Consider the following 72,089-nt stretch of genomic DNA (forward strand, 5'->3'; position numbering starts at 1 on the left):
GTACAAGTTGTGGTTTGTCCGGGTGCAGTACTCTGGTTTCTTACGACACGAAGCAGAACCCAAATCATAACTTAATTAGCCAAACATCCTAATGCAGGACCCTCCTGAGCAAGAGTACTGCGACTCGGCACACAAAGGTTGAGATCGTTTAGACTTTATAGACTGTGAGGTTCGGTGCTGTTGGTGAGGACCAATTGAGGCCTACACAGCTCACGAAAATCCATAACCACGCCGAGCCGGTTATGTTTGACAATTACTGCACTCGTTTCAGGCTCAGTCGACCTAGGGGAGGACGTGGCCAGCTGTATCACTTGCCACTGATGTGATAAATCAAGGCCAGGGAAATGATTCAGACTCGTCGGGATTGTCGTGCAGTGCATGAAACACATTTCGCCATCAATCCACGCGCCTACAGACGCACATACACTCACGCGCACTCACTTGCATACAAATGTATACACACACGCGTGTGTGAATTCTTACACTCACACACGCACACAAACACAAAGATCACCCCTGTAGCCTTAACAGCCTGTTGGTGCAAGTGGTTTTAGTGAGCACCTATGAAGGCCGGTACGGCACACCTACGGGTTCGTGGCCAGTACCACGCCCGGCCGCCTTTGTCTTCCTAGCGGCGATGTTTACGCATCGCACCGGGTTACTGTGCTCATTTGAGGCTGAGCCGACCTAGGGCAGGTCCAGAACCGGTCCAGATAATTATCTTCTCTGTTATTGGTCGTGAACGTGAAATGCACTCGAGTTTGCCGGGCTCTGGTGTGCTGCGTGCACTACCGCTCCCCACACAAACACGCACACTGCACTAGCGGGACTGCTGGGGGTGGGGGGCTTGGAGTAGTAGTAGTATGGCGACGACGTCATACGCAGGGGGGGTGGTGGAGTGGCGTCAGGAGGGGAGGGGGTGGCGGCGGCGGCGTGGGGTGTGCGGTGGGAGGCAGTGGCGGTGGAGGAGGAGAGGAGTGAGGAGCGGACGATCAGGGTCTCGCCAAGATGGACGTAACAGGAGCCACGGGAGGAGCGTATGGAGCCGGCATGGCAGGAGGAGTGTTTGACCCCGTCGGTCTCATGAAGCAACCTCAGACCATTATGAGAGTCGTCAACTGGGTGAGTGGCGGCTCGAGGTGTGTGGCCTGTGTGAGAAAACGGCTTAATCGTGGAAACGCATCGGCCCGCCTGTTTCGGACATACGTGTGTGTGTGTGTGTGTACATAATTTTCCCTCCCATGGGTACAGATAGGACATTGCCTCGACGCGAGCGGACACAACCAAGGTCGTGTGTCCACCAATGTAATCCACAGTCATAAACGCCGCAGTGCGAATTTATCAAAAGGTGGGTGCCTGCCTTAACAGAAGGAAGCCTTGCGCGTGTCGAGCGAGGCAGCGCCGGGAATAATCTTCGCGACGCGACCCATTGTTTCATAGCGGTACGGCAGGTGCGGTGGTGTTAACGATCCGTTGATGCGTTATCAATCGTGCCGTTAATGAGTACAATATTGTCATCCCTCTGCCAAGTTCAACAATAGACGACGTGACCGTGTCGGCTCTGTATTTGAATCGGAAAATGAGACGCGTGACAACATACACACAACAGCGTGCTTATTTTCGCGCAGCATGTAACCTTGTGTAAGAGCGATGCAATTAGACCGATGAAAACAGAGGGGCGGGGAGGTGACAACGATAACTACATTGACGTGGTGATGTAAGTGAATGGGTATGCCCGCTCTTGGGGATAGGCATTATGAATGGAGAAGCCGGGGTGGACACCACAGGGCCTATTTCAGCACCAAGGTCAGTTCCCGGGCGCCGTGCGCAAACCGCCTGAGCGCCCCCTTCCTTTAATCGGCAGTATAATTCCCTCTCAGCCTGGTCGAACGCGTGCGTGCGAGCACGCTTATTTCTCAATCAGCGGGTGCAGCCATCGGGTTGGAGCGGTGGCGCAGTGGTTAGCGCATTGCGCTATTAAATGGGCAATCGCTAACGTCAGTGGCGAGTGATATCTGAACCTTGCTTTTCCTTCGGCGCTCTTCCTTCACCAAACCGCATCGCCCAGCATGGTGACGTAGAGTCACACAACCCCCAACGACCGACACGGTGTGGGGAGGGCGGTATTCATCCAGCAGTGGGTTGACAAAAGGGGCTCCACGTTGATACTTGAACGTTTATTTAAAAGCAGGACCTGGGTGACAAAGACTGATGGATAAATGAATAAAGACAACTGAACAGCAATGAAAGTTTTATACAAAACTTACCCATATTATTAAGCATACATTATAACAACCAAAAGCACGAAGACTGTTATGGTCTTGCTCGAGGCCTTATCATTTACTGTGGCGGACGTGGGCGAGCAGTTTTATTCGGAAAAGTCATAACAATAGCAGAAGTCGATAGCGAAATGTTGTCAAAAGAATTGGAGGTCGTGTGAATTGGTGCTCCGCCAAATTACGTATTCATGCAGCTATTCGCAACGTGGGCATGAATCATCTCCCTCGATTTACCACTCATGATTCACGTTCACGATTAGATTCAATAATCGATCAAGTGTGTCTCTTCTTACCGCATCGTTTGTTGCATATTTTTCTCGTTCTGCATTTTTCCGCAAGATTCTGTTCACTCCGTGAGCTCAAGCGTGACAACGTTTAAACAGCACTGGCAACGAATCGATCTCTACACGCACGATTTGACCGATTGCGTACGCATGGCGAGGTTAGGAGTCGGTTTCGATTGAATAAAAGCATCCTTACATAATATTGCAAAGTGGGCTTCGTGCCCACAGGTCTGCCCAATGTTTATTAATTATAATTCGACTCGTCACCCTAAATGCGCCCAAATCGCGCCCAAATCTCATCAGATATTGGAAGCTAAGCAACATGAGCCTGCATAGTGCTTTGATGGTCAGCAGTTTCCAAAGAATCATGTGTTGTGTGGACTGCTGCGGGGATACGTTTTAGCAGAGGGCAGTCCAGCAAATGCAATGGTTGTACTGCACCGTCTATGCTACCACGTGTTTATTCCTCGCCGTAACCAAGCCCCACTTACCAGCGTGGTGGAGTATGACAAAATAATTGCCATTACCAGGACGGCATGGGGAAGCCCTTGTCCAGCAGTGAATTGACAAAGGGGCTGGTACATGTACAGTGAATTGTGATTCCAAAGAGGTGCACGAGTGAAACGGTGATGATGACAATGCTGGGCCGCGAATGTATTTTTATATAAGAAAAAAAAAACAATTTACGTCACTTCACACATCGCGCGGGAGGTGCAGGCGGGTCTACCTCCTCCCCACCATGCACGAGAGAGCATTGCCTGGCCTAGACCAACAATGGACACTAAATTAAGGCTGGTGATAAAAGAGAGACAGGGTCACAGGGAGCACGCAGCAAGCGCCGGAACATCACAACACCCGGACATGGAGTGAGCGCCGACTGGAATGGAGCAATCGTTGAACGGATATAAGCAGCTGGGACGAATCCAAGTCGTGAGCAAGGAGGGTCTGGGGGGGGGGGGCGGTTGAGCTAAAACACCCCCTACGAAAACTTGGTACATGCCTCCTTTAATACAGGCTGCTGCTGAGCGTACAGATGAGACCGCATTGATTGCAGAGCGACAGAGACTGCATCGCCGAACAGAAGGCTACACCAACAGGGCTCGCTTCTTCTGGGATGTCAGAAAGCGCGTGACCGCGTGGAGGTGGATGAGGATAGGAGAGTGAGTGGAGGGATTACTCAAAACAAAAATCTCAGACTCGGTATTGCTAATAGAGCTATGAGCGCCGTCTTTGTAGAGCAGAGAATCACAGCGACTCGAGTGAAAGACTAAAAATAAATACAATTAATATTGCCTACGACGGAAGCACCGTGAATACTTTCGATCGCGGACTGATGTCTGATGCCAAGCAGGCTGGAGGCTGGTTAGCGCTTGGATGAGTGACCACCATGCGTATGAGCTGCTGTTGGCATGCGGCTGCAAGGTGTATCAGGAAGATAAAATGGCACTCAAAGCAATGGACTCGGTCCACGTCGATGAATTTGTTCTGTCGGTGGTGGATTGGGTAAATCTGCATACACAGAGCTTTTAGCGTCCCACCACCCCTCGTGTGCGGGGTTTTTCTCTGGCCACACCAGTTTCCTTCCGCATGAAGTCAAACGCACAGTAAATGGAATTGACCCAACATCCAAATATGAATATTCAGACTCAAGGAGACTATACAGGGTGGATACAGGGAATTATCATTATCATTTACGTAACGTAATGGTAAATCATAAACATAAAGTGTCATGTAAAATAGATTGTTTTTGTACGAAGGTGCCCATACACACTCGCGGCGTGTAAAACGTTCCGCTTTCACAGGGGTCATATGCAGGAATGTCATTGGCACTCAAATTTCCCAAAAATATTCCGAGCCACTCTCAAGCAAATTACACGTTACCTCCTTGGAAATCAGATACGCTGGACCACAAATACTAGTACACACTAGTACACACATAAACATACATATATATTTTAGATATATATTTTAGATATATATATTTTAGATATATATTTTTTATAGATATATTGCATGTCAAATATTTATTCCTGCCCTACTATTCGGTATGTAATATGAATGATTTATTTATGTATATTTCCCAACAATGGACACAAATTTGTAGAAACCAACATACCGTTTCAAGCCTCTTGCCCATCTCACACCAATCTCAAGACACGTATTAAATCAAGACACTTATTAAATCAATACACTTATTAAATCCACCGTTTCTCTCTCAAGACAGAGCCACCGCTCTAAAAATATTCAATCATTTGGTGAGAAAAGTCAGAAAGCCGTGGGGTATCTGCAAATGGATCCACCTCTGTTTTTGCCAGTTACGAGTGAGTGACGGATGAAAGGTTCAATAATGTTCAGGAAGGGCTCGAGCTAGAATGTGGTACAAATAGTGAAGTGTACGGTCATAAGTAGCAAAATCTCCGACCCAAAATGGTTGAACGAGCCTCTGCAACTCAACACCCCGGATGTCAATTTGGTTTCTCCCACAGGCGAGAGGTGTAAATTGTTTCGCGTCTCGTGCCAAACTTACAACTATACATATGATCCTCCACCATCAGTGAACCAATTAATTCATCTGTGGAATGTGACAAAACCAATGGAAAGTGTGCAGGGTCCTCTACCGGTTACGAATATTTAATAACATCGTAGACAGCGGTTAGCACACCGCGCTACAAACCCAACGAGCGGAGCTAGACTACCAGCCACAGCTTGGGGAGCTTCAGAGGCCCTCTCGAAGGTCATTTGGCCTTTTCTTCTCAGCTAGTCACACATCTCTGACGAAGTGGGAGTAGCCCACACGTGACCTGGCGATCGACTGTGGCGTATCCCCGATTTGTCAGATGTGGGCTGGACACTGATGAACTCGTTCGATTGCTTCCACTACCACGTCCCTCTGGATTATACGTCGAGTGTGCTAAGCATCACACGACGGAATCAACCTTGTGACCTTGATGAAAGCCTCATTTCTCTGCACAGTCCCTCTGAAATACAATCCATCATCATCATCGATGTCCCAGAGGCTCTAATGCTAGGGGTGGGGAACCTTTTTTTTCTGCCAAGGGCCATTTGGATATTTATAACATCATTCGCGGGCCATACAAAATTATCAACTTAAAAATTAGCCTCTTATATTTGGTCAAACATTTCATTAACGCACCCCTAATGCGATGGCTGGAACTGCTTCTCTTTGGTGAGGCGTGTGATGATGCTAGCTGGTATTGACGATGTTGCTACTCGCAACTGCTTTTTCCAGGTTTGCTCCTAGATTTATTGAATTTCGAGTCCCGCCTGCGGTTGCCTTGGCAGGGCCAGAGACCAAATGATTCCCGGGCCTCATACGGCCCGCGGGCCGGACGTTCCCCACCCTCTGTGACGAATCCATGTCTGGAGGAGTATCCGTCTCGCTCCTCAAACCACTCATAGTTCACAGCACGCAACCCCGCGAGTGACTCTTGATCTTGTATTAGTTCATAAAGCATGTCTTCGCCAGGCAAAAGTTTTCAATAATCATAAAAATTAACCTGATATGTTTTTGTTTTTTAACAATTTTTATCTACGATCAGAAACTAACAACTACTCTAAACATTTGTATTTTTACACAAATAACTAAAATAGATGACGACTTTTGTTGAACTTCTAATATTTGAAGAGGAACCCATCAGACACCGCTCAATTTAAAGATTCCGTTCTTCATATTTAAAAAAGTGATTGAACTTAATACTCTATGAGGGGAAGCTCCCATCTTTTACCGTTTTCGAATCATTCAGATTTGAACATCATGAAATGCGCATTTTTTCGGTCAAAACCGCTTGAATCCGAAATATCTCAAAAACAATAAAAGATAGAACAATGGTTATCGCTCAAATTTTATTTTATGTTTAACGCTCTATCAAACGATCCTATATTGTGAACGGTTTCTGAATGACGCGCACAAACATGTTCATGGGGCACTTAAAATCGAGATTTCAGGGCCTTCAAAAAAATCCCGGATTTTCTTATTTTTTCTGTTGTATCCTAAAAGCAACCTATGTACCAAATGCCAACTTTCTACCTTGTCGGGAAGTACCCGAGAGGTTTTTGAGACATACCGATGAAGATCTTTATTTCTATTCTTGGTTCTTTTGGGAAAGTCACGTAGAAGAGAAATAATAAAATAATAAAAAATAAACTATTAATTCTCACGACGTTTCGATTGCAACACAAGCAATCATCATTAGGTGTGAAAACCCACAACAAGAAAATTTGAAAAAAGTGTCGTTTTTTTCTTAACGTTAGCACCATGGACAGCAACTGGCAGTTGTTCAGACGGACAAGTCCATCTATGCTCGGAACTGAGGAAGGGGGGAGAGAAGGAGAATGGAATGCGGTCTGAAAGTCACCATAAGCGTGAATACAATCAATTAAGACCCGAAATGGTTTATCACATCTTCCAATGATTGCTAAGCCAGAATCCATCTTCTCGGTTGAAATTGTCTCTGTGTTTGTATATGTGGATAGCCTCATGAACGAATCTCTCATGGTAGCCAGATGGCTTGCAGAGAACCTCTGTCTTGGTGAAGTCAATGTCATGTGAGCCCACTGAATTATAACAGTGATCTGCCACGGCCGAGGTGTTGGTCCTACCGTGTTTTAGGTCTGCTTTGTGTTCACGGATGCGGTCCGAGAGTCTTTATTTCTATAGATATGTGGAAGATAGTCGGGGCGATTTGAGACAACAGTAAAACATGCAGTTCTGAACTCTAATTCTATTAAGTTTGCAAAATAATCCGACTATATACTGTATTTAGAATAAATGTGCTTAGATTGTATATGAGCTTTTTATGCTGATTAAGGTGGTGGCGCGTTTTACGGTGGTGATGGTGAGGATTAGTGGTGGTTACGTGAGTGGTGATTTTGGCAATGATGGTCGTGGGTAATGGTGGTGCCGCTGATGGTGGTAGTGGTGATCTGTCCTGGGACTCCCCTAGGTCGACTCAGCCTCAAATGAGTACCTGGTGTGGTGGTAAACATCGCTACTGGGGATACAAATGCGGCAGGACTGGGTACTGGCCATCCACCCCCTCGTGTGCCGTGCCAGCCTTCATAGGTCCTCACTAACGGCACTTGCCCCAACAGTCTCTGAAGGCTATACGTGACATCTTTGTCTTGGTGGCGACAGTAGTTCCGATTGTAAACGGTGTGGACAGGGTTCCGGGAGGCTCGGTGCGAAATTTGAGGCCCCGCCGAGGGCAAATAGCGCGCCACCTGCCAGCCGCTGTGCGCTCCAACTCCGTGTTGAACATCTGCGATGAAACCAAGTAAAGAAAAACCATGCATATACATGCAACGCTTTCCACAATTTGTTTAAGTAGTAGTATGGAAACAGACGGATAGATCTCAGGGCGAAATGTATTTTCATATTTGCAAATATTTTTTCCCCCCATTAGTTTGTTTTTTCAAGGTTTGGGAAACACTTTTATCAATTTGGCTGGTCTTCAATAGAGCAAAAGCCCACCTGCAACACAACTTTACATTACAGATTCATTCATATTGGATCATATTTAAGGGCGTTATGATTACCTTTAAGGACAGGCTTAGTTGGAGAACGTTAAAAACACCCAACCTCTAAATCGGTCCCCTTGCCCCCTGCGTGCAGGTCTTCTCGGTGATCGTGTTCGGCTGCATCTCCAACGAGGGCTACGTGAGCACCAACTCGTCGCCCGACCTCTACTGCGTCTTCAACCGCAACGGCAATGCGTGCCGCTTCGGCATCGCCATCGGCGCCATTGCCTTCCTCGCCAGCTCCGCCCTGCTGCTGCTCGACCTTTACTTCCCGCAGATCAGCAGCGTCAAGGACCGCCGCAAAGTCGTCATCTTCGACATGGCCTTCTCCGGTCAGTGATGCCTCTTCCTCCAATTGTAGCACCGAGCCATTGCCGAGGTCATGCCGGGGCCGTGCCGAGGTCATTCCGAGGTCGTGCCATTGCCGAGGCCATTGCCGAGGTCATGCCGAGGTCATGCCGGGGCCGTGCCGAGGTCATTCCGAGGTCGTGCCATTGCCGAGGCCATTGCCGAGGTCATGCCGAGGTCATGCCGGGGCCGTGCAAGGGTCATGCCGAGGTCATGCCAGGGCCATGCCGAGGTCATGCCGGGGTCATTCGGAGGTCATACCAGGGCCATGCCAAGCCAGTCCAGCACGGCCCAGGGGAGGCGCCAGGTTGTTTTTTCCCACCTGCAGGAGCCAAGCCATAATGTTGACGCCGCACGCAGTAAACAAGTCGAGACGCACGTTTACGACGCCGTGTCCTTACAGTCTACCGACTGAGTTACACAATTATTGCATTGTTCACCCCATACCTAGACCCATTTGAGCCGGAGCCAGGTTCAGTGAGATGTGTCCAACTCGGCATGACAAACAGCCAATGGAAAACGACCCTTACCGTAATGGTTCCGCATTGGCTCGGCTGTGCCCGTGGGAAAGAGGCATGACTGTGACAATTTCGAGCAAAAATTCCTCTAAAATTTCCCCGAACGCATCGTGGCCGTAGCACCTTGGCCTGAGCGCCTTCTTCTTTCGTATGGCCGCTGTAGATGCTGAGCATCAACTACAATTTCACATTCAGGTGGTAAAAGCCAGGAGTCGTGGAGTGTATCGCCGTGATGTCTCCTACGTATTTGTGGATCGGGCATAGCGTCGTTACACGTCGTATGGTCTGTTCGAGATGGCTACAGTGGCACAATGGAGAGTTTTCAATTTTCCATTTGTGCATCAGGTATCCGCATCTGCCATGGTTTGTGCGGGATGCGGTTTAGGGTGAACCACGAGCTTCATGGAAGATCACACCCAGTGATCCTCCGCGTTGGGTCTGCCTGTGTGCCATGATCTTGGCAGTGACCGTGCCAACTGAGGACGGGGGTAGGTGGATGAGGTGGGGGGGGGGGGGATTTGTATCTGCGTGCCTTTGTCCTCGCAGCCGCGTGGTCGTTCCTGTGGTTCGTCTGCTTCTGCTTCCTGACCAACCAGTGGCAGAAGACCTCGGCGGACGTCGCTCCCTCCTACTCTCACGACAGCGCTCGTGCCGCTATCACCTTCTCCTTCTTCTCCATCATCTCCTGGGTAAGCAACGGCGCCTGGCTCCGGTCGCTAGCGCCGATTATCTCAAATCGCTCTGCCGCCTGGACCTCCGGTGCGTCGCACTGTCGGGTCGGGCCCGCGCGCCGCTGTTCGGCACGGTCGGACGCTTCCCTTTCGCTCCGCGTGCTCGGAGCTTCCCGAATTCGTGAGAGCGCGACTCGCGATGGGAGCACGGGCCGCATGCTTGGCGAGCTTCTTCGGGGAACCGAATCGATTTGGCCGGATTTTCTAAACAACAAGATCCCAGCACGTGAAGATGATTCGTCAGACGTCATGCCGAGCAATATTGGAAAAAACGCATTCGGGACGCTGTTCAGCACACACCAATGCAGTTGTGTGTTTGCCACGACAGAGTTCAATCCATCCTCTGGTCTCGCAAGGGGCAGCCCCGACCATTTGGGCAGCTGTTTGTAGGGCAGCTCATCGTATGTATCTCTTCTGTCTGAAAGCTGACCTCTCTTTTTAATTGAAAGAGGTAGCTTATTTATTTTTACGAATGTCATGTTTACCTTTGCCTATTCAGCGTAATTTATTTTGCAGTGGTCTTTGGGCTAAATATAGCGGACAGAAATCAATAGATGCTTGAAGAATACATGACCCCTCCACCAGTTCTGTAGGTCAGCGTGCACCCACATGGATTGGCCACGGAAACAAATATTATTTCCGTGTCGTGCATAACCATTTATATATTTATTTCAATCACGGTTGCCGAGCACAGCCCTAAAATGCTGAGCGGCCAGCAACAAACATCACTGATGAACTTGTAACAGATGAGGGTTGCTGCGTGATAGTCGCTTTTCATTTAATTAACAATTTCTTAACACCACCACGAACACAACCAGGCTTCACATCCTCCACGTGCACACAATAGTTCTCTGTGGGCCATGTGAGAAGGTCTTGGGGGACAAAGCAGACGATGGCGGGAGGGACTTCCAACGTGGAACAGTCCCGGAGGCAGTCGTGGTAAGCGAGGTGTTGTCACTGCGGCGCGGTGGGTGAACACAGTGTGGAGCCATGGCAAGTGACGGCACGAAACCAGCGCACACCACCGCAGGGCAGCGGCCAAGAGGCAACACCGCTGGCGACTTCCACCACAGTATTGTTGTTCCATTAAATGTATACGAGCCAGGCCTATGACCAACCTCACCCGCAAAGTGCCAGATCGTCAAATCTCGCAAGCGAAGCCGTTTGGAGCCTGGACAGTGCTTCGATGGGGTGACCCCAATGCATAAGCTGCTGTTGAGCTACATGGACAGCAGCAGAAGGCAGTGCAGGTTAATCCATTGTTTTGCTGTATGTCTATGTTCCCACGCTCATGCAACCTGCCTTCAGCAACCCTCATTGACCACCGTGATACAGTACGACTGTGGGTATTGTTGACGAGCTATAATTCAGCACGTGCGTTAGTCAGCGCAGGTTGGTGATGGTGGTAAGGATGTGGCATCTAAACCTGTGAAAACCCCTCCACTCCCCTGACATCTTCCATCACGTACACGCTACCCAACCAACCCAACCACACAATCCCACCTACAACACCACGCTACCCAACCAACCCAACCACACAATCCCGCCTACAACACCACGCTGCCCATCCAACCCACACAATCCCACCTCCACCACACGACCCGCTCACGCTGAAGGCCGCGAGCATCTTCTTCGCCTTCAAGAGGTACAAGCTGGGCGTGGACTCCACGCTCTCCGAGGGCTACGTGGACCCGGCCTTGGCCGAGGGGCAGGGCGGCGGCGGTGGTGGTGCCGCGTTTGGCAGCGAGGCCCCTCAACCCGGCACCGGCGGAGACTTCTATCAGCGCTCACCCTCCTTCCCAGACGGCCACGGCATCGACCAGACCGCCGATGGGTACCAGACCCAGTACTAACCACCCCACTCCCCTTCCTGGTACCACGAGTGAGACCAACCGTGCCGTGATGAAAGCAAGGTGCGAACCCCCTAAGCAAAAGAGCTCTTATCTTGTAGGTGCACGCACGTACGCACGCGCAGGCTGTGTGTTTTGGGACTGTCCCGGCAATGGTTTGAAAACAATCGTTCGTGATTCCAAAGGTATCGCACCTAGGATACGGAGCAAGAGCAGACACACCTAGAAAATATTTCCAATCTGATCGGTTTGTTCATTAATTGACATGTGCTTTATTGCCGAAGTAGGAACTTTAAATGAGGATTTTATCATCACTGGGAGGAAAGACGGATGTGGCCACTTTGGCACAACGGGCCATCTTGAGGAAATACCGTGTATAACTTCACATCACGTAAAGCGCACCAAGTAATTTTCCTGATGTGGAGCATGACACATATAACGCGAGATTAAGTTCAGCGATTTAGATTCTAATGATGTTCTAAGAATGGCAAGGAAGAAAAATTTGGCACACAAAAAAAGTTACAATCCAAAGATTTAAAATGACAGATGTTGATCAGTTTCACTCACAGGGCAGGGCCATCCGAAAGTTTAAGTCACCTCCTCCGGTGGGAGTAAGACACTAAAGCCAATTTAAAAGTTGGCAACGCTTGCTACTAATTACGCGTTGTATTACACCGAATGGAAATAATGGCTCAGTGGGTTTACCAGAGTGTCCAGGAAGACATGATCGTCTCTGCTTTCTCCTTGACAGACCTTTAAACTTGTGAAGGACAGTCCAGAACACACAGCCGATGTACTTACAAGATAAAATGTATTTGCCCGTTGTGGTGCATCTTCCTTGAAACGAGATATCTAACCTGTTGAATTAAAGTGGTTGTTTCACATGGGCACAGATCAGATATTTCACTTGCCCAGTGGTACCGCCAGCGTTGGCACAATTTGGTTTACATGGTCAATGCAAGTGAATTATGTGACAACCAATTTGGTTTACATGGTCAATGCAAGTGAATTTTGTGACAACCTTTTCACGCTGAGTGGGTTATCAAAATTAGATTTTATTTTACGTAAAAAGAAAGTCCAAAACTGTCCTCCAAAGTAGCATTGAAGGAACTAGAAATTGGAGGCAGCCAAGAAAGATTTGGGATTGAGAATGTGGCAGGCTGGAAGGGGTTTAAACCACAAGCAGCTGATCTAGAGGTTGAGCACCTTTCAAGGCGCCAACACGGTGTCCCGATTACAGTAATGCCCCACTTTACGTCGGAGATGCGTTCCTGAAATGTGTGACGACGTATATCGAAACGACCTCAATCAAAGCGATTTACCGAGTAGGTGGAGGCGAAGGCTGAGGCGACGGATACGAGAAAGTATGGATGATGCTGTCAACGACGTAGGTGTGTGGATTGAGGCGACGCAAAATTGGGTAGCGGTGTTTATAAAGTGATGACGTATTTGCGAACCCACGTAAAAGGGGGAGACGTAAATCGGGGTATTATTGTACATCATCGTTAGGCCGGTCATGAGAAACTGATACATTCAAAAAATGCCACTCAAATTGTGCCACCAAAAGTCGTACCATTATACGCTCTGGCCCATAGAGTTGTGGGGCAGTTCACCACTCCAGCCCTGAGTCTCCAAGTAATCATCTTTCCGTGTATTTTATTATATTTCACTCTCAAACTCTGCGAAATAATTCAGTGTTGAGGGACATTCCCTCATTGTGGGACAGGCACTCCAGTTTCCCTCCATATGCTAAGCCACTATTTTTTTTACTTTGTCACAAAAAATTGCCGACTTGGCAACACTTTCCTAGGTTTATATTCTTGGTTCTTTCGTTAAAGTCACATAGAAGGGAAGAACCAAGAATATGAATCCCTGCAGTCACGAAAGCTTTAAATCAAAATTTCCTAGGTTTGTTAACTGTTATTATTCTAGACTCCAAGGAGCAGTAGGGTTGATTGACAAGGCCCCCACGTTTAAGACCTTGCATCTAGTTTTTTTTTTAATCAGTTGCTGAGTTAATACCCCGAGCTGTATAAAACCAAAGCAGCCAGCAACTAAGAGCACTGATGATCAACACAGGAGATGACTGCATACACGTTTCTCAAATCGAGCAAGGTCATAGGAACTTGAAAAATTCATCGATGTTGATGGGAGAGTTTCAAATGTTAAGCAGTGCGTGGAACAACAAGAGTTAGAATGTTAGATACATGTTGAGTACCCTAATAGTGTCGTCAAACACCATATAAAACGAGCAATCACATGATATATTATTTGAAAATGATCGTTTTCATATTTTTTCTTAACAGGTTTATGTTACTTGTTAATTTGTGTATCCCAACATCGCTCATCTCTTTAAGATTTTTTGAAATCTCAGCTTTGCTGTGCACCAGCGTGAGATTCTTTTTTTTACGTAAATGCCGTGTTATTAATTTTAATCGTAATTATTTACACGCTTCTTTGTGTAGATGTGTTTAAATCACGGAATGATGGGCCTGGAGTTTGAGAACTGTTCTGGTGGTATTGCGGGTACCGTACAAGGTGCATCCACGTTGGCCAGATAATGAGTGATGGCCTGTAAATCAGGCTCGGAGCGGGTTTGTGTGATCGTCATTGTTGTTGGTGTTGTTTGTGGCCATTGATTTTATTTTTTTACATTAAGTTAGTATATCAATCATTCACGTGTGGTAGGGTAAAATATGGGTAACGCCCACCTCTTCCAAGATGTCTGAGCAGCATGGAAGTGTCAGCCAAACATAACCCTCTACCAGGCGCTCTGTGGAGCTCCCTCGAGCGAAGGCCCTTCCCGTCAGCAGTGGTGTGAGCGAGTCATTGCAGGGCTGCGCCTTCGCCTGGAACATTAAGACTTGATTTTTCTGAGTGCATTCGCTCGCCCGTCCGTTATTAAATTAGCAAGGGGACTACCTTCACGTGTACAAGCGAAGACGCGCATTACCCTGCTCTGCATATACAGCGCTGTGTGCCACGGGCATCACTTACTTACGGACCTGCCTAAGGTCGCGTATGCCGTTCCCGGGTCCCTGATGTATGGAGGCGGCCGCCTCTGTTATCTATTGCCCAGATAAACACACGGGGCCATCTGTGCTCTATTTCAATGAGCGTGGTTAATGGGATACACACACGCGCGCGCGCACAGAGAGCAGCTGCTGACTGGCTGCACTTAATAAATTGAATGTTCCGCGCGCTGTAACTATACTGCGTCCATGCCTGCATATGATCGTCTCGTCGAGCAACCTATTTCATCGACATATATCGTACATAAACAGTCGTGGGGGTTTTTTCCAAAAATGTAAAAGCTCGCGACGCTTAAAATGGAAATTTTATCGCGAGACAGGCGGCCCTCTCCACTTATTGAACGAATTTGCGCCACACATTTACGGGACACTTGTGCCCATATATGGATCCATGTGTGGCCAGAAAAGTATATCGCCCGTCACAATCCTTTTAGGAATATATCGACTTTTCTTGGCAACACTTGAAATGTTCTGATGAGTGGTCGCTCGCTTCATGATGCAATCCCATTCGCACTTAACAGGGTCTTGTATACTTACGAAGATCCCCCATATACCCTTTAACACTGTTGGAGCGAGTGACATTGGCGAGCAGAACCACGCCCAGCCGCCTTCGATCTTCCCTGCTGCTGATGGAAGCGTCAATTAGAGAACAAGTTGAGGTCCCTTCAGTTATCTCTTATCCACACTCTGGGCACACACTTGCTATGCCTTGCCAACAGTGCTCATGACAACGCAAGTGCGTTTCTGTCATAATTAGAATTTTGCTGAAATAAGTGACAAGTCAAATTTAAACACGATGACTGCTCGTGCCCTGCTCTCGGAGGTGTTTGTCTGATGCGAAATCAAGATTGAATATTCGCTATTAAGTGAACACCACTTTAATGTTCGTTTTTATCGTATAATCATTGGTGACCAGGAGATCGTGTAAACTCACGACAATTGAGAACCCCGTTTCTAAATCACACGTGGCTGGAACTCTTCATTTCGAACCCCAGTTCTAAGCGGTGCTGGCTCCATGTCTGACAGTATTAGCCCTCATTCGGCTACCCGGTGACCTCGTGGCAGATTTTGACACTTGCGCTAATTTATTCTCTATTAAAAGGCCGTATTGTTATGACTTTGAAGCAGCAAAGACTGTACTGTACAGAGAAGTCCCTTTTAACTCGTACGCCTCTGTAGCCTCCTATCAGTGGTTTTATGCTTTTGATTTCAGCAGTATGTACTGTCAAGTTTACAGAGGTTAGTATATGCCTCTGCATTAGATGGCTTATGGACATAAAACTAGCATGGATATAATCAGCTTCATTATCACTACCAGAGATCAATCGTGCTTACATTCATCACCACTATTACAATGGCATCAGTGGAACTGGTTGCAGTCATTATTGGCCATCATGCTTAAATAATCACCATCGCTCTCATCATTAGATTGACTACTATCATTAGCATTTTTCAAATGCAATGCATTTTTCATGCCAAACATTGTGCAGCTCATAATTGCAACTTTGATACAATACCGGGTGGTTCATTAAAAGCCAGAAGTTTTCCTGGAATGACAGAGTGTACATGGAAAAAACTGTATTTAATTGCAGGGTTTTTTTTAAGTATTGTAACTTCACGGTAATGTTCCGGCTTGTCAGTCAGGCTCGTTGTGTCCGTTACGAATCGTCTGCTGTAGCAAAGGGAGGGGATTTCACTACAAAAGGTGACCCCCACCCACGTAAATGGATTTTTTTTTAATACAAAGTATAAATATATGGATGTCTACAACTGTAATAAAGGAATAAATAAAACATCACCAATGCACATGAAGCACAAAGGCAGGCCGCGTGCAAGTGCTGTACAACTCTTATCCGTGTTGATGTGCGGGATAAACATCACGGAGCCTATTATCTGCGATATCTGCGTTCTATTTACTTTCTGCAGAAAGAAAAAAAGCGTATTTCAAATAATACGATGTATTTGACAATTAACTCGCTATTATCCACTGAACATTTACAGATAAGTGGCGCATTTCCTTAGGGTGCAAGCAAGGAATGGGGCCAGTGAAGCCCCGTGGACAACACACAAATGATTAGTGTGGAAATGCCGTGCGACTCAAACCTATCCATGGAAAATGCAGATATGAATGATCCCGTTTGACGACAAACCCCACGGACAATTCAAACAATAGGGGCACAAATAACAAAAGCCTTGGGGACACAATAGCTCCCATTGATAACAGGAGTCATGGGTAATAGGGTGACGGATAAGGGGAGTTCCTCTGTAAACACAGGCTCAATGGAGTCGTGCTCGTGGGCTGCTGTGTAGAGTAGGCTGATATGTGTTTGTCGTTCACTGTGGACCGTGCTGTGTGGAGGTGTTAAAGGAGAAAATATAATTTAGAACAATCCATTAAAAAGGCAAAAGAGATGTATTGGGAACATGGTCCGAAAGTACAGCTTCAAAGGAAGGAAGTTTGGAAAGGAGGATATTGGTAAGGTCAAGGTAAGGTCAAGGAGACAAAATGACGGATGCCGCCCGACGACTTGAAGCAAGTGATGAGGGGGTGTACAGTCGAATGAATAAAGCTTAAGATCAAGCAGGATTGGTCAAGCCAAAGACCTGTCATTGGGCAGATGAGTAAAGGAGGTAATCACAAAACCCCTGACAATCATAGGACATCTGTCTCTCACCCACACTCACAAAGACTCAAATCGCCGTGTAAAAAAAAAAAAATTCGACACCTGTAAAGTTTCCCTTAATGCCCCCCCCCCACCACCTTTCCATCCGACCAATTGCTCCTACTGCACGAGTCACAAGTCACAAGGTGGCAATTCTGCAAGCGGTGGCAGAGAAGAATTCGAGCAATGAATGCCCATGCTTCTGCCACCCCCAAAGTGGCAGCTGGCAAACTTGAGTGAGAAAACGGATCCCATGAAAACTAAACTAAAGAATGTTTTTTTTTTATTTTACCAGGTAAGGCCCACTGAGCTACATAGCTCTTTCCAGAAGCTACCTGGCCTTAAATGATAGCATAACGAAATTACTTATTATGTGGAAATGTATAGCAGCCAAATATTCTCAAAACATTGAGACAACACATTACGGTGCTGTTTGATCATGAAGTAGGTGTTCAATCCACGCATCCATTCCCCCCCCCCACAACCCACCGTGGGTTTGAGAGCAAATGTAATAATCTATGTGAACATTACAAGGTCGTACACACCTCCTGGTGTGGCAGTCGATACACAATGGTGAAGTTTCTTAAAATCCCTCTACCCAGCAGTAAAGCTGGGTGCACCAAATTGATCGCCAGGTCAAATATGATGGGGTCAAGCGTGGCCAGCTCCCACCTCTTCCCAAGGACAATCTAGCCAATGTGGAGAAGTAGGCCAAATACCATCTAGGGAGGGGGCTTCCTAGGAGATCTCTCCAATGGAGGCCCTTTCCCCAACACTGCAATGGGCAGACTTCAGGGCTGCAGATTTACACGCCAGCCAAATAAATAAAACACATTGCAGCCACGATCAATGGCCTCGCAGCCTTCCAATTAAAGTATGAAAAGCCACGCCCCATTTTATTGAATGAGCTTTATATTACACGTCAAGATTCACACAGCGGTCTTCATTAAGCAGCAAACCTCCTCAATGTCTGGAGAATTTACTCGCAATCTAAAAACTCATTACACTTTAGGGAGACCGTGTGTATAATGCGTACAACCGTATTCACTTATAGAATGCCTTTAGAACTTTTTACTGTCTGGTGACTTGCCGTGAGAGACTGAAGTCTTCATTTTCTCTGGCATCCTCCCCACCACCACCACCACCGCTCTGGATATTTCAACAGTGTCATCACCACTGAACCGATCCCACCTTCTCCCGAGTATATTAAACCTCAACACTCCCACATTATTACATCGAGATGGTGCTTTCCTCTGTAGCTACGTGAAATAAAAAAATGCAAAACTCTATGCTCTCCCTCCATGGGTTTTAGTACAGGAGCCTATTGGCTTTCCAACCCTAAATTATACATCACCATTTGTTCAAGTAGGCTGTGGACCAGATTCAACATTTTAATTAACATCCGAAGTGCTGCTTGTTAAATAAATAATGCGGTATGAACATGGAATGTCTCACAACATCTGTTGATTTTCGCTGCCTTTGTTTAACAAGCCCAACTCTGCTGACAAGACATGTTGGTACTGGCAAAGGAGGTCTAATGATGTAGATGCTCACCCCGAGTCCTCATTACTTTGATAGTGCATTGTCTTTGAGCTGTGTGACGCCTTTTGGCGTGTGGACCAATCAGTTTCAAGGACAATGCATATATTATCATAGTGTGTTTTTTGTTTGCATTTTGACTGCAGGTATTGTGGTTAATGCAGACATGAATCCTTGTAAAAAAAGGCTTCAGTTTTGTTGCCAGAAAAAAGGGGAAAAACCCTATTAAGACCCAGATTGCCAAAACCAGTTTAGAATTTGATTGTTCCATTGATGCAAATCCACATTTGATATGGGTCTGGAACACCAATATGCAGAGGACGAAACCATATCTAGTTTGTTTTATGTGTATGGTGTTCCACTTGCAATCGCTTTTACATAACTACACGAATTTATCGGCTAAGAAAATCCTTATTTTTAATTAACCTGTTCCAAGGTTGTACAAATTCACTGGAACAGCAGTAACTTTCTTAGTTTTAAACAGCAGTATACAAGTATAAGTATCGATTGGACCCTTAAATATATGCATGGCTGAATTTCTCAAATATATTCCGGGTCATTGGTAGACTGGAGTAAGTGGCATGCAACTCGTAGCCACGGCGAGTTGGTGTTTACTAATGTAGTATGCCAGACGTGAAAACTGTTTCTCACCAACCCAGACATGGCTAAAATGAAGCCACGTGTACAAGACTTGCAGGAAAAGTGTGTAATTCTGTATACCGAGACATGTCTTTACAAGCGACACGGGAATTATTGTATTTACCCCCCCCCCCCCCACCAAGAAAGGCCCAATCACTTACATTTAGGCAACGACTATTAATTCTGCATGTCTTTAATTACTGGTAAGCCCTATGTGCAATTGAAGAGGAAATGTGGTCCGTGTCCCGATTCTAGAGATCGGGAGGCCCCAGCCTTTCATTTGCAGGCGGTTAATCTTAATTAGGGTCTCGATGTCAAATCGTGGGCTTAACTGGGAGAGAGCTGGTGTCTGGTGGTGGGGCAAAAGGCTTCCGGTATGGTACATGTTTTAATCCAATTGTCAAGTCGTGGCAGATTAATTTACAGACAGCATCAGCTGTCATCTCATCAAGGGTGTCTACGGCAGAAACGCATCAGCCATGTGGTTTGAATTTGTAATATTTTCCATTTTAATCCCGAGTGTGCGGTCTGTGCCATGAGCCAAGGAATTCCATTCGGGTCTCAGGAGTAGTGGAACTCTTGATTTTTAAAGAACCGCCCACAAATGTATGACAGTGCTGCTTATGAAAATACTGCAAGTGACCTCCGGCCATAGTCGAGAGCAGCACTCTATAACCAGTTCTGCATTCCGAGTCGCGTTTGCCTTATTATGGTCAAGCCAAATTTTAACTTGGAACTCGAACCTAACCAAAATCAAGGGAAGATCAAGTTTAAGGTGATGGTTTGTGCCGTCATCTGCTGCCGAGGTTGAGACCATCGGCTCACGCGCAGTTAAAGGATTTTAAAATGCCACCATAGTAATTTACTTTGTATTTTTGTTCTTGATTCATCAGCTCAATTTGGTCATGGGTTCCTGCTTGATGGCAAGTGAAAAAAATCACCGCATAGACCTAATTTGCATGACTGAGTTAGTTAAAGCGGCCTTCATTTCCTTATTTCACAAAGCAGTGGAATTGGCAATCGGCGAGGCCACAATTATTAATATTTGATTCTGGGCGAAGAGAGGCATTCATCTAGGCTGCTATAGCCTATGGGAAGTGCAGCCGAGCATCATCTGGCATTGAGAAGCGTTGGGTACAATGGAATAGTTCTACAGCAGCCATCGCGAACCTGGATGTACAAAATAAATGACATGTGCGTTTCGTTGTTATTGTGCAAATTAATGCAAACATGGTGTATACAATGCAAAATAAAAAGAGAAACAACCATACATAACTGAGTGGACTTTATTACAAAATACCGATTCAAGTTAATCCCTCCTTCCCCCCCCCGCCCCCCCCAGTCACTCCACAGAGGTAATGTAGTTTACTGAATCTCCTCTTCTGATGGTTCTCTGCCCATGCCTGGCAGATTTGGTTTCATAAAAAGGCTCTGGGTAACCTCAGTTCATATTGTTTACATATAAATTTGGCGTCTTATAACCTGGCGTCATCTTCACATGGACCCCACCATCTATATCACTAACGCACGTACACCATTACGAGGGTTAGCACAGCAAGCTGGCAAAGAGGGGAGATTGCAAGCATTAATATGGCAATTTGACAATTAGCCATACAAGTCAGAATATGTATACTGGAAGGAATCCGATGAGCTATAACGCTCTTTTTCTTTATTCTCACACTGGGCACAACACTGGCCAACACTGGTTCTTCCTCTCACTGAATATAACTCTAGGCAATAACACCTCTACTGGCTACACGCACAGCCGATTACTCGGCGTGGTCCCCTCGATCTCACTCGTCCCCGCCGCTGGCTGGCGGCGATGGAACCCACGCAGGAGATGTTCCACGTGGCCGGACGACGGAGAGAGATGTCGGTGAACAGCGACACAGCCAGGACCCAGGACCCCACACATGAGCCCCAAGCTCCGGGTCCGCTCCCCCCTTATATCCCCCCAGGCGTGGCTAGGCCCCGCCTCCGGCCACGCCCTCTCGTGGAACCTTCGAGCAGGTTCCCGGAGCGTCTCGGCTAACCCCACCTGTTACCTTTGCCCCAGATGCGCCTCTTTCTCTGATTGGCTGTTACCTCTGTGCCTGTACCCGTGAATCCCTTCCCAGGCCAGCAGGTGTCACTTTGTCATGTCAGCAGGTGTAACCCTGTCATTACACAGACAATGGACAGGAAGTAAAAGATCAATGGGCTCGCATAATGTGCATGCATAATGTACGTTGACTCATTAACCCCCCCCCCCCCACTTTGCGCAAGAAGATTGCACAAGTGTTGGCAAAACGTCACACTCAGATTGTAAATGTTGTGGCTTGGCTCTCCAACACACCGGTGTGCTTTATTAGTAACGAATTGGCCACGTTCTATTTATGTGACAAGCCTCGCTAATTGGCTGTGTCGGGTGGTGGCAGGTTTAACGACAAATTTACATATTTACGCGATCTAACCCAAAAAAAACCTGTCTTATACCCCACCCACGTTTCGAATCTAGGTGACCCCTTACCAACAAAGTCTGAAAAATTGAGCGATTTTGGGACACCTGAGACTTTGCAAAGCATTACATGGTTACAAAAAAACAACCTACCTGGTCCAACAGCCAGTTGAGACAATTGCAAATGTTTTTATAAAAAAAATCGGCGTTGCAAGCGATGGTTAGTTTTGGGTGCACGCATCCAAGATAAAAAAAAAACTATTTTGAAAAAGTGACAGGTTTTTGGAACAACCATCGCATACTTGCTCATCTCGTGGTCGGTCACCTGCAAGTTTAATCTGACCAAGAATCGCTGACGTACAGCCCTTGGATTGAAAAACAGGTAACGTCTGCAGACGAGAGCAGGTAGTAGAAGTGAAGTGTGCCTGACATTACAGAATCTAAGGCAGACCTAGACCTACCTCACGCCTACGTATCCCCACCCCCTACAGTCTGCACCTGCCACAAGTTTACCATGGCAAGCAGACCAAACAATTAATGACCTATATTACTTCAAGGACCCCTTGCAAGCAGCGAGGCACAAACCACAGTGGACATTTTGTCCCAAAGAAACAAACAGTGTCAACTACCACTCTTTCAAAACCAACTTTTCCAGCGCCAATTTACCAACTACCAGGCACCAGGAACAGTTGGCAGACCTTTGGTGCCACAAAACATCCCTGCACACGTGATTTAAATTGTGGCCAGTTAGAAGCTAAACGTGTTCAGGGACAGTTTGTCCCGTGGAAAAATGGTGTTTAGGCCAATTCCTTTTAAAATAAGGACATATGTTGCAACAAATTAAGCTCAATCCAGATGACCCAAGCTTGTAACAGCAAGTGCCGTTTCAGCAGAGCAGTCGGTACAGTCCAAGTATTCATGCGACTTAAATTGTGCCCAAGACTTAGCGCATTCCTCCCCTGCTGGCTTGGGGTGCCCTGGGCTTTGCTTGTAACGCGATAGGGGGGGGGGGAGGGGGGTACCACAGTCGACGTCTTAGAATAGCAGGGTGCAGCTGGGGGCTCAAGATTAGGGCCACCCGAGCCAGAGGATCCAGGGTTGTCAGCCAAACACCTACCAGAAAAAGATAGGACATGCAACCACTAGGAAGATCTACGAAGGAGGGGATGCTTTAGGTGTGCATATTGTACGCAACACCCGTTTTAAATTGCGAATACCAAATACTTTACTGTATAGCGCTTTGGTAACTCACTGCTGGATGAAGGCTTTGAGGACACTGGTTCAGAACAGCAACATAAACACAGATACATGTGTAGTAAGCGACTTTAGAGACACATCGAGTAGAAGGATTCTTATTTATTAAGAGCACACTGGGCGATACATTATGTTACGCAGCTACACATAGGTAATCCTAACACTCACAGCCCCATCGCCGGCATACAACTATGCAGCTGTCTGACTCGCGTAGCGACAGTGGTGGAGAGGGTCTTGCAGAAGATCAGCCATGTGGTCAGAGAAAGAAGCGATTACGACGGACAGCAACGCAGCCAGGACCCAGGACTCCAAACAGCACCGAACCTCTGGCTCGGTCCTCCTTATATCTGCCCCAGCGCGGCCAAGCTCCACCTCTAGCCACGCCCCCTTCCAGAACCTTCGAGCCGGTTCCCGGAGCTTCTCGACTGACTTCGCCTTTCACCTTTACCCCAGACACGCCCCCCTTATAATAAGACATTACGTAATGAACCCATAACCGCAATTACCACTCCAGGCCGACAGGTGTTATCCTGTCATTACACATGGAAGTTCAGTCAAATGTATATATTGCTATTACACAGGCCACAGCCTATAGACAATCTACTGCGGAGTGGTAATTTGTCTTAAGACTATCCAGACCAAAATTTGCACCCATTCCCGACTCATTCCAGGGGATTTGGTCATTGATTGAAACAATTTAAAAGTAAAGATCTAGGCAAACGTATCTATCTCTATTCCTACTCCTGGTCAAGGGGTCTTGTCTGGCAAGTGATGAACAAGAAAAGGGAGGGGGGTGGGGGGGGCAGATGTCGTTTAACTTTGGTTCGATACAATGAATGCTGGAAGTCCAAGGAATGCGTCGGCTTAAATTGTGTACAATTTAATGGAAGTAAACAAACAAAAACAATGGATAAAGAGTTATGGGAAGCAAACATTTGAAGTTAGGCATGGCAGGGGTAGTGAATTGTGAGTATGCGATTTGGCATTTTGATCAACAATGCTGACAGATGCTCAAACCTCGGTCACTCAGTGTTAACCACTGCAGCCACAGCAACCACAATGTTAGCGGAACCTCGCCAAGTCAATTAAAGTCTTCAATGTTACGATGTGGAAGCCAAACCACTTTCCGGTCTTAGCACTCCCTCTGTTGGTTGCAAAGGGCAGGGAAAAGTTAGGATGCAGAGTTACCACCTCCAATTAGCACTGTTGGCTATGTACGGTGCGAAAGAGATTCAACATACACCAATCTCATGTTGCCGTCAACACTGACACAGGACAGTCTCGAAGGTAGAAAATCACCCATCCGTTATCTCTCAGGCACCACACTTATTACGACTAAATTCAAGGCACACGGGGTAAACGTTATTCCCCATTAAGGATGTAGGTCACAGCGCAAGGGAGGAGAATCCAACGGGTCATCATCAGGACGGCATGTTGGTCAGAAGGAAATGCAAAATGGGATCGTGGTGGACATAGGCACGACATTGTAGGCCACGCATGTGCCCCAAAACACTGGAACAGCTTTCCTGCAATGCAGAGTGCACACCACGTTAGTCTGTCAAGTGATGGTCTTTGTCAATCCATTCCGGTCACATGAGAAGCTGTCAGATGGAAAGGCACATTCATTGTAGTTACGAGGTGGGAGATGTCAAAACGGCTGTGGGGAATGCTTCTGGGTGGTCTTCAAAAGTCCTTCGAAGTGAAAAATTACCAAAGCGGAGTTTCCACATCAAGGAAAAGTTATCGGAAGTGGAGGTAGCGCTTGTGTAAAAGACAGTGCCCCTTGCGCCCAAGTCAAAGCCCCAGACCCGAGGACGGGGAACAACAGGAGAAAAATGTAGGGCCAAAAAATAAATATGGGGGAGGTGGCAGGGGAAAGATAGCTTGTAAATAAGGGAGGGGGCAAAAATTGGGAAGTCCAGATGAGACTTCAGATTAAAAACTAGCGAATAACCCACGACTCGCAAACAGCGATTTGTACAAAAACCCAGGTCCACGAGGAGGCGTGCACTAACCCAAGCCAACCAGTATTTGACGCTTGGAAAATGGGGGGGGGGAGCTTAACATAAATAGAATACCGCACGCATTTTGTATTCGACCTTACACCACGCGAGACACTTCAAATCCACGACTGTTTCACACTAAGAAGCCACCTCATCTTTGGTTCTGGCAGAGTTCATTTTTATTTTGAATCTGTGAATCTCTGGCAACCCGGGGAAAATGTAGAATGTGTAGAGTTGTTTGTTTTGCACACTTGTGTCAATTGCGAAGTCACACATTTTTGTTGTACCTCGAAAGTGCCCGCCGGTTGGAATTCGTTCAAAAAAGCGTTCACTTTGTTCATTTTACTTGCCCCATGCATCCCTCCATCGTGTTGAGAACTGATTTGTTTCCTGGAAATTTCCCGATTTCACTTTTGGTTTCATAGCCAAAGCCATCAAATCCCTGCCGAAACCACCATCAACCCACCTCAAACCACTCCCAAACCCTTACTTCACAACATAAGGAACCACACCCCTGCAACCCATGAAATACAATTAGGAAAATTGCACAAACTCTCAGGTCAACGCATTACAAGAAATAATTTTAAACCATTCCACAAGTATTGCCTAACAAACGATCCATAATAGAGGACGATTTTTTTAGTGCAGCATTCCGGTGTGTTGTGCTGTACTAGTGACGAAATGGCATGTTCTTTTCACGTGACAACCCTTACTAGTTGGCTGTGTCGGGTGGTGGTATATATATTAAAACCTCTATCATGGATATGGGTCGCGAAAGGCTACGTGTTAAAGTGACAAACGATCCAACCTACAATTCATAACAGCCGATCACACAGCGCGTCACTCACCATTTGAACAATTAAGGCAGGTAAACTCGTACGAAAGGACGAGTGATTTCTCTTGTAAAATAATACCGGCTCGGTAGTCATTTCCCCTCTGCCTTCAAATAAAAGCAGCAAATTGAAACTATTCAAATGCAATTTCGGAAAATTGAGAGTCGGATCTCATGACTCCCATCTCGGTTCCCCTCTTTGGATTTCCCACTTGCTTCGGAACAATCTCCAGCCCCCCCTCCCCCCTCTCGGCTCTCTATATATAAAAACGCGTATTAACACACACTTTTGTAATACAGGCCACTAGATACTAATTATATATAGGTGTATCAGCTATTTCGAGCTACATTAACATTACGGTGGTATCGAGTTGGTCAAATTTGCTCAATCTGCTCAACGTGTACAAATCTGCTCAATCTGCTCAACGTGTACATTGGGTAACAGCATTACCGTACATTTGTCAATTAAATGTCTTGGGTTTCAACCATGTGTAGTGACGTAGAATGAGCCACTGGAGTGCGTGCCGCTGTGAGATTGGTAGACAATATTATTCGGGGTAGCAGCCCGTTCTACCAGTTGGACCTGTGGCCAAGGCACGGAGCAATCCGGGGGATCCAGAGGGGTACGGGGGCCGAGGGCGGTGCCCGGCCACGCTCTGCGGAACATAAAGCGAGCTCCGACTCACGCACGAGGCTACCGCGGTGGGGGAATGGGACTGGTTGTGCTGGTGTCGTCGGCGTGATCGTCGCCACTCTGCAAGCCGTGGGTCTGGCAGCATGCTGGCTGTCCCGTCCCCATGTATGGAGTTACCCCCGAAGGCTGTGAAGGCCGGAAATAACGAGAGAGAGAGAGAGAGTACCTTCAACAAGTGTCTCGAGTTGAGAGCACTACAAATGTGAAAGCATAAGAGTTATGCTAGACATCCCAACATTGGAAAGGCTTTCCACCTGTACATAAACAGGTCCCTGCAGGGTGGGCTGGTAGGAACATTGGAATTTTGCGCAATTTTATTTTTACACCCCAACAGCACGAGATTTCACTTCGTTAAAGTATTGAAAGGGGACGGACGGACGGACACATTAATCTATTTCAGGCTGGTACACTCAGTTTACAACTTCGTTCCTACCAGTATAATCATACATTTCACGTATAAAGCGCGTTTCACCCCGAGGTCTCAAGGCGCTGCGTAGAGTTAGAAGCAAGTGAGTATAAACTAACGCAATTCTAAAACCTATGGTAAGTACGCAGGCTCGTGATTTAACCACGGATACAAATACCCCCCCCCCCCACACTCCCAAAAACACCTAACAACATTAATCAGAAAAAAACGGCCTTTAAGAAAAAAAAAGTCTTAAGGCGGGATTTAAATAAACCGAGGGACTCGGCAGATGGAATATCGGACGGACGTGAACACCGCAAGCTTTGTGGCCGCACGGGAAAGGCCCCGGGTCACCCACTGAGTGAAGGCGCGACCTCGGCCCACGACAGTAGCCCACACTGAGACGAACGAGGAACTCGCGGTTGGGGCATACGGGTGGAGGAGGTCACGGATGTAAGTGGGGGGGGGGGGGGGGCATAGTTGAGGACCTTGTAAGAAGTAGGATCTTGAGCTACACTCGGAACCTGACCGGTAGCCAATGTGGAGACTCAAGTACAGGGGTAATGCGCTCGGCAACTGGCAGCTGCATTTTGCACGTGCTGCAGGTGGTTTAATAGCTTTAAAGGGATGCCAGCTAATGTATTGCAAAAATCGATGCGTGAAAAGACTAACGCGTGAATCAGCTTCTTAAGGTCCGTTAACGAGAGAATGCGGCACAATCTGGCTATATTTGTGAGATGAAAGAAGTGGCCTTAATGACCTTGTTAATGTGCCCTTAACAAGATCATTAAGGGCAATAAGTGCCGCACCATGCAATATCGCTGGTCTACAATTTTTTAGACGTCTGCTTCATAGATGAAATTTGCTGTTTATTATGGATTTTGATATGCTGAATTCAAATATGACAAGTAAAATATCTGATTGGCTACTGTTCCCAAGATATTTCAGTTTTTTACATTTTATGTCTACGTATATTGTGCACATAGTATAGTTTTACACATAAATTGTAAACCTAAGTCTTTTCATGTGTTTATGGTTGCTTTACATGATAACATGTCACGTGTCCTGTTCATGTAACACTTAAAAAAATAAGCAAAAGGGTTGTAGAAATAAAATACATTATGAAACAAAAGTAAAAAAATAATTACGTATATATATAAGTACATAGTGTGTCTACTCAGCGCTTCTTGGCTTGTCTCTTGTATTCATTAAGTGAAGCATGTCTTGTCACTGTCCAGCAATAGTCTGCAAGCATTGATGGGCTCCATTTGCTCTGATAACGTTTCTCCAATGTTGCGATGTCCTGGTGAAATCCGCGTGCCATGCTCGTCGCTCACCGTTCTGTAGTTCGGTGAGAAAAAAATCTAGATGAAATTGCAAAAAAAATATCTTTAGTGACATGTTATAACCAAGGCTTTTGTATGCCTGTCGGAGGTTTCCGAGAAAAAAATGTTCCCAATAACTGGAAGGCTTTCCATGCCGTCTTTTCCTTGCCACGCAGTTCAATGTCAATTGCATCATCGCGAAGAGGTTAATGAATCTGAGGACCAACAAAGACACCTTCCGTTATCTTAGCTTCACTTAACCTTGGAAATGTTCCACGGAGGTACTTGAAAGCTGCTTGTATTTTGTTTCACAAAGTTCTTCATCAGACCCAGCTTGATGTGTAAGGGTGGTAACACAATCTTCCTTGATTCAACAAGTGGTGGATGCTGAACACTTTTCCTCCCAGCCTCCAATGACTGTCGGAGTGGCCAATCTATCTTGATGTAGTGGAAATCTCTCGCGCGAATGTCCCATTCGCAAATAAAACAGCAGTACTTTGTGTATCCAGTCTGCAGACCAGGCAAGAGAGCAACAACCTTCAAATCGCCATAGTTTATGCACTTCAAAAGTTGTTTCATGTTGTCATATGTTTCTTTCATATGGACTGCCTGACTAGCTGGAATTGATGGCAAAAATTGCCATCATGCAGCAAAACAGCTTTAAGACTCATCTGCGATGAATCAATGAACAGTCTCCACTCATCTGGATCATGCACGATGTTGAGGTCTGCCATTACACCATCGATGTTGTTGCAGGCTACAAGATCCTTTTGACGGTCACGGAACATGGAAACCCTAACATCACCTGCCAGAAGATTCCACTGCTGTAGTCTGGAGCCCAACAGCTCTGCCTTACTCATGGGTAGTTACAAATCCCTGACAAAAGTCTTTCAGTCCACGTTGTGTAATGAGTTGTGGTTCAGAGGAGGAGGATGGGAGAAAATCTGGGTCATGTGACCATGATGGTTCAGGATCAGAAGTGTCATCCTCTTCCTCGTCCGACTCAAGTGAGAATGATTTTGGTGCATCAGGAACCGTGATGGAATGTTTGGATAATGCACAGTCCAATTTTTATTTTTTGACACACCTTTCCCAAATGGAGGCGCCATGGAGAATTAATCATTGCTGATATGATCTGTTGGCTCTCTTATTATCCGCCATTCCCAAGTCAAGGGTCATATATACTGACCCAGTAGCATATCTTCAAAACTAGAGCCAATTTTTAGCATCATTTTCATTCTCAGTGACCCAGAGTTAGTAAAGTTGGACTTCATTTATTTCTGAAGCATTTTGGCTGTAGACCAGTGTATTTAGAAACGGACATTCGGAAAAGAGACTGCTTCAAAGAATTAGCATATAAAAGCGACGTGTTTGGGGAAGGTCACTTTTCACCAACCATAAATCTTTGTGCCAGGAAGGGCCATTCCTAGAACGTCACCCAGTGTATTTGTTTTTAAGGGAGTGATATTGACGAACGTTTCGAGTGGTGCACCACTGCAAACGCAACAGAAAATAATCCGCGATGCTCGCCATCAACACAAAGCGAAGAAGCTCACACCCAATTCATTCAAAAACACGGTCCAAGTTTCTAGACCACGCAGCACCACAGCAGGCACATCTGGCGTGTGAACACTGCCCTAACAAGCGATAGTGTTTAACAGCAACACGGCTGCACGAAGCCGAAGCGACGTGTTGGTGTGTCTGCGCGAAGACCAATTGCACACTTCGTCCTACCCAGCCCACCATCATCTCATGTATAATAGAGGTTTTTTTGGGTTAGATCGCGTAAATATGTCACCACGTAAACGTGACAACCCTTACTAGTTGGCTGTGTCGGGTGGTGGCGGGTTTAACAACACATTTACGCGATCTAACCCAAAAAAACTCTATTATGGATGATATTGGTCTCGAAAGCCTACGTGTTAAACTGTCATCTCATTCTTGATTTGAAGCGTTCGTGGCCTGCAAGAATGCATATTCTTTGGTTCTTTCGGTAAAGTCGCATAGTTAAAAAAATAAATCACGACGTTTCGATTTCAACACAAGCAATCACCATCATCAGGTGGAACAATCTCACCGATATCACTCTCTTGCCACGGCAGCTCTCTTTCTCCCACTTCAGTAATTTTTTTTCTTGCTGTGGTTTTCCCACCTGATGATGCTTGCTTGTGTTGCAATCCAAACGTCGTGATTTGTTTTATTTTATGTTATTTCTAACTACGTGACTTCACCGAAAGAACCAAAGAGTACTCTCGTCTCATGTTTCGGGAATCGTTCACCATTGGACCGCGACACTGCACCCCCGTGGAATCAGATTCGCGTGCACACGTTGAGACACAGTTGCCAGAAATCGCACGCTTCACCTCATCACCTGCATGCAGTACGTTATCCAGCCTCCTCATTCACAGCAGCGGACACACACAATGCGACTCTCAATAAAAATAGGTGTTAAGAAGATTTTATCGCCAGAAAGGGTAAAACCAATTATTATATTTTGATGCTGGCAGGGGGAGGTCCCATGATGTAGCTGCTCAGCCCGAGCTATGAATGTCCTGATAGTGGCGTTGTCTTTGTGCTGTTCGCCTTTTGGTGTTCTCTGGTCTAATACTGTTAGAGACTAGGCTCTAAAGAAAGCTGTCTCTGGTGTGGACAAATCGGTTTCAAAGACAATGCAACATATACTGTCAGAGCATGTTTTTTGTTTGCATGTTCACCACAAGTATGTGTGGTTAATGCAGACATGATTCCTTGCAAAAGATTTTTGTTTGGTGTTTTTCCATCTTAACACCTGTTTTATTGACAGATAGGGTGAAACCTATATTCTTATACAATGTGGCTGTTGATTATGAAGCTGAATCTGCGAAGTGAGACCGACGCGGTTTTACCTATCAATCTGCAGTGCTTGTGATCTGTTTATCTAGTTGCACAACATTGCACAAATACAATCCCACTCCCACATAGATGTCACTGATTTAAAGTGCAAACTTAAGATGCTTTATCATTAATAAAGGTTTTTGGGTTAGATCGCGTTATTTATAAATGTGTCGTAACCCTCCACCACCCGACACGGCCAATCAGCAAAAAAGTGTCACGTTGACAAAAGACAAATAATTCACTACTTTAGCCCACCGGTGTGTTGAAGAGTGAATCCACAACATTTACAGTTTGAGTACGACGTTTCGCTGGTAATTACATCCAGCATCATCGGGCAATTCGCCAGAATATTGGTCGCGAAAGCCTACGTGTTAAGATGCTTTATGTTTCACGAGCCGAATTAAACACGATGCTCTGCTAATTTCCCCAAAATAAATGTACTGCCTGCTGGATGTTTATTCTCTTGGGATCTGTTTACAAGATGAATGACATCATAACAGATACGCAAAACGGAGTGTCATTCTAGCGGTTCAGGTGCACACTGAGTTGTCAGCTGAAGACTGCTGCAGGCGAAGGCTTACAGCAGTGTGGCGCATGCGTCTCTCTGCAACAACGTCTTGGGAAAAGTTTCAACTTTCGTTGCATTTGGACGTCTCCACTTCGCCGGCAGATGGCAGTGCAGCAACATTCATTGTCGTGCTGCACCTTCACTCCATCGACTCACAGTTCCACCCCGATGACCCACACGGTGTGGGGCGGCCCTCATCCAGCAGTGGATTGTCCAGACATGACAGGGCGCGCGCACGTGGCTGGGTTGACGGCAGGTCACATGTACTGGAGCCACGTGTGCGGGAGCCGCATCCATCGGCGCCGCTGGTGTAGTGGTATCATGGAAGATTCCCATTCTTTCGACCCGGGTTCGATTCCCGGGCGGCGCAGGATTTTGATTTTTATTTTTGAAAATGAACCAGTCAACCACACTCTCCTACCTCTCCCCCTCTCGTCTCACTATACTCCCCTCCACGCACTCTCCTAACCCCTCATCTCACTCTTTCAGTTTCATTTATTTGGTATAGCCCTGTGAGCCATTCGGCTCTTGAATCGGGTGCAAGCGCAACAAACAAAAAAACATGAACAAGAAAACGTCTTAAAGTGACTTTGTGTGACCGTGCAAACAGAAAGTACAGGGGAAAAAACATCCACGCGCTCTCCTTCCTCTCGTCTCACTCCACTCCCCTCCACGCACTGCTGTGGCTAGTCTTTAATTTTCTATTTTATAAAGGAGATGTCTACGTCGGCCTCTTGATGATGTTCCGATGCTGTTCCACCAGTAAAGTGTCTTGGAGCAGCAATGCCAAAGCCAGCAGGTGCCACGATGTTCGCATCTCGAATGCGGACATCAATTCTGGACGTCAGCCTCGTTCCACTCTGTTGGCGTCCTTCGAGATCTGGGCGAGATTGAAGAGTCGACGAGAATGACCGCACGTAATTTGTACTTATAACTAAAGCATTTGGAAATGAAAGTTCTCGTGAGCGCCGCTGGTGTAGTGGTATCATGGAAGATTCCCATTCTTTCGACCCGGGTTCGATTCCCGGGCGGCGCAACACATTTTTAACTGTTTTTTTTTATTCCCCCCCCCAATTAATCAAATGGATACCAACAGCTGATGATGATCATGCATTGATTTCATTGCACCGCAACAAGTTAAGTAAGCAAAGACCCAATGAAACATTAATGTGTTATTTAGTGAGCGTGCTTGAAGGCAGGCCATGGTGTTTGAGTGCTGCAAGTACTGACTTTAGCTGATAGGGGACGCTAATGTACAGACTTAGTATTAAGAAAAATATATTGCATATTCTGCGACTTTTAACAACGAACTGATTTACAAAAACAACTTACGTGAATGTGATTAATCATCCTCGGCCATGATCAATCCACTGCTGGATGAAGATCGCCTTTACTCGCAATCCCACAATGCGAAGCGCCCTCCATCTGGTTACCCCCACACACGAGCTGATTTCGCTCCAACTCTCAGTGGTCATCCCCTCCTGTGGCTGTTATTCAGTCAACAATTTCCCGTCCATCAACTAATCAGCCTCAAAATATGCTTCGGCGCAAAGATCTGATGAGATGGAGTCCATGCAGGCTAATTTGGCCGTACAATATTCCAGTTACGAATTGTGAATTATTTCTTGTGAAATTTTTATTCAATTAAGCAATACTGTAAAAAAAAAAGTGATTACTCGCAAGGGTTGTCCATTATTTTGACAAGTCACTAACTGGTGTCGATGAAGAGTTTACAGCTTTGTGTGCCGACATTTGTTCAATCGCGCACAAACTTCTATTTGGCAACTGCAACTGACATCTGACTACATGTAAATATTACCGTAGACATGTCTTGCCACCAGAGCCCTCGGGGGGGGGGACAAACCCGATCCGAACATTCTGACCTGCTACAAAAATCCTCCAACAGCCCAACTACCCCCTCTGCATATCCTTACTCACACTCAGCTGAACACTTCCAAACCACGCATCCTATTAGGGGCCGTCCATAAATGACGTCACGCGATTTTGGACGATTTTTTAAACCGCCCCCCCTCGTCACTCGGCGTCACAAAAAGTCAGACCCCCCCCCCTCAAATATGACGTCACAAAGCTCTGCCCCCCCCCCTCCCCCAAAACCATATTTTCATTTTGAAAATAAAACATGCTTCAAATCGCCTTAAACTATTGTCATTGTAGTGCGTATTTAATATGGCGCTGTACTCTGATGTTGTAGGAGTGTTGTCATAACAATTAGTGTTGTTATAACAATTCTAGATTTATATTCTTAGTTTTTTCGGTAAAGTCACGTTGAAGAGAAACAACAAAATAACAAAATATATATAAAACAATAAAAAATTCTCACGACGTTTCGACCATAACTCAAACGGTCATCATCAGGTGTGTCGGTTTGCATAAATTTATTTTGAAAACGGCATATTTATTTATATATATAAAAATAACGTTTGCGTCACGCGCAACGATGGCAGTTTGCCAGGACTAGTCCATCTATTTTTTGAAAAGAGGAGGGGGGAGACGAAATTTGTTTTTATGTATGCTGTCTGAAAGGCACTGTAAGCGTGAACAATCAATCAAGAACTGAAATGATTTATCAAATCTTTCCAATGATTGCTAAGATAGAATCCATCTTCTCGGTTGAAATTGTCTCTGTGTTTGTATATGTGGATAGCCTCATGAACGAATCTCTCATGGAAGCCAGATGGCTTACAAAGAACCTCCGTCTTGGAAAAGTCAATGGCATGTGAGCCTACTGAATTAGAACAATGATCTGCTACGGCCGAGGTGTTGGTCCTACCGTGTTTAAGGTCTGCTTTATGTTCACGAATGCGGTCCGAGATATGGCGTTTGGTTTCTCCAATGTAACTACTACCACAGAGGCAACTTAGTTTGTAGACACCAGGGTATTGTATGTCCGGAATCACATCTTTTACAGACGGAACCAGATCACGGATTTTATGTAATGTGTTGAAACGGACCTGGATCTTGTGTTTATTCAAGATTTTGGAGATCTTTTTTGTGATCCCAGCAATGTAGGGTAAAGTGATGGTTTTGAAAGGCTCCTCAAGAGGGTTCTTCTTCATGGTTTGAGTGATAGCTTTGCGGATTGTATAGTCGGAGTAACCATTAGCCCTAAGAGCTTGGTGTACGTGCTTGAGTTCACTGCTTATGTGTTCCTGGTCGGATATGCATTGGGCTCTATGATACAGAGTCTTGATGAGAGAATTCTTCTGTGATGGATGGTGGTGGGAATCCGGTTTCAGATAAGCATCCGTATGGGTAGCTTTCCTGTAGACAGAGTGGCTCATTGAACCATCAGGTCTCTTTTTAATTAGGACATCCAAAAAAGGTATCTTGCCATCTATTTCGACTTCCATGGTAAATCTGATGGCTGGGTGTATGGAATTGATGTGGTCGAAGAATTTGTCTAGAGCAGGCCGGCCATGTGGCCAGATGACAAAAGTGTCATCCACGTACCTCTTCCATAAGGTTGGGCGCAGAGTGGCAGTCTGGATGGCGTCAGTCTCAAATTTCTCCATGAAAATGTTAGCTATAACTGGAGAAAGGGGGGAGCCCATTGGGGTGCCCTCAGTTTGTTTGTAGAAAGTTCCATTCCAAGTGAAGTATGTATTGGTTAAACAGTGTCTCACCAGGGGGGGTACCTCAGTGTTTAGTCCTTGATGAACCAAGTCTTCAATGATTGCAATGGTGTCAGGTACAGGAACCTTGGTGAATAAGGAAACTACATCAAAACTGACAAGCAGGTCGTCTGGGGACAGGGAAATACCCTTGATTGTTGATACCAGGTGAGTAGAATTTTGTACCGCAGAGGTGGTCTTTCCAGTGAAAGGACGCAGGATTTCAGACAAAAAACGAGCTAGTTTGTAGGTGGGGGAGCTGATAGTAGAGACTATGGGACGAAGAGGTGTATCAACTTTATGTATTTTTGGTAAGCCGTATAATCTTGGTGGCCTGGCAGCAGAAGGTTTCAACGAAAACTGTTTAGATTGATCAATTAAAATAATTTCTGATTCAACCGCATTAATTGATCAATCTAAACAGTTTTCGTTGAAACCTTCTGCTGCCAGGCCACCAAGATTATACGGCTTACCAAAAATACATAAAGTTGATACACCTCTTCGTCCCATAGTCTCTACTATCAGCTCCCCCACCTACAAACTAGCTCGTTTTTTGTCTGAAATCCTGCGTCCTTTCACTGGAAAGACCACCTCTGCGGTACAAAATTCTACTCACCTGGTATCAACAATCAAGGGTATTTCCCTGTCCCCAGACGACCTGCTTGTCAGTTTTGATGTAGTTTCCTTATTCACCAAGGTTCCTGTACCTGACACCATTGCAATCATTGAAGACTTGGTTCATCAAGGACTAAACACTGAGGTACCCCCCCTGGTGAGACACTGTTTAACCAATACATACTTCACTTGGAATGGAACTTTCTACAAACAAACTGAGGGCACCCCAATGGGCTCCCCCCTTTCTCCAGTTATAGCTAACATTTTCATGGAGAAATTTGAGACTGACGCCATCCAGACTGCCACTCTGCGCCCAACCTTATGGAAGAGGTACGTGGATGACACTTTTGTCATCTGGCCACATGGCCGGCCTGCTCTAGACAAATTCTTCGACCACATCAATTCCATACACCCAGCCATCAGATTTACCATGGAAGTCGAAATAGATGGCAAGATACCTTTTTTGGATGTCCTAATTAAAAAGAGACCTGATGGTTCAATGAGCCACTCTGTCTACAGGAAAGCTACCCATACGGATGCTTATCTGAAACCGGATTCCCACCACCATCCATCACAGAAGAATTCTCTCATCAAGACTCTGTATCATAGAGCCCAATGCATATCCGACCAGGAACACATAAGCAGTGAACTCAAGCACGTACACCAAGCTCTTAGGGCTAATGGTTACTCCGACTATACAATCCGCAAAGCTATCACTCAAACCATGAAGAAGAACCCTCTTGAGGAGCCTTTCAAAACCATCACTTTACCCTACATTGCTGGGATCACAAAAAAGATCTCCAAAATCTTGAATAAACACAAGATCCAGGTCCGTTTCAACACATTACATAAAATCCGTGATCTGGTTCCGTCTGTAAAAGATGTGATTCCGGACATACAATACCCTGGTGTCTACAAACTAAGTTGCCTCTGTGGTAGTAGTTACATTGGAGAAACCAAACGCCATATCTCGGACCGCATTCGTGAACATAAAGCAGACCTTAAACACGGTAGGACCAACACCTCGGCCGTAGCAGATCATTGTTCTAATTCAGTAGGCTCACATGCCATTGACTTTTCCAAGACGGAGGTTCTTTGTAAGCCATCTGGCTTCCATGAGAGATTCGTTCATGAGGCTATCCACATATACAAACACAGAGACAATTTCAACCGAGAAGATGGATTCTATCTTAGCAATCATTGGAAAGATTTGATAAATCATTTCAGTTGTTGATTGATTGTTCACGCTTACAGTGCCTTTCAGACAGCATACATAAAAACAAATTTCGTCTCCCCCCTCCTCTTTTCAAAAAATAGATGGACTAGTCCTGGAAAACTGCCATCGTTGCGCGTGACGCAAACGTTATTTTTATATATATAAATAAATATGCCGTTTTCAAAATAAATTTATGCAAACCGACACACCTGATGATGACCGTTTGAGTTATGGTCGAAACGTCGTGAGAATTTTTTATTGTTTTATATATATTTTGTTATTTTGTTGTTTCTCTTCAACGTGACTTTACCGAAAAAACTAAGAATATGAATTACTGCAGTCACGAAAGCTTTAAATCAAAATTTAATCGCCTCTACGGGGAGGGTTTTCACATAACTTTAAGATCTTTCAACAAACTCCGGGATAAGAAAGCTCAGCTGATCGAGTCTCTCACCTTCCTGAAGAGATGCCGCGACTCTGGGGTAATACCAATCGCATTTACACTCACCTCTGCTACTGTAACTTCTTCTAATGCGAAACGAATTCTTTTCAAAACTAGCTTAGCTCTTATCTCAGAAAAAATCAGACTTATACGCACAGAACTAGATCAGTTAGACAAGACACTCTACAAATCACACTTATCATTGACGGCAATAATGTCCACATCGGATTGGGAACATGTAGACAATATGACTGCCTCTTCAGCTGCTACTATGTCGACCAAATGTAAGGAAAACCTGATTTCCAAATTTAACCTCCTCTTAAACAAAAGACCGGACCCACACACCAAAAAGTTAGACGTTAATAAAGTCGTAATTAATCGCAGTAACAGTTCTATTTCCGATGGTCTGAAATCCGTTTTAGCTAAAGGTCTAAACTTTGCAGTCACACCTAAACACATACCAGTTAATGATATAATTGCCCAAGTAGACGTTGCTCTCAGGGGCCTGGGTCACATCGCTGCAGACGTAGCAAGATCTGAAATCGCTGCAACCCTCAAAAACGCTAAGATGCCAGCTAGCAACCTCAGCAAAGATGAGCGTTTTGAATTATATAAATTAAAAAAGAGGAATGATATTGTAGTTCTCTCAGCTGACAAAGGCAATGCTACTGTTATCATGGATAAAATAGAATACAACAACAAAATTAAAGAATTACTCGACGATGGTAGTTATACAAAAATAAAAAGAGATCCCACCAACAGCCTCGTCACACAAACCAACAAAATAATTTCTGATTCAACCGCATTAATTGATCAATCTAAACAGTTTTCGTTGAAACCTTCTGCTGCCAGGCCACCAAGATTATACGGCTTACCAAAAATACATAAAGTTGATACACCTCTTCGTCCCATAGTCTCTACTATCAGCTCCCCCACCTACAAACTAGCTCGTTTTTTGTCTGAAATCCTGCGTCCTTTCACTGGAAAGACCACCTCTGCGGTACAAAATTCTACTCACCTGGTATCAACAATCAAGGGTATTTCCCTGTCCCCAGACGACCTGCTTGTCAGTTTTGATGTAGTTTCCTTATTCACCAAGGTTCCTGTACCTGACACCATTGCAATCATTGAAGACTTGGTTCATCAAGGACTAAACACTGAGGTACCCCCCCTGGTGAGACACTGTTTAACCAATACATACTTCACTTGGAATGGAACTTTCTACAAACAAACTGAGGGCACCCCAATGGGCTCCCCCCTTTCTCCAGTTATAGCTAACATTTTCATGGAGAAATTTGAGACTGACGCCATCCAGACTGCCACTCTGCGCCCAACCTTATGGAAGAGGTACGTGGATGACACTTTTGTCATCTGGCCACATGGCCGGCCTGCTCTAGACAAATTCTTCGACCACATCAATTCCATACACCCAGCCATCAGATTTACCATGGAAGTCGAAATAGATGGCAAGATACCTTTTTTGGATGTCCTAATTAAAAAGAGACCTGATGGTTCAATGAGCCACTCTGTCTACAGGAAAGCTACCCATACGGATGCTTATCTGAAACCGGATTCCCACCACCATCCATCACAGAAGAATTCTCTCATCAAGACTCTGTATCATAGAGCCCAATGCATATCCGACCAGGAACACATAAGCAGTGAACTCAAGCACGTACACCAAGCTCTTAGGGCTAATGGTTACTCCGACTATACAATCCGCAAAGCTATCACTCAAACCATGAAGAAGAACCCTCTTGAGGAGCCTTTCAAAACCATCACTTTACCCTACATTGCTGGGATCACAAAAAAGATCTCCAAAATCTTGAATAAACACAAGATCCAGGTCCGTTTCAACACATTACATAAAATCCGTGATCTGGTTCCGTCTGTAAAAGATGTGATTCCGGACATACAATACCCTGGTGTCTACAAACTAAGTTGCCTCTGTGGTAGTAGTTACATTGGAGAAACCAAACGCCATATCTCGGACCGCATTCGTGAACATAAAGCAGACCTTAAACACGGTAGGACCAACACCTCGGCCGTAGCAGATCATTGTTCTAATTCAGTAGGCTCACATGCCATTGACTTTTCCAAGACGGAGGTTCTTTGTAAGCCATCTGGCTTCCATGAGAGATTCGTTCATGAGGCTATCCACATATACAAACACAGAGACAATTTCAACCGAGAAGATGGATTCTATCTTAGCAATCATTGGAAAGATTTGATAAATCATTTCAGTTCTTGATTGATTGTTCACGCTTACAGTGCCTTTCAGACAGCATACATAAAAACAAATTTCGTCTCCCCCCTCCTCTTTTCAAAAAATAGATGGACTAGTCCTGGCAAACTGCCATCGTTGCGCGTGACGCAAACGTTATTTTTATATATATAAATAAATATGCCGTTTTCAAAATAAATTTATGCAAACCGACACACCTGATGATGACCGTTTGAGTTATGGTCGAAACGTCGTGAGAATTTTTTATTGTTTTATATATATTTTGTTATTTTGTTGTTTCTCTTCAACGTGACTTTACCGAAAAAACTAAGAATATGAATTACTGCAGTCACGAAAGCTTTAAATCAAAATTTAATTCTAGATTTGTTTAAAGTTGCGCATTTTGATGTGACGTCAAATTTCTCAAACTCCCCCCCTCCCCTCGTCACACAACGTCACAAATGTCTGACCCCCCCCCCACCCCCTAGGTGCGTGACGTCATTTATGGACGGTCCCTTACCAGTTATATTCCCACTAGGTCTATCGCACATTAATTTGCATTCTTTTCTTTCATACATCTCTCTACGCAGTGTCGACCAAACACCCACCGCTTAAGACATCTCCACATCAACAGCTTGTGAATTATAACTTTAATACACTCATCGCAATAATAAGTCATCCTTTCCCCAAACCTGCCACCCCAACATGTATACTCGTATTCTTAGCTCTTTCGGTAAAGTCGCGTTGAAGGGAAACAATAAAATAATAAAATATATATAAAACAATAAAAATTCTCACGACGTTTCGACCATAACACAAACGGTCATCATCAGGTGTGAAAACCAACGGCAAGCAACTTTTGAAAGAAGTGGCGTATGTATTTATTTATTTTAAAACGGTGTTTGCATTTATTTAAAAAAAACGTTAGCACCACGGGCAGCGATTTGGCAGTTTGTTTAGAAACGTCGTGAGAATTTTATTGTTTTATATATATATTTTAGTATTTTATTGTTTCCCTTCAACGTGACTTTACCGAAAAAGCTAAGAATATGAATTACTGCAGTCACGAAAGCTTTAAATCAAAATGTATACTCGTGTTCAAATTATTCTAACGGCATGAAGTCATGATGTGAAAGCATGGAATTCATAACCATCGCGGCGAGCAGTTTTGTTAAAGAATGCCATTGAGAGATAACGTTAAACGACTACTGCTGGAACCACTTCGATAAGCCTCATTATTCACAGTAGGGGGCGCATTAGGCACCCGATAGCGTTCGTCACGTAGCAATCAAATATAAATGTGACATTCTCTGGATTGGAAAAAGCCACCAAATTAAACTAAAACATCAAGCTTAATTTGTTAAGAAAAATTGTCCAATACACAGTAGGTGGCAGCATCAATCACGCTGCTACTGAGAGTAATGCTCATTACATAAGAGCAAAAATAATATTATTAATTCTCAAGAGATGGAATAACCAAATAAAGTGCAAAATCGAATGTTTTGTGATGACTTTTATGCGCAGTCATTGGTGAGCAGGCTGAGACCACAGGCTCGCTACGTTTGATAACTGAGTTTAATCAAATATTGATCATTCCAATTTCAAGCCGACGGTCTCAGTGGTATCTGCTCAGCTCTCTGGAAATTCAAGGTAAACATTTTGGACGAGTTTGTCCCGGGCTGTGACCCGGGAAATATATCCCGACGTGGCAGACCACATCCAGTGTACCTATCGCTATTTCTGTGGCTACTGGTCAGGTGCCACCTACTCCAGTCTTCCAGTCACGTGGAGAATGTTTGGGGAGATACGTCCTGATGACATGGCATTCGATATGACCACTGAATCAATGGGGCCACCGTTTCCATATGCTCAGTGCAATGCCACTCACAATCCGAGAGGGCATTCCAGGTGCGGAAACAAACAGATGCATGTCTCTTCCAGTTGCATGCTCGAACGAGCCTTCCACTCGCCCAGAGCAACGACTGCTGGCGAATTGGTCCGTGCAAAATTACATTACGGTACCATATGATCGGCTCTCACCAAATCACCCAGAATGCACCTGATCTCGTCAGATCTCTGCAGTAAAACGGGGTTTTGCTTGGATGATGCTTGAACGCGTGAGCGTTTTGTACATCGGGTTGGGCAACATAAGGCAGTATAATACATCCATTGTTGTACTGTACCTCTATGATGCTGCATCACTGCACCCTGTCTTCAGCAGCCGGCGCTAAGCAGCCTGCTGAATTATGGTCAAATAACCCCAACGACCCACGCGACGTCGGAAGGCCCTAATCCAGCAGTGGATTGATTAAAATGAATGTACAGTACATTTACACCTGGCTTGTTTAACACCAGCTCACATGATCTTGGATGAGCGACCATCACCGTGCATAAACCAGGTGTTATAGGCTGCTACTGTGATCCGTTGTCAGCAGAGGGCAGTGCAGAATATTCCAGTGTTGCATTTCACCACTCTACACAACGCCTTCACTAACCTACACTGACCAACCTGGTGAAGAATGGTCACATAATCGGTATAGCTTAGGGAGGCTATCATCCAGCAGTGGATTGACCATGAAGGATGCTCATGTGTGCAGACATCGATTAACAACAGCTCACATGTACCAGACGATCATCCATCGGCGCCGCTGGTGTAGTGGTATCATGGAAGATTCCCATTCTTTCGACCCGGGTTCGATTCCCGGGCGGCGCAGTTTCTTTTAATTTAAATTAACAAGTCCAAACACACGATGCCTCCACCTCTCCTCTCACTCTATTCCCCATCCACACACACTCTTCCGCAGCAACCAATATCTGTAAATGATCAAATTAGTGTACAGTCGACACCAAAATATATGAATGGTCAAGGGGCCGTCCATAAATGACGTCACGCACCTGGGGGGGGGGGGGGGGCGTCAAACATTTGTGACGAGGGGGGTGGGAGTTTGAGAAATGTGACGTCACCTTCAAAATGCGCAACTTTAAATAAATATAGACAACACGTTCTACTTAATTAAATAGACTTTTTAATAAATGTTTTCTCCTACAACATCAGAGTGCAGCGCCACATTAAATACGCACTACAATGACAATAGTTTAAAGAGATTTGAAGCATGCTTTATATATTTGGGGGGGGGCAGAGCTTTGTGACGTCATATTTGAGGGGGGTCGGACTTTTTGTGACGATGGAGGGGGGGGGGGTCAAAAATCGTCCAAAATCGCGTGACGTCATTTATGGACGGCCCCCAAACCAATATTAATGATAATAGACTTTAAGAAATGTCTGCCAGACAACACTACATAAGGTAATCCCAAGCTCTGTTGATCAAGTGAGTTGCTTGGCCATACTTCACCATCGCTGCTCAGTGCGCATTGGAGAAGTGGGGGTGGCCTGATGCAGGGTCGGTTCAGATACCACTCACCACTGATGTTAACCGCGCTTAGGAACTCAGATCACCTAACCCATGTAGGATGTATACGGGTATATTCTTTACGTATATACGCTACAGCACTAGCAACCCGAATGTCCTTTGGACGTGACTTTTCGTCCGTCCCGCCCAGCCAGCCAGCAACACTTTTAAACTTACACAGAACCCTCTCCACATTTTTCTTGCTTTCACTCCACAGAATATCGCAATTCATCTCAATTTCTCGCGTTGTCTCTGTTTATATCTGCGTATTCATCGATCTGTGTATTAATCTGTCCCCGATTTTATCTCTCCCTCTATATATTTCACTCCCCCCTCCACTGTATCGCGCCAAGATCTCTCTCACCTCTCACCCTCGCTCGCCTTATTCCCACCTCTCCAATTCCCGCCTCAATCTCTCGTTCCTCTCAATAATCCTCTCTCCTACTGGATGTCGCTTCCCTTGCTCTCCTCTCCCGGTTTTTCCCTTTCCCCTCCGCGTCATGCCCTTTCACTCTCTCCCCGCCCCTCTCTCTCTCTCTTCTTCTTCTTTGCTCTATCTCCACTCCTCCCTTCCTCACCTCCCTCCCTTCATCTACCTCCCTCACCGTCCTCTCCATACCCCTCCTCTATCTCCCTCCATCACCTCCCTCCCGTTGTTTCTCTCTTCACATTTTTGCGCGTGCTCCACAACCGAGGCGGAGGCTGGGTGGGGGGGCGTGACGTCAGCACGCACGAAACCAGGCTCAACTATTGTGACGCCACCACGCAGATGCATGCGCGTCAACGTCACCACCGCACATGCGCACGTGCCCACGCAGCAGGCAGGCGGACAGGAATCCAACCTAGGAAATCCAGCGCGAAAAATCTGTATTTACTCCGCTAAGAAACTCCAAATGTGCTTTGTTTTTGTTTTTCATTAAATAGTTATTTTATTTAATACGATCACTTATGCAGCAACAATCGAAATGATACTCGTACAACAGAATCAGGTCTCCTCGGAGAACACAAAACAAAAAGTGCTGGACACAACACACAAATCGTGGTGTTGTTGTTGTTGTTGTGGAAATTCATATACTCAAGTAAACATTTGTAACACTCGGGAAAGTGGAATGTAGATATGACCGAAAAAAAACTTCCCACCCTGGTACACGATGGTGCGAGCGTTGTCACTCCCAGTGGTGTGGCAAGGGTCTCACTGCTCAGGGCTGAGCTCCGGAAAATATTCACGCTGGCTGTTGGAGATTGGGGAGGGGAGGGAGGGGAGAGAGGGGCCCATGAGAAATGAAGCCCTGGGCGTAGCTATAAAAGTTGCAGACAGTGCAACATCGCTGGGTTAAGAAGTGGGTGATGAGGCGAGGGGGGGGGGGGGGCTAAATTGGGCAGGCGGTTGATCCCATTTAATTGCTTGCAGCAGGGCCCACAACCCGCTACGCTCCACCATTATTCACTATGAACTGGGAAGTTGCTATAGCTGCTGTGAATATTGACAGCACACGAATAATTTTAACCAGGGCAAGCTGCAAAACTTGATCTATGAATGTATAATTTCACAGGAATACATTCCATTAAAAAAACGAGTAGCCTGCACGTCCTTTTGGACATGACCATCTGTCCATCCGTCCCTCCATCAACACTTTTTTTGTTTTAATACCGTACATACAAAGTGGCCATCGTTGAACGATGATTCTCCTCCGCCCCCCAATGTCACCACCTCCTTCCCACCCTTGATCGCTCCCCTCTCACGCGTGCCAAAGACAAAGAACTTGAACAAACTGTTGGGGCAAGTGCTATTAGCGAGCACCTATGAAGGCCGGCACGGCACACGCCCGGCCGCCTTTGTCTCCCTAGTTGCAAAATCTACACACCGCACTAGGTACTCATTTGAGACCGAGTCGACCTAGGGGAGGCCCATGACCGGTTCAGGTAAATGGCCACCCCCAACGTCGCCCCCGGCACTCCCCAACCCACGCTCCCCTCCTCGCGGACCCCTCCCCATGCCCCCCCTCCCCTCTTTACCCTGGCCAGCCAACCAGGAAGACAGCCAGCTAGCAAAACTTGTTTTTCTCATGATACACATGGGGAACAGACGCATGTTAGAACACAACAAATATATATTCAGTAGGTGCCTGTTTTGAGTTATTAATGCTCAAAATGAAGTTTACTTATAAACGTTATCGTAAGGTCATATTCATCACAACTGCATGGTGTTTTGACTGAAGGCAGACGACAGGAACCGCAACATTACACGACTTACTGGACCGTATGACAGGAATGGGGAACGGACAGCCCCATTGGCCGGGATTCAACTCACAACTTCCTCGAATACGACCTCGGGCCACATGAGCCGTACCAAATCAAAACGGCAACAACAACAACAACAAAAAAAACCGATATCTCTCCATCACTGCAGGAGTCTTTGCCGCACCAATCATATTTTCACAGCCATTGTAATGTTCTCCATGGGTCCGACGGCAAAGGTTAAGAACTTGGAGAGCAGATGGTGGGATACCATTGCGGCAGAATTTGGTTGTTGCTGCGTGTCTGCTGTGTCTACTGTGCAGCAGTTTGCGGGGATCTGGCAGAGGGTAGAGATAATTGGCGAGCTGTGGTGAGAGCGTCAATAGCTTTTCCAGCCACGATGACCTTTTGAATTTTTTAATCAGATACTGGAGGGGAATATTTTCGAGCAGGAGAAACCGCCTTTTAATTTGTGGACAGGCTAAGACAATTGTGTGACTCCACGCGCCTCTTCATGCTTGGTCGACTCGCACGGTTTTTTTTTGTTTTGTTTATGCCCCTATTGAGCAACGCTAAAGTACACGCTAATGTATGGTCCGCACACGGTACTTGACAGTCTATTCACGCAAGGAAAGGAACGCGTCCGAGCGGAATAGCCACAGAGGAGACCGAGCGATAACATCAGCTCGTGTGCAGCTGCTAGGTGGATTATTACATCGCAGGACGGTGAGATATGGTGGCAGCTTTGGGGAGGACTTCATCCAACAGTGGATTGAACGTGACTGATGATGATTATTATAATTTCGCCTTCAGTAAATAAAACATAGCTTTCCTCCCCTGCTGTAGGATAAATACTGGGAGAGTGTTCCCCATTATTATGGATATGACCCAAGGCCAGGTCTATTAATCAAACTCTTCCTCCCCAGAGTGTGCGAGTTTGCCAAAATCCAGGGATAGGGAGAGTCAGGCCAGACACGGCTGGGTTGCCCAGGGGGGTAATCTTGTGTCAGAGCACTGAGCCAGCACGGCTGGCTAAGATCCTGGATGTTGTTATATATGGTCAGTTATCCGTGATTAAACTGGAGTAATTAAGTGTAACGAGTTGATGGTCGCAGAACAGCTGTCCATGACTGCACGAAACAAAATCCGGAAGTACATTTTGTGTCACTTAATGAAGCTTGTTCCAGCTCAGAATGAAATACTTTGGTTTTATCGCGATGCAATGATAACTGCTTGCAGGACCGATACAAGGTGCACTGTTGGTATGGATTAGGTGGCCCTCTCGATGGGGCTTAAGTGGCTTTGTAATTTTACCGAAAGAACCAAAGAGTATGCCTTTGTAATGTAATATTTCAGGGTCCTTCTCTGACACAAGGTGGTTCGCTGCTTCGCGAGATTTCAAAATGCACTTTTTTATCACACGACTTAACGCCAATATCACAAATGTATAAAATACTATTTGGATAAACAAGCAAAAACACATTTCAAATGAGTCCTTCCCCAGGGCTTTCTCGCACACCTGAAATGAGTTATCACAAATAGAGCATGCAGACAACACATCGATACCTCTGAATCTGCCTTGTAACAGGTGAACACAATGATATGTATACCTTATATAAACACAACGTATCAATTATAAACACAATATATTAATTACTGTTCTGGCATGGAGTTTCGTGGCCAAATGGGACGATCTCCCTGTAATTTAAACATATGGGATTTGTTTAACCATATAATTGTACATAAAGGTTTTTTTATATATACGGCATATAATATATACTTAATATTACTATTTACTACAGTGGAAGTTGGATATAGCACACCTCATATAAGCACAGCCGTGATATAAGCAACAAGTGCATATATTACACTGGTGGGGGAAAGCTAAGGGCAACTTCTGTTATAAGCAAACTTCGGATATAAGCAAGTTCAAGTTTATTTTGTTTAACCAGGTGGTGAGAACTCAAGAAACCAGGATGAGTCTCATTTGCAAGAGTCACTGGGGTCACCAAAGTGATTAAAAGGAAAACAATAAAATTAAGTCAAGCGATGAGGCAAACATCAATTTAATGTCAATGTACTTGCTTCCAAAGGGTGTGCTTTATATCCAGCTTCTACTGAATTTCATTCAAGTTATTAAACATACATCAACTCTTGTACAGCTTCCGAGCTGGCTCAACAGGTGGCTCCTTTCACCTGTGCTTTAGCACAAGCGGTCGTCATTTGTCTGGTGTCCACCTTCGCCTGTTCAATTGGCAGCTGATAACTGCGGTCCCAGACGACAGCGACTATCGCAATTCGAGAAATTACCCAGGCGGAGATTTGCGTCGCTCTGATTTCATACGGGAGTTCAGAAAACCATCGTGTTAGTCAGAAGAAAACTTGAGAGGTCGTCAAGAACCACTCGTAAGTCAATTGTCAAAGTAACGAAAATTGTCAACCGTTATATTCTTTGGTTCTTTCGGTAAAGTCACGTAGATGGAAAAAAATCAAGTAAATTAAATTAAAAACCACGACGTTGTGATCACAACACAAGCGATCGTCATCAGGAGGACGTCATCAGGAGGACGATCGCTTGTGTTGTGATCGAAACATCGTAGTTTTTAATTTCATTTTTTTACTTTAATTGTTTTCGATCTACGTGACTTTACCGAAAGAACCAAAGATTATGAATTCCTGCAGTCACGAAAGGTTTAAGTCAAAAAATGTCCACCGATAGTTCGTAACGTATAAAACATTTACAACGATAATACTATATTATTGGTTCTTTCGGTAAAGTCACGTAGAAGGGAAACAATATTATTGTATTGCTTCCCTTCTACGTGACTTTACCGAAAGAACCGAGAATATGAATCCCTGCAGTCACGAAAGCTTTAAATCAAAGTGATAATACTAATGACGTACGTTTCAACATTAGTGATTAATTAAATCAACATTAAAACTAAATGAAAAACATTCATTAGAGCTACAGACAGGCTGAAGCACAGAACACTGATGCTGTGGCCGCTACGTGACAGCTATCAGGATTGTATTCCTTGATAGCTGATTGGCTGGTGAAGCGGACGTGTTGAAATCATTCCGAGCAACCGTTGCCACACCCACAGCATTGCGATCTCGCTTGGACCATTGTATTGTAATTATTTATGTGTTGAATTATTTATGCGTTGACGAAATTTCTGATCGTACTACAATCACTGCCTGCCGGATATTATGAACATTTTCTGTCCTCAGGCCACTGAACACAGCTCCGTAGCTTGACCGTGTTTAAAGCAGAGGCATGCTCAGGAGGATGGAGCATGACACAGCCAATGTTAATCGCACTTGGGGGGGGGGGGGTGCAAAAAACATTTCAGGGGCTGTGCAGACTCCGCCATGGATAGTGTGCAGGAGGAACAAAACGCAAATGCACAAAATTAAACAAGTGTGGGGGCTGAGGGCATGCGGACCAGGTTGAGAATGACTGCTTTTAACGATACTTCTGCGTAGGTTTACACATTTGTCCTGTATCTAGCTATCTAATGTGTTTTTGGCTTGACACGATGTCCGACGTTTTGGACCACGTGTTGGGAGCTTCTTCTTCAGTAATTGATCTTAATAGCGCTATTAGGAACGAAGACTTTTGGCGTGTCAGAATTCTACCATCTCGTGTTTTTTTTCCCCGTCTATTTTCAACTGTTTTGTTCATTCTCTTCACCTCACTGTAACATTACACGTCGTTTGTGCGTAATTTACTGAAAAAGGTTAATACATCGATGCATACACATACTACCCGATCCGTGTGTGTATCGTGAGCGTAGTGCATCGATTGTGATTCATGAAATAACAATGCGTCGTCACACGCCTTGTGGACACCAGGTGCTATGCCCTGCTTGCTCCCTGCATGGCAGGCAGGCTTACACTCGACGTTTCCATATGCGTATGCGCCATGTACATAGTAGCATAGCTAGCGAGTATGCAGGCTGTTTAACTGCACCGGTACCCGTGGCCACGGGCCTGGAGAGGACAGGCGCCAGGCTACGGGAGTAAATTGGACGAGGCCCAAGTTTAATTCGATTTACCAGAGCCCATGCCAACCACACTACGCCCCTGTAGGACCGTAGGGCCGACCAGAGATTCGTGGAGACCCAGGGCTAAAGGCCCAGAGTAGAATGTTACGTGGGCCCCCCTTATTAGTGACAACATGGTTGTGAGGCCCTCTTTTATGCGAGGCCAGGGGCAAATTTTTCCGTTTTGTCCGCCACTCTTGTCGGTCCTGTGTGTACGACATATCAATGCAGTTCAAGGGTCATGCTCACACCTCCGTATGGCCCCTTTTGCAGACTTAAAAAAAGGAAACTCCTTCCATTAAGGAATGTGACCATGCTGCGTCTTGATTGATGATAACCCAACGCAATACACGTGCGTTCTCGCAGGATTATTAATCTGGCTTTTACTGCCAACTTGTGCAACGGCTTCCAGTCGAAACCACCATCTCCACCCCCACCCCATCCTCAACCCATCATCTTGCACTGTCACTACATGAATGTGCGCTGCAAACACGGGTCCAAAAAAGGGGGAAACTTCATTTTGTTGGATACCACTGCACCAGCGGCGCTGAACACGTGAAGCTCCTGAACACGTGAACTGTTGTAAAAGCAGCCACGTGTGCACGCATGTATATCCTTTATTGGTCAATCGACTGCTGGACCAGGGCCTCCCCATGACATGCGGGTCATTTGACCATACTTCGTCATACTGGTCAGTGCAAGTTAGCCAAGGCGTTGTGGAGCATGGTAAAGTGCAACACTGGCATATGCCGCAATGCCCTCTGCCGACAACAGATCGCAGTTGCAGCCTACAACAGCTGGTTAATGTACGGTGTTGGTCGCCCATCGAAGCACTTGTCCAAGGCTCAACCCTGCTTACATACTGAGATCCAACAGAGATCGGACACATTCCAGGCAAGTCTGTCACAGGCTCACCACTGTCACTCCCCAAAAACGGATCGTTCGGGGTGGGCTTGCCGGGGTGACAGGAGGACTCCTTATTTAGCCGCAGGCTTCACCGGTGGAGACGGTCGCTGAGTGCAAGGTCCGGCTCTCCGCAGTCGGCTGTCAAAGTGTCCCATTGTCCTCCTCGGTGGCGATTGGCATGTTTTGAAGAGGTCTGCGACAGTGCGCAATCCCGTCTCACACATCAAGCAGGGGATGAGACGCCAGCCACAAAGGATGCTTGGGACACGTGCTCGCTGCTACGACCCAACTCGACATCGCCACCCCCCATGGACACAGCTCCTCAAAGCTTCTCCAGCACCACCCCCCAGCAAACGCGAGTGGCGAGAACTCGAGAAGACCCCGAGTAGACGCCATCAAACCGTCCACACACTGCTGCCGGCGTCGCCGACAAAAGTCACGACAGGCGTGCAGCTGGTGCCGCACGAGTGATCGTCCTGCTGCTGCTGCTGCTGCTCTAAGGGGGCTTCTCCCTGCAGAGATTTAAGAGAAGCGGTGTCTGGCGTTGGGAGCGGCGCATCGCACAGGCTGTTGGGCCGGAGGGCCTCCGTGTGGCTCGGCAGGTCCTGGGTCTCCTGCAGCCCCGTGGAGGCCGTGCTGTGGCCGTTGCGCTGCTCGGCCTCGTCCCGCGACGCCTTCAGGTTTGACACCTGGATGTAGTTGAGTCTGCTCTCGAGCTCCTTGCCCAGCCGCCAGCGCTTCCACTGCTTGCGGACCTCAGCTTGGACCTGCACGCGAACACGACGCCGGCGCGAGCTCAGCTGCTGCTTTATCAGCGTATGATGGAGGGGAGGATACGTGAGGCTTAAATATGAAATTATAAGTGCACTGCTGAAAGAAATAGAGTTGGCATAAACAATAACAATCATAATGATAGAGCCAGGGCTTAGTTTCAGCTGGAGCTGAACAGAACCGAGCTCTAGAAACTATTTTAAACGTCTCCCACGTCCTCCCCCTGCTCAGGTTAGAGGGTTTTAGGGAATTGCAGGACCCTGGAAAATATTCCATGAAAAAGTTAAGCCCTGAATATGGCTATTATCATCAATTAATAAATAACAGAGCGATGTTATTTATATACCCACGAAAGCCTCACTGAGTCTCAATTTTATGTTTCAGGAGGGTCACGCTTTTGTTTCTTATGGCCAGTTCCTTTAACACGTTTTTGTCTTGCCAACTACTGGTCACCTGATATCCCAAGCCTATAACAGCGGCTTTTTCATAGGCATTTTGTCATCCAGGTATTAACCAGGCTCAGCCCTGCGTAGCTTCTTAGTTCTGGCAAAAATCTGACATATTCAGGGTGATTTGGCTGTAGGCCGGCATTATTTCTTTATTTAGACTGATTTTACTTTAAATAAGCTGATATGTTTATATAACTCACAAGTGGTGGTGTCAAAATGCCAACGGCTTATTCTCAAATGTTGAACAGATGCATTATTATGACACCGGGGGGTTATACACAAACAGATGTCTATGCAAAATAAAAATAACAACATTAATAATACATTTTCTTGCCTAAGATAGTCTCAACTGAAAGTCTACATAGTTTTTTGTACGTCTGGCTTGCAGTAACCGCACACTATTAGGCTAATAGGCTTTTCCGTAGACTTTCGCCATGGGTTATTACGTGCTGGGATGGAGCTTACTTCTCTGGTGACAAAGCAGTAGAGGATTGCCACAAAAAGACCCTGCAAGATAGAGGAAACAGCCACACAGATCGGTCATTAGCAGACGCCCGTACGGCCATGTCTGTCAATCCACCACCAAATGAGGGCCTCCCCATGCCAAGTGAGTTGTGTGGGTTATTTCGCCATACTTCACCGCACCTGTTCAATGCACCTGTTCAGCGCACCTCCGATTATCATGGTTCAACATACATACTGAACATACATTCAGTGCAGACCAATTAAATCCAAGGAGCATTAACATGTGAACATCAAAGTAGAGAGGAATGGATTTGGCTGCATTGCCCACCATCTGCTGTCCAACATGGAGGCCCTCAGTCTATGCACCAACATTTGTTTGACATTATAGTCACCCATCCGAGCACTATCCAGGCTACGACCTGCTTAGCTTCCGCGATCTGACAATATTGCGTGGATTCCAAGTGATTTGGTCATGCAGGGCTTAATTTGCATGCAGGGCTTAATTTGCATGCAGGGCTTAATTTTATCTCAAGCTGTTTGGGACTGAGCTCCGGAAATCTGTTCCCACCTCACATTCCCCCCTCACCCCCAGGATGGGGAATAGTGGGCTCTGGGTAGCTGAGGGACTGGAAAGAGCGTTGTTTTCATGACACCAATGTTTAAAAGCAATGCACTGATGATGCATATTAAGAAAACTAGCTTGTTAGCCCACCCATGGACGGAAGCAGCAGAGGGGCCAAATCTAGCGAGTATAGAGGCAAAAGAAACATTAAAAGAAGCATTATTATTTTTTTATCAGGGACTCTTCGATATCTTACACAATAGGCAAAGGCGAACAATCTTTGTGGCTGTATAATTTGAAAAAACCCCGTAAATTCACTTCAGCACTGTTTTCAAATCACCTGAAGCTGTTAACTGACAAATGTATCTTCACCGATGGACGCTTGATAGCGGAGAGGTAAGAAAGTAGAGTGCTGATACTGTCTGAAGTAATTTAGCAAATAGCGAAGAACAAAGAGAAGAATTAGAGTTATGAATACATTGATCAGAGTCTTGTCTAAATGTAATGGCAGTGGAATATTGACAAAAATGTCATCAAACACTTCACTGCGTTTCACTGTAGCACTGTATTATTAATGGCAGTGAATGTTGCACAAAAGGAAGTCATAAAACACCTCACAGCATTTGACCGCAGCACTGCATTAATGGTAGTGGTTGTCGCATGCAACAAAGTCATCAAATAATCAACAGATATTTGTAGTGTGCTGCTATAGACCGCCTAGTGGGAAGGATGTTGAAGCTGCATCTGCACTGAGAGAGATTTTTGGGGGCCTCCCTAAAGGTGAAATAGTTTTAGTGGGTGATCTAAATTGGAATTGGCTAAACCCGCCGGCCGTGGCCACAAATTTTACAGATGAATTTAACCTGTTTCAATTAATAAATGTCCCCACAAGACCCAACCTAAAAAATCGGGGACAGTCAACTCTGCTTGACGTCCTATTGACAAATGCCCCTCAATTTCGTGCTGACTGGTGTTCTGGGTAATAACCTTAAAGATTACTCCTTCATTTTTGGGGTGAGATCATCAGCCAGACCCAAAGCCCCCCCTAAAATTGTTGAGAAGCACTTTTTGAGGCACTTCAGCACTCAGGCATTTACTAATGATGTGCTTCACTCGGATATTGACAAGGTCTGTGATATCCCCAACCTGACTACGGCTTGGGAGACTTTCAGGTACACGTTTCTCCAAATTCTTAACAAACATGCTCCGTTGGTTAGATTTAAAACTAAAGGCAACCGCCCACCATGGGTATGATCCTTTGATTACAAAGCTCATGAAAACTAGGGACAAGGCTTGGGCATGTGCTCAGAAAAGTAATTTGGTAAATGGCTGGTTAGAATACAGGATTTTAAGGAATAGATGCGTCAAAACAATACGGCATGCAAAACATGCCTACTTTTCCTCCACTCTCCTGGAATCACATGGAAATGCCAGGATTTTTTGGAAAACAATCAAATCTATCGAAAAGGCATCCAAAACAGACAATCTGCTCGTTGAGCTTAACCGAAATGGGGAATATTTTTCGGATCCCAAAAAAATAGTTGACAATTTTAACCTTCATTTTTCTGAAGCTGGTAATCTTATTGATATTGTATTGGGAGTCACCCCTGCTCATGCAAATTCCTACACCCCTATCCAAACATTAAACAAATTTAGTTTCCAGCCAATCCACGAAAGTGATGTTCTGAAACTGTCCTACGTCAAAGGGTCCTCCTCTACCGGAGCAGATAGTTTTCCCGTCTTTGCTCTACTAACTGTTGGTCACCTAATATACAAACCTATAGCCCATATTTTCAACCTGTCTATCAAAGAAGCATCAGTTCCTCTAGAATGGAAACATTCCTATGTCCGTCCACTTCATAAAGGGTGCCCTAAAGATGATCCCAATAACTACCAACCTATCTCAATTTTGTCCCCATTGATGAAAATGTTTGAAAAATTATTGAACTACCAAATTAGCAGTTTCCTGTCCACCAACAATCTACTACATCTAAAACAATATGGGTTCCGAAAAAAATACAGCACCACATCTGCTGCATTAGACTCTCTGAATCAAATTTACAGTAGCCTTGATAATAAACAGAACTGTGCCTGTCTTTTTCTTGACCTGTCCAAAGCTTTTGATACAGTAGACCACAACACCCTGCTTAGTAAATTAAGTTGCCTCGGTTTTTCCGAAAACACAGTAAAATGGTTAAAAAATTACCTATTTTCTCGCATCCAAACTGTATTCACAGATGGTTGTAGGTCAAACAGTGTTAAGATAACAAAAGGGGTTCCACAGGGTTCCATCCTCGGCCCCCTCTTGTTCTCTCTTTATGTCAATGACTTGGGCACTGAACTGGATCATTCCAGGATAAATCTTTTTGCAGATGACACGATACTGATTACTACTGGCCGCTCTCCGGATGACGTGATTGCTAAGCTCCAGGGTGATTTCAACAAACTACAACATCAGCTAGTTGCTCTTAAACTAGTCCTGAATACCTCCAAAACCAAGGTGCTATGCTTCCCACCGGGACTAAAGCAGGAAGTTATTTTTCCCTAATTACATTCCTTAAATAATTATCAAATAGATCTATAAGCATCTTGGGGTCATCCTGGATTCAAAACTGAATTTTGAAGATCACATTGATTATATTGGTAAAAAGACAAAAATAAAAATTGGTTTTCTGTATCGACACAAGCACTGCTTCCCCCCTATGTTCCGTTTGGAATTGATAAAAGCTACCATACTGCCTCTACTTGATTACTGTGATATCGTGTATAAATCAGCCCCAAGTACTGTACTGAAGAAGCTTGATTCCATCTATCACTCGGCCTTAAGATTTGCATTGAACTGCCCATATAAGACTCACCACTGTGATCTCTACATTGGGTCAAACTTAACATCTTTGAATGTTCGACGGCTTGTGCACCAGATCTTATTTATTCACGATGTACTTACAAAAAAATCCGCAGACTACCTGCTGGATCTCCTCTCTGTTTCAAAGAACAAATTTGACCTCAGGTCTTCACTCATTTACCAGCTTCACATCCCCTATTGCCGTACAAAAACCGGAGGAAGGGCCTTTGCTATTGATGCCCCCAGTGTCTGGAATGCTATTGCCAATAAACTGCAACTTGAATCACTACCTATGAGATCTTCACTCAAAACTGCTCTAGAGGAGTTGTACACCCCTAGCTGCCACTGCTATTCAGTGGTCTAAAATAAAATAAAATGTTTCGCTCCGGATGACCGCTGCAAAGTATTATCTGTATTTTGATTTAGTGTTCTGATCTTAAAGGTGCATTGAAAAATGTAATATTCCGACTGATGCTCCTGTTGTTGTGGAGTGACTCATGCAGCCAGCTATGGCTCTAGGGTTTGTGTTATATGTTATTTATGTAGTTTATTGTTAAAAATTCGGTCACAGTCCGTATGATCACTGTTATATTGCATTTATGGCTTTTTTGGTGATTTCGAAAACCGTTTTTTTGGTTTGGCTATGTTTTTGTTTATTGTAGTACGGAGTTCGACTGATGTCCTTAATCTTAGTTGTCTTGTGGTTGTTGTTGTTGTTTGACTTGCATCCCACTGGGATTTTTGCACACACCGTTGGTGTACGGTGCTATTTCAGGAATATTTTGATGTTTTTTTTTTTTCCTGGATTTTCTGTTTGCACAGTCACACATAGTCACTTTAAGATGTTTTCTTGTTCATGTTTTTGTTTTTTGTTTGTTGCGGTTGCACCCGATTCAAGAGCCGAATGGCTCACAGGGCTATACCAAAATAAATGGAACTAAAAAAATTGAACTATCAAACACCTGACATAATGTCACAGTAGCACTGCCTTTAACGGACGTTCAATGACTTGCAATCCACTGCTCTGATGCTTACTTATCTTCCGTTTTCGCACGCTGGGCTTGAAAACAATTTGAATTCTATACGTCTGCAAAGTAGCAGAGAAATGTTTCTTGTAGCATAATTTGGAAGCGTAAACTAAACATAACCTTTTGTTGGACGTAACGAATAAATAAATAAATAAAAGGCGCTAAATGCACCGCGATGCGGCGTAGAATTATTTATTGCCTTCACTTGCTATAAAGATGCGTAAAATCGAAAGCGAATTTACGTAAAAAAAAAATGTTTTATCAAAGACGCTCGACCTTCTGCGTTAGTCAAACAATCCAGGCACACGTGAATAATAATGAGGGGGGTGGGGCCGCATGTGGAGTGACGTCACGCGCGGGACACACACAAACACAGCCTTTTTTGGCTCGTTATATTCGTTGGTGCTTTGATTTATTTATTAGCTTTACTTTCCATAAACAAAAAGGTCAAAGTTTAAGCTAATTTGCGTAAACAAATGTTCGTTTCTGCTCCACCTTCTTCATGCGGAGTGACGTCACCCGTTCATGATTATTAATGAGGGGGGCTGGTCGACGTGGAGTGACGTCACCCGCCTTACACACAAACAGACATTCTTGGCTCATTATTGTAGTCATATCGGGGAAATCGGGGGAGCAGAGAAGCAGTGGTTAGCGCCCTGCCCCATGAACCTCGCGAACGTCCTTTGACTGACAGCCACAGCTACAGCCAGTGACAAGTGACATCTAAATAAAACAAGTCGTCGGTCCCGTACTGACCGACCGTGATGGTCAAACAAACCCCAACAACCAACACGGCATGGGGAGACAGCACTCCATCCAGCAGTCCACTGTTAGATGTCTGTAGAGTACAATTTTAAAAATTATTATTTACGTCGAGAGAAAAACAGGTACACTGCATATTCCCAATTATGGACTAGTGAAACCAGATTGTTAAGCGTGTCGATAAAAGTTACGGTTGCCGAAAGCAGCGCTTGTTTATTTTTTGCCACTTGCCGCACACGTGACCCCACGCAACTGAAACAACAGCCCTGTCCACAATTACTACACACACAAGGTTGCATTAGCGATTCATAATGTCGTTACGACTCTGGCAGAGGGGGGCACTTATAAACAACCAAGACAAACACGTTGAGCCTCCGCAAGACGCTCTGACAAAAACCTAATCTAATTCTCATTGGACGGGGCTATTTGTGTGCAGGCAAGACAGAGCAGGATTTGGCAGAGAAAGGCAAAAGTGGAGGAGGTGGAAATGGTTTGGATGGGAGCTTCATGTGAGAGGCGGGAGCTCTCTAGCCATATATTGCTTACTTGTTTACCGTTTGCTAAACCTTTCATATTAATTTTTTCCTGTTTTGTTTTCCAGAGCCAGGGCATGCCATTGTTTTGGCCGCTTATTCAGCGGCGGTGTGGTGGTTGGCCGCCCAAGTTCGAATTGTGGACGCGGCTAACAACAGCGGTGAGCAATGTCTGAACCGGTGCTGAGCCGCCGACTGTCGCCAACCTGGACTGACCAGCAAGATGTGAAGTATCACTAATGAGTCTCCATGAGCGACATGGAGTGGAGACAATACTTCGTCCAGTAGTGGATTGACAAGAACCTGCATTTTTGTGTATTATATATTTATGTACGGCTTTCGTGATCCGCGTCTCCCTTTGAAAAAAGGAATTTGGTCTCAGCACCTCTCACCTGCTTTTCATAATGATTAATTAACTTTATTTATTAAGATTTGTTTCATGATACATTGGTATTACTGAAATATATTGTATTAAATCGTATATCACCCACCACCATACATGTGTAATGACAGGGTGACACCTGATGGCTGGGAAAGGGAATCATGGGTACGGGCACAGTTAAAGTAACAGCCAATCAGAGAAGGAGAGGTGTATCTGGGGCAAAGGTAACAGGTGGGGCTAGCCGAGATACTCTGGGAACCTGCTCGAAGGTTCCACGAGAGGGCGTGGCCGGAGGCGGGGCTTAGCCACGCCTGGGGGGATATAAGGGGGGAGCTCGGGGCTCGTGTGTGGCTTCTTGGGTCCTGGCTGTGTCGCTGTTCGCTGACATCTCTCTCCGTCGTCTGGCCACGTGGAAGATCTCCTGCGGGGTTTCCATCGCCGTCATCGTCACGCCGCCAGCCAGCGGCGTAGCCGAGTGAGGGCGGTGGAACCATGCCAAGTGATCGGCCGTGTGTAGCCAGTAGAGAGGTGTTAATATCTAAGCGTTGTACTCAGTGTGAGGAAGAATAAGTGTTGGCCTGTGTTGTGCCCAGTGTGAGAAACAGAAGGAGAAGATGAAGAAGAACCCTCTACACGACGTGTCGTGGAAGTCGCTCATTGCAATTGCAAGGATAGAGGAGTAAGATCAGGATTCATTAAGTGCATTACATTCTTCAGCAACTCAAAAGCAGCTTACATCACATTTCATCTCACACATTCCTCTGTCCTGCTGTAGTCTAGGCTAGGTGACCGCCAGTGGCAGCTGTCCATAAATGGCTCAAGGTGAACTCAGCACTGGCCTGCAAGTGGGCATTAGTCTGCCAGTGGGACGTGAGTAATGGCAGCAGGACAAGCACGACTATAATGTTTCGATTGCACAGAGTGGTTCATGCAAACTGCATCACAAAAGCAGGAAGCAAGCAGTCAGGTGGTGAGCCGACGCTACAAAAATTGTCCAAGCTCTGCAGTCCTCTATATATATTATGAGCGTTGATTCGTGTGGGAAGAAAAATGCTACCGTGCAAGGTGGGTAACTCTCGATCCCTGTACAAAAGGGCAATGCCAGCGGCCGCACCTGGAAGGAATTGAAGAAGAGAGCGAAGAAGAGCTTGACGTGGCGCAGCGCATCATGAGCGTGCTCGTCCGTGATGAAGGTGAACACAATCTCGTGGATTCCCAGCAGCGGGATCAACGTCAGCGTCGACTTGGCCAACCTGGACACAGCGCAGCAGCCGACGAGCCTCCCTCTGCATCGCGTGGGGCATGTGACGTGCAAGTGTGGTCAACTTCCCGAGTTTTAAGTTTTGTTTTTTTGAAGCAGGTGAGAATTCAAGAGACCAGGATAGAGTCTCATTTGTAAGAGCGACCTGCGGCATTGTTCTGCCAGTAGGGGGCGATGATTGCCGCTCTGTGTATACTCCCAGGGACATTTTTACATTTGGAAAATTGGGACACTTATGCCCGCACGCAATGGCCTGCTCTTGCGAAGGACGCCAATGTGATATTTATCGTTCACGCTCAAGTAGAGGACGCGCATCGTACTATTCTGGTTATTACACCCGCAGAAAATTATCGGGGCCATCGCTCGATTGGAACCGTGATCCTCTGCAATAAACGATGAACGCACTACCGCTGGGCCATTATGGGTATTTGTGCACGTACGTGCTTGCACTGGTCACGCGTGCATCCATGCGTGTGTGTGTGTACACGCATCGTGGGGAGCGGTAGCGCAGTGGTCGGCCCACTGCATGACCAAGGTGGCCCGAGTTCAATTCCCGCTCGCGGTGAATATCAGTGACGAATATCTGAACTGGTCCTGGGCATCCCCTAGGACGACTCAGCCTTAACTTAGTACCTGGTATGGTGTGGAAACATCATCAATGGGGAGACAAAAGTCGCCGGGTGTGGTGCTGGACGCCCGCCACCTCATGCGCCGTGCCGGCCTTAATTAGTGCTTGAAAACAGCACTCACCACAACTGCCTGTTCAAGGCTACATGGGGGATCTTCGTCTTTGCCGTTTAGCAGCACTTGCAAGGATTAGTTCCATAACAATGCCTTTCCTGCAGCGAGCTGCTTCCACTGCACAATTTACGAGTTGGTCGCACACAAATGTTAGTCTTTTCCTTAGCCCCGCATGCCAATGCTGGTTCTTTCAAAAGTGAACGTTGGGTATTTTATGCTTTTTATTACTCTGCCAAAACCCAAAGTTGGCCAAGGTTTGCGCAGTGCAGTGTCCCTTATAGGACACGGCTCTGTGAGGAAATGCAACGCACCTGAATTTGAAGTCTGTGTAGCCCATCTGGTGAGCTCTGAGCTTGGAGGTGATAATTTTGAGTATTCTTATGAACATGATGAAGTTTATCTGCAAACACACGGCCAATGGGTCACATTCGCAAACGAAACAAAGTCTTGCGTGGCAATATACAGAGCGCCCATTAAGGTCATCATGAGCATCATTATCCATAATAAAGGCTTTTGGGTATGATCGCGTAAGTATGGATGTGTCGCAACCCTCCACCACCTGGCACGGCCAATCAGTAAAAAATGTGTCACGTTAACAAAACGCCAATTAGTTACTTCTTCAGCCCACCGGTGTGTTTGAAGAGTGAATCCACAACATTTAGAATTTGAGTACGACGTTTCGCTGGTAATTACATCCAGCATCTTCAGGCGATTTGCCAGAATATTGAAGCCCTCCACCTGCTTCCGGTCTTAAATAGTGCAGGACGTGGTCATCATTGAACACAATCAGGTTTCGAGATCAGAGGCGGAGGTAGGGGGGGGGTATTGTAATTATATAATAGATTAGTAATCAGTTAATTAGTATGTGATTCCTCTATAAGGAAATGTAATATGTATTGTGTAATCCTTAATAATACGCTTCCAGGCTGCGCTGTCTGTAGCTATCAGAGCGGTTAAAATTATTGGTATTTCTCTCAATTTCGATGGATTCTCTAATTAGTCTTGGCCAGTTATAATTAAATTTTGATTTAAAGCTTTCGTGACTGCAGGAATTAATATTCTTGGTTCTTTCGGTAAAGTCACGTAGAAGGGAAGCAATAAAATAATAAAAATATAAAACAATAAAATTCTCATGACGTTTCGACTGCAACACAAGCAATCATCATCAGGTGTTAAAACCACAGCAATAAATTTTGAAAAAAGTGGCGCTTTTTAACGTTAGCACCATGGATAGCGAATAACTGCCAAATCGCTCTCCGTGGTGCTAACGTTAAAAAAACCGCCACTTTTTTCAAAATTTCTTGCTGTGGTTTTAACGCTTGATGATGATTGCTTGTGTTGCAGTCGAAACGTCGTGAGCATTTTATTGCTTTATATTTTTATTATTTTATTGTTTCCCTTCTACGTGACTTTACCGAAAGAACCAAGAATACAGTTGTAATTAGTTTTGCATAACACTTCAACGTTAGCAAAATCAATTGAGTGTCCTTGTTGGCAAGCATGTTCTGCCACTGCCGACAGTTGTGTTTGAGATAATGTAATGTTCCTTTGGTGTTCTTTTAGTCTTACGCTAATGTTACATCCCGTCTGTCCAAAATAGCATTTACCGCATAAGCAATTGATCCGATAAACACCTCCTTTTGATAACTTAGGTAAATCATTTTTAGTACAAGACACTCGTTTTTGAAGATGCACTTAATGAATGTTTTAATCATCTCAAGGCACAAAACCCAGCCATCCAGTTCACCGTGGAAACGTTCAAGGCAAGCAACCACAGCGTTGGAGATGCAGATTATTTTGGGTCTCTCAACAGTCTCGACGCGATTCACGTCGCCACTGCCACGGCTTGGGGACTTGCGGATGTTTAAGAAGGATGAGGCTCGTGCGACGAGACTGCGCGCATAGTTTGACTGACCTTGCTCAACTTGCTGTCTGATTTGCTGTTTTTTCTTTTAAACAAACGGATGCTACCTCTCACGGACGTCCTGTAAACGCGATGAGCACTTGTCCGTCTGACACGGCACACACGTGAGTTCTGGGGTGCTGTGAGCGCAGCCACGCGCTTTGCCTTCACCTCCTCCAGCGGCGATATTTTCGACCACAGAACCCGCTGTTGTTATGTTAAATCTTGATTTGAAGCTTTCGTGACTGCAGGAATCCGTACTCTTTGGTTCTTTCGGTAAAGTCACGTCGGTATATAAATAAAATAAATCACGACGTTTCGGGCGCAACACAAGCGTTCGTCATCAGGTGGAAAAGCCCCCCCCTTTCCCGAAACATCGTAATTTATTTCATACCTAAGTGACTTGTTACGTTAAATTAATGAACCAATTAATGCGCTTTGCCGATCCACTGCTGGATGAATACCTCCCCACGCCGTGCAGTAAAGGAGGTTGTTATATCGTTTTTCCCTCGGCTGGTCGACGAGGAAGAATAAGTGACTAGAATAAAATTTTCCCCGCGTTTATTCGAGTCCAGTGTGTAACGTACCGTTTTCCCAACCAGAATCGCTGCACTAACGGCCTCAGATGGAGCCGCGCGGCGTGATTGATGAATTGTTTTCACCACAGCATCCTGATTATAGCTGTCTGTAATTCGAAGGAATCCATCACGAGAAGATTATTTTGACGTAAAATGTATCACCGCGTGCAAAACGCTTATATTTATTTGGTCGACAAACTGTAACGATGTTTACATTTTTACCCCGTTCGCAAGTAAGATTTGTTTAGGGAGGGTGTGGGGGGGGGCAAGCACGCGGGGACCCTTTTTATCTGTCCTTCCGACAAACTTTCATTTGAATAAAGGACGTGTAGTTAAAATTTAAAAGAAACAAAGTGAATTGGAGACCTGGTAATATTTGATTCATGAAATTTAAAAAGACACACGGGGGAGTGGGAGCCGAAAGGGGTTTAGCGTTGCACGTTTCACGGATGCGGTTAGGAGTAGAGAAACCACCAAGCTACACGCAGCAACACTTTGGATCAAATCATTCTCCCATCCATCCTCGCCACCCCATTGCCCTTAGCTCCCTCCCCCCCCACCCACAACCCCCCATACCGCCCATTTGCCGCATGTTTTGTAAACTTAAAGCTGGCCCGCGGAATGCGTTGCAAATTAATGGCCCATTTGGCAATACCGACGTTGGTTTTGTACATATAATATACAGCCCTAGTCTGGGGACACTGTCACATTCGTCATATTTGTTTTCGTGAGCAATGGCCAGCTTTTCTCTGCCCATTTTCAGGCGACCGACACATCCCGTTGTCTTCCAAAGAGCGCAGGGAGGTGTGGTCATCGCTGGGTGAGGTAGGGTTGAGAATTTGAGTGCTGTACATTTCAACACGAACCTATTACTAAATCCGTGCCCCAAAAGTTTCACTTTTACACAATGTTTATACAATAACTCGTCCTACAAACATCTTAGGAATTGATTTTTACTTTGCAAAAATATGCTGGAAGGGTGCATTAACTGAACTGGAGGCGATGACCTCAATCTTTGCTGGGGGGGGAAAAAGTTACGGAGCATTAATATTTGTTTGCCTCTTTGCAATATTTCAGCGGGCAGTAGAAATGCCCAGAGAAAGATGATGTCGTGGAATGACTTCTCAGTCACATCACTTAGGATGAGTAGGCCAAGTCACCCTTGAAAAAGACCACCAAGGAAAAGCTCATGGGCTTTACTCAGGTGCTGAACATCTGACATCGGACTTCTTCCGACTTTTTTTTCAATACAGCGTCGAGGAAGTACTCAATGTGACCACAGGAAAACGGGGACTTATGGTATTGGTCATGGGCTATGTAGAACCTATTAACTTTGAATAAGGTTAAGAAAACCACCTTCATACCACCATCAGAGGGTATTCAACCAGATGGCTCAGTGGCAGACTGCAAGTTCAAATCTTAGCTGGGGGTTGCCTCAGTCCATCATCCTTCTGGAGTCAATAAAATACGAACCACTTTGTGGGTAAGTCAACAGTGTTTGCATGATGGACAGACTCGCCCCTACCATGGGAACGTGGCATATACACCACTGATTCAGGGCTGTAAAGAGGAGATGATCACTCCCTCAATGCTCACTTGAGTGGGAACTCACTTTGACTTTGTTGACTTTGACTGGATGGTAGTAGTGCGCGAAATCCCAAGCAGGCCTTAGTTCACTCGTGCAATGCGGTTCCATTCATGATTGTAGTTTGGAGAAAAACAACTGTATCAATCCCATCTGTGGGACGGGCTGGCACCGGCTTATACTCTATAAGAATGTGCAATGCAATGTTAAAGGGGAGGCACGTGCTCTCACCAGAATGGCAAGGTGTATGGGCGTGCGGATGATCCACCAGTAGCCCATGTTCTCATTGTGCCCCCAGCACCTGTGATCACAATGCCATGTCACCAACATCATCATCATGCAATCTCACGAGCATCATCATCCATACCATGTCACTATAATCAATATGGCCTAGCACGTTCGCCGCTTCTTACCGACGTCCCCGGGTCCAATTCGGATGTCTCCCTGATCTTTACTTCCAGTGTAGTAACCAAGCCAATACAACATGCCACCTGCTTCATAGTGGACATTAAAGATCCATAGTAGACATTGTTTACGTGACAAGCCGTACTTGTCATCTGTGCTGGGTGGTGGCGGGTAACAACACCTTCACATTTACGCAATCAAACCCTCCCAAAAAATATTTATTATCGATTAAAGATCCCCTGACGTCATTCACAAGAGTAGGCCGTTGCGTGCCGGCGTCAAGATTCTAATTTTCCTTTTCAAGTGCACACCTGCTTGACATATTTGTCGCTCCGCATTAAAAAATATATATATAAAGTTCAGCATTGTTGACACATCCCAGCGGCCACGTGACCTCCTAGGAGTCCACCATTCCAGCAGCACTGATCCAACACAAGCAAAACTGTGCCTGTCCCTGCTGATGCAGAACTCAACGTCGCACGAATCAGGCTCGCTCGAACCACTGCTGGTGAACTGCCAGACGTTGATAGGCATGGACCCCCTCTGTTACATATCGGTCCATACTCAACGCAAAATTATGCAGCACAAGGCAAAGACCTGTTCACCCTCATAGTGAATCTTATGTCACGTGAAGCGGTGATTGCTGTTATGTTGGCCGGGAACATGTAGTTTGTGGTTGTTTCTCTTGTTGTTGAGGTTTTAAATTGTGACAAGAATGGTTTCCACAGTATCTTGTTCTGTCTGTTGGTATTCAACTCTGAGGAGTTGCCTGTGATCAAATCACAGTGTATATAGGCCCATCTCGTCAGATCGTGGAAGCCAAGTAAGCCTGAATAGTGCACATAAGGGTTGCTATCGGCTGCTGTGGGGATATGTGGTGAGCAGAAGAGGGCAAGTTCAGCAAAATCCATTGTTGCTCTGTACTTCTTCACCTCCACATCCACGCTCCACGCCTTCGCCAACCCAAACTGACCAGTGTGGCGAAGTATGGTCAAATAACTCCCACGACTCGTACGGTGTGAGAACGCCCTCATCCAGCAGTGGATTGACAAAAGGGCTGCACGTGTACAGTACATAGGGGAGGGGGGGTGGTGATCCGAGTCTGATGGGATAGGGCATGGCAGGGCTTACGGGCACAGGCTGAGACGCAAAGGTGCACGTCAAAGCTAAAGGACAATTGTCAGTGTAAAAAGACAACAGTGAACCCTGTTGTTCAGTCTGCCCGAATCTCTCGTCTTCTGCTTTCATGTTTTGAGGTGTCGGTCAGCAATGTTAATGTGTTCATGCCGAGGTTTGTGGGTACGTCAGTGGAGCGCTGCAGGAGCAACCTCATGGGGAATATCTGAAATTTTGACGGCGAAAGTTGGAACTGGGCAGTCGCGCTAGGGTGCGGGCCACAGTTTTTACTCAGAGAGACCTTGCCGAATATCTGGACTCTACTTCAGGATAATTCTTCACTGGGATGTTTGGCCAATTCCATTCATGAGTGTGTTTTTTTGTGTGTAAGAAGGAGGAAACTGGAGAAAACCCACCACGAAAACCGCTCAAAACTTCACGAAGATGAAATCAAGAATGTGTGCGTTGCCATAATACTCGTTTACATTTGCAAGCCGCATTTCATATGTAGATCAAATGTGCCACCTCTTTGCCTGGCAGGTTTATGCAAATATCTTTAGATGATCAACCAACTCTTACTTCCAAAGCACCGAATCACAGGTGCATGCCACAGTGGCCAGCTACCTGGTAATTGGCAGGTGTGGTAGAGTAAACCACCAAACACACCACTCCACCTTTGCCCCCACTGTGCTGATGTAGCCCTAACCACATTTTAGGCTGAGTGGACTTAGAAGATGCACAGGTCAGATTCAGATTCCAATTGGTAGGCACATAACGATAATCAATTCAAATTGATTCCCATGTTCGCAATATGTGTGGAATCACGCATGCTGTCTTGTATTTAATTATGAAAATGACACGTGTGCGCTACGCGTTGGCTAATAGAACTAGCACAATAACACAGGGGGGGGCGGGGGGGCGCGGAACCAAAGCGACAGAACCAAAGAGACTCACGATACGAATGTTACAGTACAAACTGGGGAACAAGGATTGTGCCTCGAATCGAATCGGGGCAACCGATTCGTGACAACTCATCATTAATTGCCGGCTGATTGCCACCACTGTTGTGGACACCATGGCCAGGATTTGAACCCGGGTGGCCGGGACCTTAGCACAGTGCATAACCCACTACACCACCACCACCGCACTAGATAGTCCATGATATTTCACTGGTCGGTACCACCCAAGGTGGAATAACTTTCGCGGTTCCAATTTCTTCACATGTCAATATCAGTGAATTACGCGATGACCATGTTGAAATGCGTGGGTTAGCAAGCAATCCACTTTTAATCGCCGAGAAAATAAATGAGTCCACGTTGTCGCCACCGCAGTTGGTACCCGTTTCTGTGCCAGCCCAGGAACCGAGACAGATATCCCCTGTGGAGCCGCACAGACTGTTTGGCAAGTCAGCGAGTGCCTACGAGGTGAATCGGTGCGGGCAGCAGCCACCTTTGTCTCCCCAGTTCTTGATGTTTTACACGCTGCACCCAGGTACTCATTTAAGGCTGAGCCGACCGAGGGAACGACTGAGGACCGGTTCTGATAGCGCTCTCCACAGACATCACGCTCACTCGTATAACACACGCACACACACACACACACACGTGTATGTTCACACTTACTCTGTATTTTCCTTCAAATATTTCACCACCACCCAGGGAGCCACGAACAGCACGGGGGTCCCTGCAGATGCAGCCGCAGTGCCGCGCCACCGGCAACACAGACACGGAGCGAATCACACACCACACAGCGCATCCCCACCTCACAATCACAGGCGCCTTGTAGAAAGTTTTCGCCGAACGGCCGGGTCGAAACGTGCAAATCCACGGCTTCGCAAATCAAGGCATCTCTTAAACAATGCGCACGAGGACGTAAATATCGCGGCTAACGGTTTATTTTGGCATGGGGTTGTCAACAGCGTAAACGCAAAGCAGTGCGCGGTGGGGGGGGGGGTGGCAGGAGAAGCGGTGGGGAGCGTTCGCGTGTCTCGGTGGGAATCAGGAGCAGCCCCTCGCCACTGCCCGTGTCGTCGTCCTCCTCGTCATCATCGCCACGTGGTTCGGTGGGGGGGGGGGGGAAGTCGGGGGGCAGCGTTGCCAAACGGCTTTACGGAAACGGAAAGTTGACAGACAAACCTCAGCGATGCTGAATGTCACTAGATACATATTGTTGTTGTTGTTGTTGTGTGTTTAGTTTGTTGTCCTTCCCCCGCACCTCTGATTAGCACGGTTGGCTACGTACGGTGTGAAAGAAGTTCAACATACATTCTAAAGCCATTGAAAAGTCACTGAACAGTTTGCCAAAGTTTACCATGCATAAAAACGCAGTTTACCATGGGTAAAAGGGCAGTTTACCATGCGGAAGAGCAAGTGTTATGCATACAAAACTGAAAGCTTAAGGTGAAATCCTCTAATTGCTTCCTCATGCCTCTCTTAGACAGAGCTCGAGTAAGCCCCTCTAAACGGTGTTTGGCATTATCTTCCATGTTGGCCAGGTGTCTTGGAAATGGTGACAGTGCCGACGCTTTTCCCCATCACACGTGATCTGCCCGAAGACCAAGTGTGACATTACCCATTTATACTGTGGGGAGGATGGAGATAGAAGGAGATTTACAGATAAAAAGAGTGACTTCTGGATTGGAAACCCAGTTAGCTGACCGTTACACCACTGTGGCAGCATCCAGTAAAAGGACCACATTTGTCCTTCAAACCGATTGGAATGGCTATTGAATCCAGAAAAAGCCCTTGTCTAGAAAGTCGCTAGATTTATCGCTCGTCACTATTTTTTTATATATATAAAGCTACGTTGCTAAGGAAGAAGTCAGTGTACCCCAAAAAACGTCACGAAGATTTAGTGACAAAATCGCCAAGTTGATACCACCGAGGGAGAATCAGGAGTGACACTTTACACTGGCCAGCACCATGTCTGCTCATTGGCTCTAAGCGATGCCCATTGCTTTGGTACCAGTCTGTGATCATTATCACTGCGTACATAATCATCATCATTATTTACCCTATGCAGAAGATCCGTGGCTTCAATCTGCCATGAAGCAAATGGGCACAACTCCAAACCGCACAAGCCACGGCAGATGGAGATACTTGGTCAGCACGATAGGAAAATGCAAAAAAATTATCCTGCAGTAGGCAGCGACGGTGGTAACGCAGGAAACGACCGTGGGTCACGGAGCGACTCAACGCCCAATTCACAGACACACGAAGGAGGAAGCGTCAAAGCGATCTACTGTGCTACTCCTGACGCAATCATCTGGCTCAACCACCCAAATGTAACATTAGAGTCGTCGCTCTACATCAGGGGTGGCCAATCTGTAAAAAAATCAAGAGCCAAAAAGTACTCTTGTCAGTTCTGCAAAGAACCAAATGTTTGTGTATAAGTGTGTACATATAGACAGTTTTCGGCACAGCACGGGGAGATATTCATTTGTCTTTGCTACTGTCATAGGACGTTCTACGTTATGCCCCTTCAATACAGTCGTATGTGGTGGATTAAAGAGCCGCATGCGGCTCTGGAGATGCAGGTTGGTCACCGCTGCTCTACATCAACATCAGCTGTACGAGCTCGCTACTTGGAGGAGGGGATGGGGGGAGTTCGGAGGGGGTGGGTGCAGGGAGTGTGGTAGATGTGACCCACCCCAGCCGACGGCGAGGTACACCTTGAAGTAGGTCTCCTCGGAGAAGACAGGCACCACGAGCAGCGTGTGCAGGTACACGCCCTCCACCAGCAGCCAGTAGTAGTTGGCGACGATGCAGTACTGCGTGAGCACCTGCGCCGTCCGGCAGCCTGCCGCCGCCTGCACGCGCACGCGGCGGTTCGCGTTAGTTCACAAGGCCCGGGTCCGCGAGTGGGGTGAGATGTTAACTCCCTCGCCTGGTACACAGGAGGTCGCGGGTTCGATCCCGACTCTGACGCCCGCTGCTGTATATTTGGAGTTCGCGTCTCTCTCTCTCCCCGTGGTCGCGTGGAATTTTTTCTCCGGTTTTTTTCCTCCACATTTAGAATCAACATCACGCGTTTAGACTATTTGGCTGCTATGCATTTCAACTTGATGAGCCACTTCGCTGAGCTCACATTTGTAGCCAGGTAGCTTCGTAAAAATCTCGATATAGCTCATTGGGCCTTATCTGGTAAAATATGAAGAGTTTATATAGTATTCAGTAGAGCGAGCGGTAGAGCGAGCAGTAGAGCGAGCAGCTTGCAAATGGAAGGTTGCGAGGTCAAATGCTGGTTGGGGGTTGACTATGCACAGCATCCCTCTAGGGTCGGTAGCAGGAGTACCACTCCGTAAGGAAGTCTAAAGTGGTCATCCTAAGGATAGCCTCGCCCCTATCGTGTACATGTGGAATGTTCATCACTGGCTCGGGACTGTAAGCAGGAGATGAGCAGGCAATCACATTGGCTTGGTTATCTCCACGTAAACATGGTGTACGGTCTTGTTTTTTTGCGTTGAACGGAGGTCCCATATTTTACAATGAAGCGCTCTTACCAGTAACATCTGTTAATCCAGCAGCATGTGTTTAATGAGTCTGACTCATTGATGAGACCTAGAAGGTAAAAACCAGTCCACAGTTTGCTTACTCAAATGCAGATTGATAACATTGATCTGGAAAGCCAAGAGGCGTATGGACTCAAAATGTATAAGATAACTACGCGAAGACCTACAGCAGACGAAGTATCCAATGTTTTTTTTTGTAATTCGTACCGGATTGGGCTCATCAATGGGTGCACTTTGTATGAAAGCAGAATGAGTGGTAGCTGTCCACAGTAAAGCGACCAATCACCTCCCTCCCCTCCACCAACCCAGCTTAGCCCCCACCGATTTACACGCAACTACGACAGGCAAATGTCAAGGCGTTAGGGGCACACTTTGGAAGGCAAGAGCACATTTCACAGATAATCCCTCTCCAACCAACCCCTCCCCCCACTCCACCCTCCACAATATCCCACGTCCATCGCCCACTCACCCTGCCCCACCTGCTCGTGATTCAGACTTGCTACCGGGGGCTTTTTGCGGAGAGCGACCTTTAGCCGCTGACGCAAATACAGCACGCACTCCAAGAGCGACGCATCCGCTGCAGCCCGGTTTACAACAGTGACCCTTCGTAGTGACGCCTGCGACCAGATCGGCCGCAACGCGTCCCCGATCGCGTCGGTTCTCGGAAGCCACGCGGGCGATGAGCCTGGGCCTCTGAGGCTCCGATTGGTGGCCGCCGTGCACGAGAAGCTGGCGGTTGCGGGCGTGGGGGCTGGTGAAGGCACCGTCAGCAAACGGCAGCGCCACTCGTTTCTATGCGTGGTGAGTTGTGTCCGGACTCGCCGGTTTGATTCCCGCATGGGGCCACTCGTGTGTTTTCCCAGCCAATGGAGTCACTCGCCCACCTCGTCACTGAGCGTAATCCTAGTGTTTGGGTTTACCCGGCCACCTCGTCATTAGGGGCCGTCCATAAATGACGTCACGCGATTTTGGACGATTTTTGACCCCCCCCCCCTTCGTCACACGGCGTCACAAGAAGTCAGACCCCCCCATCAAATATGACGTCACAAAGCTCTGCTCCCCCCCCCCTCCAAAAAATATAAAAAATGCTTCAAATCTCTTTAAACTATTGTCATTGTCGTGCGTATTTAATGTGCCGCTGCGCTCTGATGTTGTAGGAGATAACATTTATTAGACATACTATTTAATTTAGTAGAACGTGTTGTCTATATTTACTTAAAGTTGCACATTTTGATGTGATGTCACATTTCTCAACCCCGCCCCCCCCCCTCGTCACACATCGTCACAAATGTCTGACCCCCCTCCCCCTCGGTGCGTGACGTCATTTATGGACGGCCCCATAACGAGCGTGTCTCTTGTCAATTGATTCACCCACTTGGCTACCTCCTCACTCATGAGGGTCTTCATCGTCGATGGGTTCACTCACCCACCTCGTCACAAATGAGAGTGTCCCTAGTCAGTGGGATCACCCCCCGCCCCCCCCCCACCCACCTCATCACTAATGGGGGAATTCCCTTACAATGGAATCACCCACCCACCTCGTCACTAATGAGGGTCTTCCTCAATGGAATGACCCACCCACATCATCACTTCGTCACAATGAGCGTCTTCCTGATCAATGGAATGACCTACCCACCTCATCACTAATGA

At 46.0% G+C, this 72,089-nt stretch overlaps 2 protein-coding genes and 3 non-coding genes across 6 annotated transcripts in view; 4 read left to right on the forward strand and 1 right to left on the reverse strand.

Annotated features, from left to right (window-relative positions):
* The first annotated feature begins 920 nt into the window (after positions 1 to 920).
* On the forward strand, positions 921 to 20,696 carry LOC116946059 (synaptogyrin-3-like). The gene is made up of 4 exons (XM_032960895.2): positions 921 to 1,122; positions 8,196 to 8,433; positions 9,514 to 9,656; positions 11,315 to 20,696. Exons 1-4 carry the CDS (start codon positions 1,009 to 1,011, stop codon positions 11,549 to 11,551), a joined length of 732 nt encoding a protein of 243 aa, XP_032816786.2. The 5' UTR covers positions 921 to 1,008; the 3' UTR covers positions 11,552 to 20,696.
* An 11,417-nt stretch (positions 20,697 to 32,113) lies between these two features.
* TRNAG-CCC (transfer RNA glycine (anticodon CCC)) lies at positions 32,114 to 32,184 on the forward strand. The gene has a single exon. It is a non-coding gene; the product is annotated as a tRNA-Gly (tRNA).
* A 595-nt stretch (positions 32,185 to 32,779) lies between these two features.
* On the forward strand, positions 32,780 to 32,850 carry TRNAG-CCC (transfer RNA glycine (anticodon CCC)). Its single transcript has one exon. It is a non-coding gene; the product is annotated as a tRNA-Gly (tRNA).
* Positions 32,851 to 42,585: 9,735 nt separating this feature from the next.
* Positions 42,586 to 42,656, forward strand: TRNAG-CCC (transfer RNA glycine (anticodon CCC)). The gene has a single exon. It is a non-coding gene; the product is annotated as a tRNA-Gly (tRNA).
* Positions 42,657 to 42,952: 296 nt separating this feature from the next.
* Positions 42,953 to 72,089, reverse strand: part of LOC116946048 (glucagon receptor-like) — a 67,933-nt gene continuing 38,796 nt past the window's right edge. For both annotated transcript variants that reach the window (XM_032960881.2, XM_032960880.2), the window contains exons 8-14: positions 69,578 to 69,737; positions 67,552 to 67,612; positions 64,640 to 64,709; positions 60,654 to 60,742; positions 59,455 to 59,593; positions 52,229 to 52,270; positions 42,953 to 51,310 (exon numbers count right to left, since the gene is read on the reverse strand). In XM_032960881.2, the coding sequence (XP_032816772.2) occupies positions 50,939 to 51,310; positions 52,229 to 52,270; positions 59,455 to 59,593; positions 60,654 to 60,742; positions 64,640 to 64,709; positions 67,552 to 67,612; positions 69,578 to 69,737 (933 nt within the window). In that variant the 3' untranslated portion in view covers positions 42,953 to 50,938. The remainder of the gene's footprint in view (positions 51,311 to 52,228; positions 52,271 to 59,454; positions 59,594 to 60,653; positions 60,743 to 64,639; positions 64,710 to 67,551; positions 67,613 to 69,577; positions 69,738 to 72,089) is intronic.

The sequence above is a fragment of the Petromyzon marinus genome, chromosome 26 (assembly GCF_048934315.1).
Source record: "Petromyzon marinus isolate PM22_M1 ecotype Great Lakes invasive population chromosome 26, UKy_Petmar_22M1.pri1.0, whole genome shotgun sequence".
Classification (NCBI taxonomy): Eukaryota; Metazoa; Chordata; class Hyperoartia; order Petromyzontiformes; family Petromyzontidae; genus Petromyzon; species Petromyzon marinus.

Bases quoted from the DNA above. Each gene is read 5' to 3' on its own strand.
- LOC116946059 (XM_032960895.2), top strand. From the start codon at position 1,009: ATGGACGTAACAGGAGCCACGGGAGGAGCGTATGGAGCCGGCATGGCA. The intron at 8,434-9,513 runs GTCAGTGATGCC...TTGTCCTCGCAG, and splicing joins CTTCGACATGGCCTTCTCCG to CCGCGTGGTCGTTCCTGTGG. The intron at 9,657-11,314 runs GTAAGCAACGGC...CTCACGCTGAAG, and splicing joins TCTTCTCCATCATCTCCTGG to GCCGCGAGCATCTTCTTCGC.